The sequence below is a fragment of the Manis javanica genome, chromosome 8 (genome assembly GCF_040802235.1).
Source record: "Manis javanica isolate MJ-LG chromosome 8, MJ_LKY, whole genome shotgun sequence".
In the NCBI taxonomy this organism is placed as follows: domain Eukaryota; kingdom Metazoa; phylum Chordata; class Mammalia; order Pholidota; family Manidae; genus Manis; species Manis javanica.
In genome coordinates this window covers 118,454,289-118,525,918 of record NC_133163.1, presented here as the reverse complement: position 1 = coordinate 118,525,918, position 71,630 = coordinate 118,454,289, and the positions used below count along the sequence as shown (strand labels likewise).

General features: G+C 50.6%; 1 long non-coding RNA gene across 1 annotated transcript; it reads right to left on the bottom strand.

Moving 5' to 3' along the window:
• Window positions 1-30,406: 30,406 nt before the first annotated feature.
• LOC140843301 (uncharacterized) lies at window positions 30,407-35,374 on the bottom strand. The gene is made up of 3 exons (XR_012120927.1): window positions 34,202-35,374; window positions 33,204-33,345; window positions 30,407-31,018 (listed from the first exon to the last, which is right to left on the bottom strand). It is a non-coding gene; the product is annotated as an uncharacterized lncRNA (long non-coding RNA).
• Window positions 35,375-71,630: the final 36,256 nt, after the last annotated feature.

Below are 71,630 nucleotides of genomic sequence, written 5' to 3'. Positions count from 1 at the left end.
TTTAATAGCTCATTCCTTTTTCTGTCTGCATAGTATTCCATTGTGTGGATATACCACAGTTTATCCATTCACCCACTGAAGGACATCTTGGTTGCTCCAATTCCTGTCTGTATTTGAAATTTCAATGTTTTGTTCACTGTAGATATTTTTACATTAATTTTGATTTAAAAAAATATTGCATTAACATTTTACTTGTCTTGATTATGGAGCTCTTTGACACCCTTTAAATGTTGTACCTAAGGTGAGTGTCCCATTCCTCCTTTCCAAGTCCCAGACCCTTTTACCTCTGTTTGGCTCTAGAATAAAAGCTGGGGCAGGCGAGGGGAGAGCATGGGCAGAGAGGAGCCCAGAAAATGCACTCTTAGCACAGGCTGGCCCTGCAGGTTTGCAGCCCATAGAGGGGAACCCTGGGAATGCTGATGGGGTCCTTTCTCTCTGTCACATTGGCCACCCTACTCCCTCACTCCCCCAGGCTCCCCTCCCTGCTCTCTCTGCTCCAGCTGTCCCTGGATATCCAGGCCAAGCCACAGTCTTCAAACAGCTGCTGTCATCCTCTCACTCCTTGAGAGGCCACATGACTCCTGGATGCCCTCAACATCTGGTCCAAACTTGGCATCGGAGGCCCTTACACACGCCGCATCCCCGTGCAGGTGAGTTTCCTGGGCTTCTCCACAGCTGCAGCCTTATTTGCTCTCCCCCTTCCTCCCCAGGCTTTTGTCCATGCTGAGTCCCCACTGCAGGGTGCCCTCTTCAAGAAGTGGCAAGGCCTTGTGGAGTGTTCAATATTTTTCAAACTGAAAACCTTGTCTTCAAATAAAACAGCTCTCAGAAATCTTACATATAAAGCAAATCCAAGCCGATCTGCTCTGCCTGAGGCAGGTGGACTCCCACTTTGTCCCTGAGGTGCTACCTGAGAAATGCGAAGGAGTCTGAAAGATGCAGGAGTGGTGGGAGAACGGAGCTTGACACTCTTGGGCATAGCACAGACCCTCCTGCACTGGAATTCTACTTCTGAGCACCTGTCTTTCCCATCAGACTCCAAATTTGGCCTAATTGCCCTTCCTTCATCCATCTGTTTGCTCAACTAGCATTTATTGAGCACCTATTAATTATGCTACTACTTACTGAGCACCTGCTATTTACCAACTGCTCTTCCAGGCACTGAGGATGAAGCAATGAATTAAATGGACAAATCCCTGCCCTCATGTGAGGGGAAGTGATAAGAAACCAACTAAATAAATTATACAGAATAATTAGACGATGATGAGGGCTGTAGAGAAAAATAAATCAGGGAAGGGACATCACAACTTCATGGAGAGGTCAGGGAAGTGTCCTCTGGGAAGATGACATCGGTACCAGAAACTGAAGAAACCATGGGCACAGCTGGGGAAGGAAGTTCCAGGCCAAGGGGATAGCAAGGCCCAGGGAGCATGTCTGGGTGATTCAGGGAACAGTACCAAGGCCAGTGCAGCTGGGGCCACAAGAGCAAGGAGGGGGTGAGGGAAATGAGGGCACAGGACAGGGCCTTGTAGGCATAGCAAGGTCCCTGGCCTTTTCTTATAATGATTAGGTTTTAAGCAGAGAAGAAACAAGCTGTGACTCAGGACCTTAAAAGAACGTCTGTATTGGAAATTCTCCACTGGTGGCCCAGATCCCCACCACCTTGCTCTGAGCCCCACAAGGCTGTAACAGAACAACTGCCCAGGGCAGATTCGGATTTTGTGGGGCCTAAAGCTTATACAACTGTGGAGAACTTGTTCAAGTAGAAGAGCGCAAAGTTCCGAACACGAGACCTGGGAAGGGGCCCACGGAAGTGAGAGTCCCGGAGGCCCAAGCTTCCTCAGCATCCTACTGTCTTTGTCTTTGACTAGTTGCTTTCTGGCTTCCAGCTGAGTTCAGCCAATGGCCAAGCAACAGAGATCACAAGTCAGTCATTGTTCATTCCTTCGCTGGTGACCTGTCCCTCTCCTGAGGGTACAGCTTCTGTCATGACCCCTCCTATAGCCCCAGCTCTCTTTGGATCCCAGTTGCCCCAGGAGCTTGACTGTCCCATTTGGTTTCTTTGCAAAAGATAGTACCCCCATCAAACTCTCCTCAGTCACCCCCTTGAGCTGCTGGGACCCAACCGTGTGCTCCGTCTGGCTGCTGTGCCCAGGGAGGACTAGGAGGCTGCTGCAAGAAGCCAGGTTGGAGAGATGACAAGGGCTTGCCTCCAGGTGGTAGCAACAGAGAAAGAGAAGACTGATGGGCGATGCCCCCAACTTTTGATCTGGGTGCCTTCCAATTGCACCTTGTATTCCCACTCTCCATATATAACCCAGTGTACCATGGAAACCCAATAAATTCATTGACCAAAATCCCACTATTTCCCAGCTACCCGACTTGATCTTTCTAACTCTCAGACACCCCATGGATAAAATGGAGGTAAAGAATGCCTCCCTTGAAGATATCCTGGATGCACCCAACATAAAGCAGATGCTCAACAGATATTTTCCTTCAAGACCCACGTGGTCAGTCCCCACATTCTCAGGAAGCTCCCCCTGATCAATCCAGCCCCCCAGAATGAGCAATTGCTTTCAAACCTTCAGTTGTATCCACAATCAGAATGAAGCCACTTCTAACTTGAAGCTCTTGACCCATTTCTGCTATGTTGGCGTTTGATCTGTTCAGCTCACTTTTAGACTTTGCAGGCCAGGAACCTTGACATCTGCTGAACTCTCCATGGAGCTGGAGTATAATGACATCAACTAGCAGCAGCATTTCCTGAGCACACACCACACACTAGGGCCTGTCGGAAGCATGTTGTGTTATCTTGTTTAATCTTGACAGCCAGCCCACAAAGTGGGCACTAATATCATCTCTACATTACAGACAAGGAAACTGAGGTGCATGGTGGTTAAAGAACCCGCCTAAGGTCACAGCTCGCTGGCAGTGGATCAAAGATTCAAACCCAGACCCATCTGACTCCATCGTTAGCCCTCTTAATTGCTGCCCTATGCTGCCTTGTATCCATTTAAGCACTCAAGAAATATTTACCTATTGATTAACCAGTAGCTTCTATGCATTAATGCTTCTAAGACTGTCTCTTTGTATGTCAGTCTGTTTTTCCCAAATGCCAACTCTACTGAAAAATACATTAATCATTCCTTGTAATACTTTGTCATCTGGTGATGGTGACTTAGAAACTGCCAATTGCCCAAAAGGAGGATGAGAATTGGGGCCATTCAAATATCTTTTTTAAAGAAGTGGGAGTTCTTAAATGCCCCATTATATAACGTGCATCTTCTCCTGCTACAGGGCAGGCCGCGGAAGGGGCAGCCTGCCTGATTGCTGGGGATCTGGGGCCTTGGGACCCTGAGTCTGGCTCCTGGGCCCCTTCCCTTCCCTCCTCCAACCCCAGAGCCAGCCGGCTGACAGGCACTGACAATATCTCAGGATAGATGCCCGTCAGGTGGTTCTCGTGTTGTGACAGTACGCAGTTATGATTTACTTCACTGGAGTCAATAATAAACTTACACAAAGGGGAGAAAATCAGAGAATTTAGGATAACAAAAGAGTTTGAAGGAATTTGGCGGATGGGTTTTGAACTAGAAGCTAGAGAAGGGAATATTTTGAAGAAAGAAATATACACGTACTACACAGTCCCCAGATCTAGACTATCCACTTTTTCCCATTTCCGACAGTCAAGGAATTCCTGTACTTCTAAAGCCCCACTGAACCTCGCCTCCTCCAGGAAGCCCTCCAGACTTCTAAACTGGACAGATTAACTGAGTCCTCTGAGCGCTCTTTCTCATGCACAGGTGTTTTGGTGTCCAGTGTCTTCAGGGTAAAGCAACAGTAAGTAGCCCCATGTCAGAAGAGGAATAGATTTGTCAGCATGATCCCAGTGGGAGAAGTTATCAGTAAGCCCCCAGGGGCCCCCCTCTGTTCAGTTCTGCATCACTGATTCAGAAACCTCACCAGCAGGTAAGTCCCTTGTCACATCCATGCCCAAAACCTTCCCCCAGATTTCCTCTCTGACACCAATTGTAAACAGCGTCCAAACTCGAATGACAAGTGATTCTCCTGTACCTACGTGTTTGACCCAACTATAAACAGAAGAGAGTTTTCTCTTAGAAATCACAATTAGAGAACCAAAATCATTCTATTATATCAGTAACATAAGCATGAAAACAAGTTGTGGGAAAAGAGCTACTGAAGCTTAGGTTTGGGTCAAACAGGCCTGGTTTCCAATTCCAGCTTTTCTCTTTCTGAGATACATGAATTTAGGCAAGTCACTCTGTTTCTTCCTCTATAAAATGCGGATGGTATGCCTGCGTCTGGGGATTGCTAGGGTTTACATGTTGTTCATAAAGCCCAAACGAAGCCCAGTGTCTCCCTCATGGTCAGCACTCAGTGAAGAAAGGGGGACACACTCCCCAGAGGCAGAAAGCTGAGGTTCCGTCCATTGTCTCCTCCGTGTCTCACTTTGGGGGCGCTCCTCTTCTCTGGCCCTCAGCTTCTCTACTCGCCAAACATGGCAAGATGGTCCCTTGTCGCTTCCACTCCTGAAGGTCTATGAGTCAAGTCTGGGGATACACAGCACCGCAAACAAGAACATCGCCATGAGGCAGGCAGCCCAGGGGCAAATTCTGGTGCCGCCCCTCGCAGCAGTGTGGCCTTGAGCAAATTATTTACCTTTTCTTAGCTTTGTCTCACTTGTAAAGGACAATGATACCTATATAAACTTTATAAATCCAGGAGCCCATGTGGTCCAGGCCCATTTAGCAGCCAAAAGTGATTAAGAAGGAATTCCACTTGTACTGGAAACTCAACTAAGTCACAGTGGTTTCTTTGCGTCCCTCCTTGTCTCGCTCCTCAGTCCTCTGGCCGCCTCCCCAAGCTCGGGAACGCCTCCTGCAGCACCCGCCCGTGAGCTGCTCTCCCCTGCCTCAGCCACACAGGGCTTTTTTTCTTCCTCTTCTCTCCTCTTACCTCCCTTCAAATAAGAATTCATCCTTTTTAGAAGAGAGTTGGAGGAAGAAAATTCAGAGAGAAAAGTAAGAAGTCTCTTCATCAGCAAGCAGACTTGGGGTGGTGGGGTGGCTATGAATATTCCCAAGTAAATCAGTTAATAAGCTTTGTTTCGTCACTTCTCAGTGGTATGGGGAGGATGAAATTATCTCATTTGTGTTAAGCAGTCAGCCCATTGTCAACATGTAGGGAATGCTTGAGTTATGACAGACATTATTATTGTTGCTTTTGTGAACTCGCTTCTTCAAGCAGCCTATCCCACTGCTGCCACCACACAGCCACCTTTCTTTCCCATTGTCCCCTCATCCATCTGACCATCTCCCTCACTCCCATTGCTGAATTCCACTCAGGTCATAGTCAGACTCTGTGCCTGTACCTGGAACATTTCCAGTCACTTCTACCATGACATCCTAAATCCCCACCAACCGTCCCTACCTCCTAGAAAGGGAAATGTTTCTGGCCAAGACACACACACACACTTGGGTGTCTGAACATGGCCTTCTAGTAATTTCTAGTTGCCTCTCCCATTGCACAAAAAGCCTTCACATGATTGCTGTCATGCTCTCCCATCTCATCGTGTAGCCTCTAGCAGGACAAGGGTAAATCTGTTTGACAAGCTCCATGGAGCACGTGGTTCCAGACAGGGAACACTGTAGAGATAAGTGCCTGTGAGACCAGGCCTGAGTGAGGCTCAGGCAGGAATGGAAGAGACGCTAAGAGGTTTAGACTATTGCAAAGAGGGCAAAATTTATCAGAAGCAACCAAGTTGTGCAGTTGGCTCCAAAGTCATATAATTTACTGAGCATTGTGGAGGTCACTCTGGGACCCACTTAAGGCAAAAGAGTGAAGGCTAACTCTGTACCCTCCGTTTTGTCCATTTTCCCTCCACAAATCAGGACTGGGGCATTCCCTGTTGCTCTGTTTTACGTCCAATTGAATCTTGATTTTAAAAACCTTAATTTCCCCACACAAGGCATCAAGGACCAGAATTAGAGCACGCATGACAGCCTCCCTTCTCCTTTCCCATGGGCACGAATAGTCTAACCAGGATCAAAGCTTTACAAAATCAATAGTGTGCTAATAGGGAAATATCAGGTATCATCCTGCAGAAAAGAAAAGCATTGTGTATTGCGGTACGAAGGAGGCCTTCTTAAACCCAGAAATCCCTAGAAGTAGGGAAGTCAACAAATTCATCCTGAGTAAACTGGGATCTGGTTCTTTAGGGGATTCTAACATTGATGGTGAATGACTGGAAGTAATGTTCAGCAGAAGGACACATTTTAAATCCTTCCTAGCAGGAAAAGTAAAACTTCAAAAAAGCACTTTGTCAGCTGGATCCATGATTACTGTTAATGTTCACATGGGAAATTCACAGCATGTGTGAAAAGAACACACAGGTTTGGGAGACCTGGCAACCCACTGTATCACCACGGAGATGAGGCCATCAGACCCCATGGGGCCATGACAAAGGCATCCACTGTGGGAGAGCAGAGAGGCGCCCATGCTGAGGAGGCACCCCGTTAACGAAGAACCAGGAGCCTGACCGAACTGAAGGTGTGTCACTCCTACTACAAGGGACTCATGGAAGGAATCCAGGCATTTGTCCAGAAGGGAAGACTGGTGGTGTTGGGTGAGAGATGAAATTTGGGGAAGAGGGATAGCTTTTTGTTCAGGAGCTGAGGTTCAAATATTTACAGAGTCCTCGAAAGACTGATGGGTGCAAGTCACGGTGACACATGTCTTCCTGAGGACACAGATCTTTACAGCAAGAACTCTCTGGCAGCCAGGCCTGACCAAAGAACAGGACATCATGTCGGACATCCAGTTGGAGACCGCAGACTAGCAGAAATGGTGCTATGTGGATTGGATAGTTGGATGCGTGCATGAATGGGTAGATGGATGGATGGATGAACAAGCAGATGGATGCATGTATATAGGACAGTTGAATAAATACATGGATGGATGGACAAACATGTATAAATGGGTGGACAGGGTGAAGGACTCACTAATGGATATATGTTAAGTATGTGTGGACGATGGACAGATGCCTTCAGAGTTGCCCTCCAATTCCAAGAATCTACAATGGCATGATAATTCAGGCAAGGAATACCTTTGGGATTTCACAGACTGAAAAATACAGTGGATTGACATAAAGTTACCAGCTTTTACTTTTGTCAAGTTAAAAACATCAGTATAACAACCACCATTTATTGAAACAGATGAAACAGACCAGAATGGAATGAAAAGCAGTCCTTCCCAAGTAAGGATTGTTGGTGACCTCCCCACCTCGCTCTCTCCCTCCCTGTGTGTGTGTGTGTGTGTGTGTGTATGCATATGACACTCATTTTGCACTAGTATTTTTATATATTATATTGTCCTTACTTTTCTTATTTAATAGTCACAGGTTTGAGAATTAGTGATTTATGCATACATTAGTCATGTTATTTTTCAACTACATTTCCTCAAGCACAGACTCTAATGATCCTACAAAGAGATGAATTTAGATCAAGGGTCAAAAATTCCATTGCCTTTGAGACCAGGCAGGTAATGTAAGTGAAGTGGGGGGATCATGACGACTGTGAGGACAGAGCCGCAGGAACCCGGAGAAGCGACACTCATTTAGACACAGCGCATCCTTCCGTCCAGCTGACCGTCACCGCACAGGAAGGCCAACCTGAAGCTGCTAGCCAGATTTTCTGATCTACCTAGAGGAACTGGACATACAAATTTTATGATGAACTCTTGATTTAAAAATATTTGCCAGTAACTTTTGAAACCTGATTTGTGTTCGAGCCGGCATCCTGAGCCAGTCTAAACACACACACCTGTGGCTCATAGTCGGCCCACAGGCCTTGGGTTTTTGCAATCTCTGGTTTAGGTACCAGAGTTGGGGTGGGAGGTGATGAGTAAAGTCGTCACAGAGAACAACCAAGAGCTTCTCTGATACGGGGGTGAGGGAGGCATCACACACACACAAAAAAATAGCCACCGGCTTCCTCCTCCTGGTGAATGATTTCTCTGCAGTCTATTTCCGGAAGAGCTGTAATTCGGGCCCTGAACAACCTATGATTTACATCCCGGCGGGTGTAAAAGATATTGTGCTGTGCCTTCCGAGGGTGCTGTGTGTATTTGTATAAATCTCCCTACTCAAAATATCTCCCACAGTTGACTGACAGCCCGTGTAATTTAGCAGAAGGCTAAAAATTAAAATCTTCGAGCCTGCTGAGGGAGCGAAAGAATACAGTAACACTCCGGCACCGCCCCCTCGCCCAGGCCCGGGCTCGGCAGATGCTAGGGCTGTTCATTTGGAGATGGAACAAAATATTTGTATTTAGATTTATTAAGTCATTATTCCACCATTTGTTCCGATGTGCTTTATTAAAACCAGATCTCATCTCTGTTTTGAAAGTATTACCTGATTTACATAAGCCGGTCCCAGCCCTAATTACGGCTTCCTTTGGTGTCTTTTCATTCCGAGGGAGGTTTGCTCTCCCCCTCCTGTGTTTGTCGCCTGCCTTTATGGCCCATATGTCTGCCTTGAGATAGCAGGAATCTTCAACCTATAAATAGATGGTTCAGAACAGCCCGCTGCCAGTTATCTGTCCACACATCAACATTACCATAATTGCAACAGTGAATGTGTAATCTCTCTAATCACACGTTCCAGTAGGAAAACTGGATTGGGTTTCATAAATTGTATAATTTGAGGCTTTCCTAGGCTAACCACTGGGCGGGTAGGCCGCTGTGGGTCATCCAGGGCTTGGCCACGTCCCTCAGCCTGGCCTGGCCTGCTCAAAGCAGGTTAGTGGCACACACCTGAGGCAGGCACTTGACTGCAGACAGTAACAGGGCCACCCTAGCTCTGAGACAAGGGTGCCTAGGGAATAGGAGAAACACAAAGTTTTGAGGCCTATTATGAGCCAGGCACTTTGCACATGCTCTCTTCTTTTAATTTCCATTATAGGGGGGATTACCATAAATAATCCCATTATACAGATGGCAACATCAAGACTCAGAGTGGTTAACTGAGTTTCCAAGGGTCACCCAGCAAATAGCTGACACTCAAATGCAAGTCTGAGATTCCATAGGCCGCTGCTGGCTATACGGAGCTTTCATCTGCAACAGGGACACTTGAAGGCTTCAGTGGACTTCGTTTTTTGTCTCTCCAGAATGCTTTCTGCCATTTTAGCTAATCCCCAGGACCAACCAAAATGGTCTTCAGACATAACAAAGTCGAGATTCTGAAGATGAAGTACACCGTCCAGGGTCACACAGCCTGTGGAGGTAGAGCTGGGATCGGAATCCAGGCTGACTCCCGCACTCTCTTCCCAGAGCTGCCCCAGCCCAGGCGCTGTCCGGGGTCCTTGCCTCCTCTTTCAGAGCCTCTGTTTCTTTGCCAGCCTCTCGGAAGGATGCTGTACTTGAGCTGGTGTCAGCGGGCAGATTCCTGGGGTATGGTGGGGAAGGAAGAGAGCCTGCCTTCTGCTGGCCTCGCCATGACCCCTGGGGACAATTCTTTCCCAGGCCTGGTGGGCGCTCAAGGAAATTGACATTGCAGAACCCCCGGGGAACTGCTGGGAAATGGCGTCTTTTGTCTTGTGTGAAAAGCTTCCTCTGGGCAATGTTATTCATGCTCAAGGTCTTGCAGTGGTGAGGAGGCTGATGACACCCTTATAGATGGTCTGGTCCCCAAAGACCAGGAACCAGCTCCGGCTGTGCCTGGTAATTGCAAAGCCCTGCAAAGTTTCAGATGTCTATTAGCTGCTTTAAATTGAGGGCTAATCAGATGATGGCCTTGTTTCCAGGGTGCTCCCTCGGGTCTCCCGGTCTCTCTCCCTCTTGCTCTCAGAAGGAACCATCTAGTCAATTTAACTTTTCCAGATGAGGAAATTGATACTCAGAAAGGGAAAGAGACTTGCCCAAGGTCATAAGTTAACCCAGAGTTCTTTTCTGTGATGGGTGTTGAGCTGTGTGCCTACACACACATGCATGCACACACATATACACACATGCCCACATCCTCCACACCTCCACCTCTACATTTATTCATCGGCTTTCCAGTCTCCTTTACCTCATTCTAGAGCATTCTCTGCCAGAGTTTTAGGCAAGAAATTGGGGACCAGGGCTCCTCTCCTCAGCCCTGTCCCTACTGTGTGTCCATGCCCCCAAAGAATCAGATAATAGTTTCCACACCGCTGTGTCGTGGCCCCTGATCCACAGAGTGACCCACTCCCACAAAAGGGCTTGAGCACCACAGACAGTCCCAGAAATGACTGGACAGTGGGATGACCTCTCAGAAAGCCACGTGCAGGGCAAGGCACAGCAGAAAACTAGACCAGCGCTACTCAGAGCACGCTCCACAGACCAACGGGGGCACAGCAACACCTGGGAACTAGTTTGAAATGCGAATCCGCAGGCCCTGGCCCAGCCCCAGGGAACCATCATGTGCGTGGAGGCAGGGGACGCTGTGTTTCAGTGCATGCCTGTTTGAGAATGGCAGGTCCAGATCCAGCCCATCCGCAGAGACCCTTCCCTGAGAGGCCTTGAGGCTCACCCCACCCTGATGATGGCTCTGCCTCATGACGATGGCGAGACCTACCTCAAGCACGCGTGCCTCGCCATAGCTTCCCTTACCTTCCTTAAGCAGAATCACTTTCTCCAACTTCAAGTCTTCCGCTGCACTTTAAAAATAATGCTCTTACAGTGCAAACCTATCGCTTTATGCTCCACTGGCCAGTTTTCCTGCTAGACTCTGAGCTCCTGGCTCACGTCTGCAGGCTCCAAAGCTCGTGGTAACACCTGGTACGCAGTAGGAACAAAATGCATGTGAGTGTGCTAAACTCCAATCACACTGACCACTGGGGCCCCAGGACCAGGCTTTATGACAAAAGTCCATGATTGTTCTAGACCCACAGGAGATTTCATCATTTTACACCAGCAACGCTCCTTGCACACAGTTCCCTGGGTCTGCCAAGGGGTGGCCCCAAGGTCATCTCTCAGGTCCCTCCAGGGAGCCCTGGTTCTCTATTCCCTTGGTTTACCCCAGCACCCACCTATGCTGCACTGGCTGAGATTACCATGTTGAGACACATCAGACTGAGGCTTAACATATTAGCCATGCCTGGTGGCAGCTTAGCTCAGGTCAGGAAGATATCTGTGGTGTGACCTCCCAAATCACTCCTGACCCAGATTGGATGCACTTGTCCAGGGCTCACAAGGCAACTGTCTAGGTGACAGAAAGGGCTCTTTCCCTCTCTGAGAATCAGCCAAGCAGTTTGGGAAAGTTGGGCCTGTGGTACCCTGGGAAGCCTGCCCACAGCACAATGATCTCCTCTAGGCGCCACACTAGGTCCACCTCCTCCAGGAAGCCATCCTTCACGCCCTGACCTAGAAGGCAAGAGAGGTGAGTTCTCTCTCATGCCCTTCCCACACCCCAGCAAGCTCATATTCCTGGTGCCTCAGGACTTCAAGTCTTCCTTAGTCACTTGGGGGCTGATGCTCACCTGCCCGGGGACAACAGGCTGCCCCTTGCTGGTGGCTTGGCCGGTTCCACATACAGAAATAAACATGCTGAAGCTGGGACCCCAGTCTACCCTCCACCGCCCCATCTCCTGCCCTTGCCTGTGGGATCACCTCCCTCTCTGAATTCCGTTCACCCAGGGGATGCTCACCCCTGAGCTCCCTCCTGCCTTGGGGTCCCTGCACGTGCTCTTTCCTCTTTTCACCCTGAAGCATTTCACACACAATACCAGGAACTAGTAGCTGGTACAGCAGATGTGAGGACTTGGCTGGGAGTGCAATGGGGAATGAGGAGTGTCAATTAAATGGCATGGGAAAATAAAAGCTAATAAAAGTCTAAGTCCTGTCATTAACCTGCTGTGTGACTTTGAGTCCCTTTCCCAATCTGGGCTGGTGAAATAGAAGTCTTCGGTTCTATGTTGTGACAGCACATTCCACCAATCACAGGCCATAATTTAGCAGTGTGCACGTGTGTGTGAGCATGCATATGATTCCTCCAAACATAAGCTGGAACCATTTAGCCAGATTCTGTATCATGTCCTTTTCTTTAATCCCCAGAGATGTGACCTGCTTAATGGACTGCCTCGAGGCACCCTGGGGCACCCACTGGGTGTTGGGTGCCTTCTTAGGTCCGATTCTCCTCAGTAGGGCCCCCCTCTGGTTGGCCAGCAGCTCATGATGCTTGCTGAAGTGTCCCTGCGCCCAAGGGATCCACAGCCCCTGCACGCCAAGAGCTCTGGAGGGCCGTCTTCCTTACATTAGGGGAACACACTGAGGTACCAGGTGTCACAAGGGTGCAAAGCCATAGGCTTAGGTGGTACATAGAAGAGGTGTCGGTGTCTCTGGCAAGCCTGGCCTGAGAAGCGTCTCATTAGTGTCTCTCAGCTGGCTGGGTACCTCTGGAATGTGAACTGGATGGGCGGGGAGGTTTCCTGTCGATACTTGCCCCAGCAAGAGGGCCCTGGCTTAGGTTCTCAGGTTGCACAACACCTGGGGCAGGTTGGCTCCCAGCAGGAGCTCCTGGCACCCAAGGGGAGGGCAGGTCTGCAGGGCCAAGCCTTCCTCTGAGCCTCTGCCTGCTGCCCGAGGTGGAAGGTGGGTCTCCTGGTAGGCCCCCTAAGCTGCCCCAGACCCCAACTGCTGGCCCACCCTGGCTGCTCTGAGAGCCCATGGCAGGAATGACACTGACCCAGATCACACTGCCACCCTTTCCTGAGGGGAAGGCCTGAGCAGGGCAGCTAAACTATGTGAGGCCCTACTATGTGCTGAGCAGCCTGTTAACACTTTGCCTGTATTGCCTTCCAACCCCACCACATCGCTGAGGGAAGTAACGCAACCTGCATTAAAACCCAAGTGTATCTTTTCCCTAAGTCCAGGGTTCTGACCTCCCATCCTGTGTCCTGCCACAAAACTGTGTGTCTGGACTAAACTTCCCAAGAACCAATAGCAAGTGAATACACCCCAGCTCAGTAAAGCCGGGGGCAGCCAAGCCTAGAACAGGGCACTTGAAGAGCCCAGCTAATGTCAGGACGTCCAAAGGCTGCAGGCCCTGGCAAGGGACACTCTGCCGCCGACCAGCCCTTAGCGGTGGCCATGTCCAGCTGGGCGGGTGACTCAGCAGCCCTCATTCCCACATATCTGGGAGGGTGAGCCACTCTCCCCGGCTGTTGGCTTGGCTCCGTCAGCCTATCTGGGGGTGCCAGGCAGCCAGCCTCCCGTCAGCAAGGCCCTGGGGTTGGGCCAGCCTTCCCGCCCCTCAATGACAGGGTTTGCCCTCTTTCTCGGCCACTGGCCTCCCCCCACGAGATGGGAGGACCACTTCTAAATTCCTCTGGCCACCTCAACACTCTCCTTGGCCAGGCTGTGGCGATTTCCTTGGCATCAGTCACAGAGCCCACGTCCTGCCCCCTGAGGAGCTCATCTCCCAGAGCAAACATCCCGCTTGCCAGGCCCAAAGGCCCCCTGCCTGTGTGCAGTGAGTCCTGCAGCGTGTGAAAAGAAGCGATAGGGCCCAAGCAGGCATGAGAGCCAGGGAGGGAAGTGGGTCTTGGCTGGACTTCCACACGGGATGTGTGGGAGGGCAAGGCATGGTGACACTGGGCAGGTAGGGTGAAAGACTGTTCAAGTCCAAAAGAAACACACGCCACATGCCATGGCTCCAACCCCGGGGGTGGTGTGCAGGAGTGCAGCGGAGTAGCACTTGAGCTTGGGCAGGCCCAAGGCTCTCAGACTCTGTTTCCACATCTGTAAAAGGAGCATGACAGCGCCTGCCACCCAGGGCTGTTCTATACAACACATTCAACCCTGTTGGTCAAGGGCCTAGCTGGCAGAAGGCCTGCTCCAAAGTGCTCCAGACATGGGTATTTCTTTCCATTCCATGTGTGAGTCCAGCAAGTTTTGTGCAAACTTTTATTGCTTTTATTTCATATGCATCATCCTGGGACCCTGTGAGAAAGGACCTCCGAAGCACTTTGCAGATGCCATGTGCCGCAGTCATTGGCCAGTGACACTGGTGCTCCCCAGGGCTCGCAGCAGAGCAGAGCAGACATTATTCACACCCACTCACACACTCACACACACACACACAAGCGCGCGCGACCCAGTGAGGAGCTGGAGGTCGTAAACAGGAAACACCTTGCTGATACCATTCTGCAAGTTAAGACAACTAAAGAAACTAACTTTGTGGAGCACTAAGTGTGTGCCGGCCACCAGGGGCAGCACGTGAGGACACTGAGGTGCATAGGAATGGTCCCTGCCAAAAAGGCTCATGGGGCACAGGTGGGGAGATATGGATGCAAATGACCTCCCCCCCAGACAGTGGAAAACAGGCTGCCCCTGAGGTGTGGGCACCTCGCCTCCAGGGTCTCGCTGCCGTGAGAACTCAGTGCTGCACTGGGGGATCCCAGAGGCTTCCTGGAGGAGGACTTTGGGCTCAGAAGGATGGGCATGAGCTTACAGGGTAGAAAAGGGAGAGAACAGGTATGAAGGCCACATACCTGGGTTGACCAGGCACTAGGAGACTCCTTCAGGGTGTCCAGCTGCAACCTCTGTGCTGCCCACAGGGGCTTCACAGGTGCTGGGAGGCCCCCATGGGACTGTGAGACACACCCACTGAGGGACATGTGTGCAACCTGTGACCCAGGTCTCTGCCTTCCAGGAACTGGTTGGGCGAGACAGGACTCACCCCTGGCACATTTAGAGAGCAATACTTGACAGCACTTGCGGGGGCGGCCTTGAGGCCTGATGTCACTCCACTCCTCAGGTGGCTGCCGGCCTGCTGCAAGCAGACAGACATACACGGTTTCGCACACCATTTCCAGGGACTCAGGACATTCTCCTGCCAGCTCATCTCCACTGAGGGACCTCCACTATGGTCTAACTCCTGCATTTTCCTTATGAGGAAATGGAGACAGAGAGACTGTGACTTGCCAGAGGTCCACATGAGTCAGAGCAGACCTGAGGCTGGCCTCTGCCCCAAGGCTCACCCCCAGGCACCCTGCTGCTGCCCCCTCCTAAATATGTGTCCCAGCCCAGCTGCAGTTCCCAAGATCCTGCCTCCCGACAGGGTGACTAGTATGCCGTTTCCATCACACCCGGCAATAACCTGTTTCCAGGATGTGAGCCTCTCTTAGCATGACTTCCCCACCTCGTCTTGTCCCCCATACACAGTCTCGCTGGCTCTCTGCATCCTGGTGCCTCTTCTCTGTGGCAGGCCCCACTGTACAGCCACTCATCCAAGCCATCCATGGGCATCCGCCTCCCTCCTCTCCCTGCCCACCCTCCATGGCCAAACACTGGCTGGAGTTGACCGTCATTCAAATCCAGCCCTTTCTTTTTATGGCAAAGAGCCCAGGCCTTTCTTGTCTCCTGCTGGAGCTAATACAACAGCCAGAAAAGTCATTCTCAAGCACATGAACATGTCACTTCTCTGCTTAAAATCCTGTAGAGATAACCAGTGGCTTCATAAAAAAGTTCAAGTTCTCGGTGTGGTCTCAGAAAACCCCATCTGCCAGACAGTGTCCGCTCCTGCCTCACACCCACTCCCATCTCAGCACCAGCCAGGCAAATGTGCCACACTTCCCACCACCCCTAGACCGTTTGTTCCCACTGGCCTTGCTAGCCAGTGGAATAATGGGTCAGCTGAATACCCTTTGACCTTGAAGTTTGCTTGCATGCTTGTTTTGAAAATTCAGTTCCCTCTTGACAGAAATTTTCTCAAAGGGCCCAATCCATGTTCCCACTTCTGGACTTCTGAAAACACTTACGCACACGAGAACCATTTGTAAACACCCTTCCACCGTGGTTTCTTCACATAAACTAACACAATTTTTTGATGTACAAGTATTTCTAGAGCCTGAAATAAAGTCAGGAGGAGGGGTCACCATGAGCATCAATGTCTGAGGAATAAATTACATGATCAGGAAGTTTGGCCCCTAATTCAATGGGAACCAGGGCTGATATTCAAAGTCTCACTTCAGCTGGAAGAAAAGCAAGCCTGGCTGAGATGTGCTGTCAAACCCACAGATGGGAGCCTGGGGGTCCACGCCCCCCCCCCCCCACCTGGGCTGTACTTGGTGGTAACCACACGGCCCAAATGAGCTACATTCCAGGATCTGGTAACTGGATTTTCAGCTTTCCAGAACAGTGCTTCCTGTGTTACGTCTGCAATTTGTAGAATCTGATAAGAGATGGCTTAAAGTTCAAAAGGGACTGAACTTCGCAAATAGTTTCAAAGAGAAGCCCTATTTATGCTTGGGAGGAGTTAAAGAGAGTCTTTAAGTCAGACAGGCTGAAGGGGAATCCCAGAGCCCCTTCCGTGGAATTGGGCAAATTGCTTAATTTCTCCATCCCCGGCGCCCTTATCTGCACAGCGGGGATTATGTGCACTTACCTCCTTGGGAATAATGATATGATGCAAATCAGCTCATAGTACATGCAAGGTCAGTAGTACTTGTGGTGGCAGTGGTTGCCAATAAAACTACCCTTGTGAGCAGAACAACTGTATCAATACACATTGAAAATAATTTTTGGCAGAATGAGACTATCTGGGCTGTGGAAGCAAACAGTAAGGGCCAGCAGCCTAGAACTGCAACTCAGCACAGAGGACGAGACAGAACTAGAGCCCAGGGAGGGCTCTGGTTTACAGGCGGACAAATGGCAAGTGCAGTGGACTGAATAATGGTCCCCAAGGAGAGCTAGTCCTGATCTCTGGAACCTGCAAAGGCGACCTTATTTAGAAAAAAGAATCCTTGCAAATGTGCTAAAATTACGGACCTTGAGATGTGTAGATTACTCAGGATTATTAGGGTGGGTCCTGAATGCAATCACACGTGTCCTTTCAGGAGACTGGCAGAGAGAGATCTGATACCCAGACCAGCAATGGAGAAGGCGATATGAAGACCAATTTGAAGACTGTTTTTGAAGGCTGCGGTGATAGGACCATAGGCAAGGAACGCCGGTGCCGCGGGAAGCTGGAGGACGCAGGGAACGGATTCTCCCTGGAGCCTCTGCAGGGACGGAGCACAGCCCTGATGGCACTTCATTTCAGCCACTGATACTGATTTTGAACTTCTGGAGTCCAGAGCAGTGACAAAATAGCTTTCTGTTGTCTCAGGCCACCAAGCTTGTGGTGATTTGTTACAGCTGCCCTAGAAAATGAATGCATCCAGGAGCATAGATTCTAGCCCATTTTACTCATGAGGAGCATAGACTCAGAGAGCAGCAGTGACTCACTGAATGGCACACAGCACGGTAGCCCCTTGGCCAAGGCCAGGCCCAGGTCTCCAGACCCCTTTCCACTGCACTCCATCGTCCATCTGCCCTGCTTGACCTGGCCTGCTGCAACCCCCCAGGAGCCCTTGACCCCTGGTCTGGAGACCCCTGGTTTGCCATAGTGACTTTCTCTCTACTTACTGCTGCCCTCAGATAGGCCCAACTAGACCAAACGCTGTCCCTGCGGTCAACACTGCACCAGCCTGGATGTCCGCCTGTTACCTGTGTCACAGGTGAGGTTCTTTGGGAGCAGACTCTAGAAGGGAGCTTAGAGAGTCAGACAGATATTAAGCATCTACACCAGAGAAAGAAGGGGAGGAAAGTGGGACTGGGGGGAGGGAGAATGGAAGCAGAATTGCAGTGCAGGCCTGACAAAGCCTCACCCGGTCCAGCAGGGAGCTGTCCTGCACCCTGGTGGCAGAGGCAGACCCTTTTGACAGTCCCATTGCCCGGAGTCGCGGGTGCAGGCTGCCCTGGAGAGGCATGCCCGCAGGCAAGGGGAGTCCCTGCAGTGAGGCAGACCCTGAAAGAGCTGGAGGCCCCCCGCTTATCACACTCCCTGCACCTGGGCAGGAAGGCCTTGAAAGGGGGCCTGGGCATGCATGGACCACAGCCCAGAGGCACCTCATGTTCTGCATGCAAGGGCTGCATTCAGCGGGGCCTGGATGGCAAACAGCAACCCCACCCTTAGCGTGGCCAAGGCTCCCACACTTGAAGTGAGCTCTAAGGACCAGCAGCCTGGGCACTGCTCGGGGACTTAGTAATGCCAACTCTGTCCTGGACCCCACATGCCATTTGTGAAACAAGAGCTATGCCAGGAGTTAGACAGCTTCAGGGGCCAAATCCAGCAGCAGTCTTCTTACAGCCACGGAGCAAAAGATGATCTTTGCATCGTTTACAAAAATATGGGACAGAAACTGTATGGCCCAAAAAAACTAAAGTATTTATGATGTGGTCTTTTGCTGAAAACTTTCTCCAACCTCTGCTCTAGAAAGTTCTTGGAGCAGGGAAGACACAGCAGGATGGTACTTTCTGCTGGGAGCCCTCTAACCCCTTAGTCCCCACTTCCTGAATCCCCCCCTTCTTTGCTGCCCACCTTCCCTTCCCTTTCCTGGCTTCCTCCTTCTATTTCCTTCTCTCCCCAACTGCCTTCTCCCTTCTCTCTCCCTCGCTCTTCTCTCTTTTTGGTGGTGGGGGGCTGGGGCTGGGGGTTGAGTGCCCTGCCTTCCCCTGCTCCCATCTCTGAGAGTGTCTGTGTGTCTGTTTATCTCTGTCTGTCCCACCCTGGGTCCCCGCCCCCACCTCCACCACAAACGCCAACTAGATCAAAGCAACATCAGGCCACATCCAGGGTCTGTCTATCCTCAGTCCTGCCGCACCCACACCTGCCCCATTAATGCCCGCTGCCTCTGGGGATTCTTCTCAGCTCCACCATTTTTCCTCTCCCTGGCTTTCGCTTCTCCATGAGGCCTTTAATCTTTGCAGCTTTTGTTTTTCCCAACAACCCTGAGTCTCTTGTGAAATGCAAATTAATTCGAATCTAATTACTCACTGGCTCTGCATCTATAGCCTTCTGCTGTTACATTCCTGTTGCACATCTCTCCCATCAGCTGAGAACTCAGCCCTTTAGGAGGAGGCCCGGTTCAGGGAGGCAGGTGGCAATCACAAGGTCCTCACCTCTCCCTGCAGGCTTTGTCGGCAAACACCTCATTCGTGGATTCCAGAAACACAGCCCAGGTAGGTAGGGTACTCTGCCCACCACTCACCCTAACTGCCAGCATCATTCTGGGACATGTTGGTGCCCGTGTCGGTGATGAGGAGCCAAGCCCTGCATGTGTAATGTGTGTGACTGTGCATGACCCACTGGGCTGTAGGTGGTGAAATGAGAAATGTGTCCAAGGACGCTGTCTAATCTTTAAGCTTTGATAGGCTGAGTCTAAGAGACTTTGAGCCCATCCTAAACTCAGTGTTCCATCTCCAGTCTTGCAGAGGCGACATGGTACAGGAAGAAGAGAACGGAGCTCCAGTCACCAGCTCCCTGGGAGACGGGGCCTTGCCCACTCTGAGCTCCACTTCCTCATCTGGAGGCTGAACATACTGGGATCAGCACAGGACATGAGCCTCTGTTTTGTCAAAGTGCCGAGCACAGGCTGAGAGAGACATGCAACAGGAAGGAGATCATGGCCGCAGCCGTGAGACCTGGACACCTGGCATCTGTCCATCCAGGGCTCACCCCACAGAGGCAGCACAGAGCCCACCTCACCATGTCCCAAGACCCTCGACCGAGGCAGTCTCCCCGCATGGCCTGTCTCTCCCATCCCCAACCTGTCCAGCCCTGCTGCCCTCACTGCGTCTGGCTTCAAGCAGCCTAGCCTTGTCCCAGCTCTGGTCACCTGCATCCAGACGAGCCCTGTTCCCGGAAACCCCCACCTCTCTGATGTTGATAGTTCATATGAGACCACCAAGCTCTGCGCTACTCACTGGTCACACGGTATTTGTATTTTCTGTCATCTGAGTGTGTGCAAGTATGGTCTTGTTTCTCCACCTGACTGTACACCCTGAAGGACAGGGCCAGCACAGCTCGGAGCTGAGGCTGGGCAGGCAGCACACACCTTGGTAGACCGACCGGGCGACCTACTATACGGCCTCATCCAGCTCACTAGTGCCAGATCAGCAAATGCGTTCAGTGGAGACTGGAGAAGTTAGGGGGTGAGAAGAAATGAGGGCACATTGAGCAGCTACTGTGTGCTAGGCACAGAAGCTTAAAAGCCATGTCAAGTATGTGATGTCATTTAATGCTCACATTAAATTCTCCTCCGTTTTGGGATGGGGGTCTGAGCCCGGGGAAGCTTAAATGACCAATCCAAGGTCGCACAACCACAGAGCGGTGGGGCCCAGCCTGCCCAGACCTGCCTGCCTCCAGGGTTCATGGCCCCTCTGCCTGGCCCTGTTGCTCAGGGCTCTCTGCCCTCTTCACTCTGACTTGGTTTGGCAAGTGAAGGCCAAGTTGGCTCAACCCACTGCTCAGTTGTTGGCCTCCAGCGCTCTGGTGGCCTTTGCTTCCTCTTTCCTGGCAGCCCCTTGGGGCTGGAGATGGAAACCTGCATTCCCAGGTGGGCCTGACAATCCTGTACCTGGGGCACTGGCTGGGCACACGGGCACTGCCAACCACCAGGCCTGGGCCCAGGAGCTTATGACCTGCCTGGGGAAACCAGGGACCATCCCCCGCAGTCTCACCAAAGAGGAAGGTGGCTTGCCCAGGGTTTCAACGGTCAGGCCCAGGAACCAGGTGTCCTGACTCCCAGTTCAGGGCTTGTCCTGACACTCCGAGCTCAGTCTCACAAACATGCAGAGAGGACAGCAAAATGGGGCACTCTCAGGCCACAGAGAGAAGCCTGGCTCTGTGCTTCTTTTAGGAGGCTGCTCTCTGCTTGTCCCCAGGAGAGTTGTGCGGGGCAGAGCACATCAGCCTCCAGGCACCAACAGGGAAAGCTGCAGGAGGCAGGTGGGGAGGCTGGGATTCCTCCGGGAAGAGAGGCTGTGAGGTGGCTCGGGCCTGCCGTGGCACACAGGCCTCCGGATGCCCTGGCTGAATCCACAAAAGAAGAGGGCTTCCCAGCCTGAGGCATGAGACAGTCCAAGGAGTAGGAGAGGAAGGCCTCGAAGGACAGAGAGGGTCCCACAGATGGTCTGAACTGTGCCCCTGTGTGAACGATGGAGGCGTCACTGCCCCTTGGCCCTGTGCTCCAGGCAACATCCTGGTGTTTTTCTGGCAGTCGGAGCTGCTGTTTCCCAAGATGGCTGTTGAAACACTGCCCTGTGCTGCCAGGACAGCCTGGGAGGCAGCACCTTTCCCACACCCGGCTCAGCTCCTGCCCCTCAGGGGCTGCTGCCCACACGTGTCCCCACCCACCCTCTGAGTGGGATCCTGCCGCCAGCTGTGGTCCACTTGCACACGGCCGCCCGGCTCCGGCTCCTGCATGGGCCTCCTCTGCCCTCTGACAGAAAGCTCGCAGTGTCCGGCAGAGAGCCTGGTGTACTGGAAGCACGCGGCAAGCGAGCTGCACCACCCAGACTCTGCCCTGATGCTACCCGGTGTTTGCTCCCTGGTGGCCCCTCCCCAAAGGCGGCCTCAGACAGCCCAGCCCAGCCCTGCTTTCATCAGCCCCTCACTCAGTAAGCCCGCTGAACACGGCTGTGGAGTCCAGGCAGCGGCCCTGACCATGAATGAGACAGGCTCTGCTCTCAAGAGGCATGCAGTTAACGGAGCAGAAAGAACATGGACGTAGTTCACTGCAACATTTGCTAGAAAGTTGTCGCTTCTGCAGAGTGTGGAAGGATTGAGAGATTGCTTTCAGGTGTGAGACCCAGTCAGCCTTCCTGAAAGAGGTGGGCTCCCTTGGGGAGCAGGCAAGATAAAGGCCTACGGGTCAGAGCCCCATAAAAGCATGATGTATACAGAAGGTCTTGATTGTGCAAGAATTATTACTGAGAGGCCCGAGATGAGGGAAGTGGGACCTGAGGATGAAGGCCCTTGGTTGGCGTTGTGAGGAGCAGAAGAAGCAGGAAAGTCACATGACCAGTTTTGGGGACCCACTATGGCTGCCATGCCAAGAATTGGGGGTGGGGGTAAGAGCAGCTGCCAGGAGAGCAGAGAGGAGGGGTCTGCCCTGGCCCGGGGAGAGCCGAGGACTGCGGTGATGGCAGGGCGGGTGCAGCTGAAGAAGATTCCAGCGACATGTGCAAGGTGGACTTGGCAGAAGTAATGTGGATGGTGCAGCTGGGGTGAAGAAAGGGCTGGCAGGGGCCTGTACTGCTGCCTTGGGTGCCTGGCAGCTGGAAGTGCTGGGACTGCAGGGCACAACTGGGAGAGGAGCAATGTGTGGAGCTCAGGGCAGAGGCAGGTCCTGGAGATGGCATTTGGGAGGCAGGAGGTGGGAGAGGTGGAGGAGGTGCCAGCAAGTGACAGCAGAAGGGGCAGGACCCTGGGAGGGAGGAACTCACCCTCCTGACCCCCAGACTGTCACCACAACCCTCTGCAATCTCTAGAAACCGTCAGCTTCTTTTGAACACACATCCATCCCCATCCTGTTTCCATGGTAGCACCACCTCCTCAACCCACCGGGGCTGGTGTCCACGACCCCAGGGAGCTCACCGCCCAGGGTAGCCATGGCAGGCTGAGGCTGGGAGACTCGCCACCCCACCTCACGCCACCGCATCAACCTGGTCTGCCTGCATGCCCTCCTTGGGCACCAAACACATTGCTCCCTAACCTGTCCCTTCTCCACGACCACCCTCAGCCATCCTTCTGTATCCCACCCCAGTGGACTTCTCACAAACAAGAAATCACCCATCATTGTGTTAAGTCACTGCAATGTCAGGGCTCATTTGTTACCGCACCATCCTGACTGGTACAATCCCTGAGCAGAGGTGGCACCCTGCCAAGCTTGCCACTTGTTCTCTGCTTCCCCCAACCATCCACAGCACACCACCCCTCCCCGTGCCATCCTTTCTAAGCTGCCCTGTCTGCAACTACCTTAAATCCCAGAAGCTCCACCTACACTCATTGTTGCCATCTCCCCCAGCCTTCCCATCTCCCCAGCTCAACAGTGGGCACCTGAGAGCTGAACTTGGGCCTGTGTCCCTTTTGTGTCCCTCAGAGAGCCAAACGCAGGGCTGGACATGTGGGAACTAAACCAAGAGCCGCTCTGAGTGACTGAACCACATGCAATCCCTGCTCGCCGGGCCTCCCCTCCTTTCCCGGCTCTGTGCTGCCTCCGGCACCCAGTGTGGGGGAGTAGGAGAAAGCCAGGCAGAGAGACCAAGATATTCCCGGTATTGTTCTAAGGCCGCAGCTTGCGGTTGTGGAAGGAAGTGAAGGGGGGCTGGGAGATGGGGAGGAGAGGTTAACAAGATTAAAAAGCCGTAATGAGACCACAGCACAAACCCTACAATTAGGTTCCCAAATTTAATCAGAACAGCCTCCCTTGCTGGGCTGTAACTCAACTAACAGGCCCCATCAGGTCCTGCCTCCCAGGCCCAGCACTTGAGGTGCCACAGAGCACAGAGTCCTTCCCGGGAGCGGGGCGGGGCAGGGGCAGGGCCTGACTGCCAGCTCCACAGGCAGCCACCCCAGCCATCCCAGCTTGCAGGCGGGCTCTTGGGGCTTGGCTCCGACCTGCCAGCCTCCAGGGAAGCTCTCCTCTTCGGCCCTTCCCCACCACCCCACTCCACCTCCCCACGGGGTCTCTGCTCTGCAGCCCACTCCTCCTTCACCTCACCCAGCCCCGCCGCTACCCCGCACAGAGCAGACTTTCTCCACAGCCGCGGCCCCAGCCGCCCTCAAGCGGGGCCCCCTTGGGGCTCCCCAGGATGGCCCCTTTCTTAGTCACACCACACAGGTAGGTCTGGCTCCGCCTTGAGATCTGGCCTTGCCTGGATGTGCTGACCTTGAGAGCAGAGAGTTTTTTTTCCCCAAATTGTTTTGGTCTCCCCTGACACTTGGAGGTGAATACCCACCCACATCAGGGACAGTTAATGCTCACTGATGACCTCTATGTTCCTGTTTCCCCGCATCCCGTGTGAAAAGGTTGGGCCCCATGTGACTAGTGCTGGCCAATGGACTGTGACTTCCAGGCCAAACTGATGCCCTAGCATCCCTTCTCCGTGTCCACCCCCCCTGTCCCGGTGATGTGGACTCCGTGCGTTTGTACTGGTATACCTACAAGAAGAGGCCTGCACGACCCACATCAGACCTGCCGTGAACAAGAAGTCACCCATTATTGTGTTAAGCCACTAAGATACCAGTGCCCATTTGTTCCTGTACCATCACCCAGCCTGTCCTAATTCACATCCATCATTGGGAGGCTGATGAAAATACTCTGAAGTCACACCCGACCAAATGGAAGAAGATGAGGTGGCACTTCTGATCGGGAAACTTGGGCTTTCGTTCTGTCTGTGTCAACTGATTGCTGCGTAAATTGGCCAGGTCTCTTAACCTCTCTGGGCTTCAGTTTCCTTATCATCTGTCATGTGCGGGATGAATGGTGTCATTCTTTAAGACAAGAAATACAGGAGGAGGATCAGGCTTGTGGGGAAAAACCTGAGTTGCACACATGGGAGCTGTCAAGTGTGAGATGTCAGTGGGGCATTTTATAGACGTAGAGCACGCTCTGGGGCCAGAAAGACGAACAGGGCTGGAGGTGTGGACTAGAGACCATAGGTCAAGTAGTGGTTGAGGTCCAGTTTGTGGATGAGGCTGCTGGGGGAAGGAAGGACATACTGGAAAATAAGAGAAGAATACTTTTTGTAAAGATGAAGGTGTGCACGTCCAGAGAGATGAACTTAGAGGGCATGTGAGTGCATGACGTAGAGCAGAGCCAGGAATGCTTGCCCCTGATTCCAGGGCTCAGGAGGCCGGGAGCGTGGGGGCAGTGAAGTACGGCCACGCCATGAATGCTGGCATGTTCACACCGGTAGATCTCTGGTCACTCCTGCAGAAACCAGCTCTTATTGTGTACAATAAAAACATGGTGTTGACTATTGTTATATGGGGCTTTCTTCCCGTTTACGAACCACCTTCATAACGATCATCTCATCTGGCCCTTAAAATTTCCCTTTGAGGAAAGCAGGGTCCCCAGGTAGAGTAAGGTTCACAGAGATGATGTGACTGACCATGGGCAGGGTTCAACCCAGTGCCCCCCAGCTTTATGTCATTCATGGTCAGGGATGTCATATCCCTCCCGCCCTGACTCTGCGGCTCTGCACAGGCCAGTCCCTGACTGCGGGGAGCACAGACACCCAGCATCCCCATTCCCCCGCCAAGCTACGCCTCCTTTTCCTCGCTGCTATTTGTTGCCCCCAAGCCCCTTGTTTCTGCCATAAGAGACAGGCTGTCACGACTCCTAGGTATTCCTCGTTCACTGGAAGTGACCACATGGGTCCTGGAGTTTGGCTGATGGGGATCCGGGGCAGTGGGAGGATGACTGGAGGCCACCTTGAGAGATAAGGTGACAATGGAGCTTTCTCAGCCTCCCTGGCAGGGGAAGGGGATGCTCAAGAAGGTTATGATACTGCCATTTATAATAAGAAATATATATTTGGGGTTATCTGTATCTGGCACAGAGCTTCGAAAAGCATTGTAATTTTCTAAGTGAGGAGAGCAATCAAAGTACCTTTTGTTATGCTAATGAGGCAATTCTTTGTAAGTTCCTAGGATGCTAAGATGGGGGTCTGCTTGCCAGGGGACCCAGCCTTGTGATTAGAGGGTTCGAATTTTCAGTCGCACCCCTGATCTCTGGGCTGGAGGTTGAAGCAATCATGGTGCTGTAGTGAATCCTCCATAAAACGCAACAGGAGTGGGTTCAGAGAGCTCCCTGGTTGGTGAACCCAAGGGGCTTCAGAAGGAGTGGTCTGCCTAGAGAGCAGAGAAGCTCTACGCCCCTTCCCACAGGCCCTGCCCTGTGCATCTCTTCCCTCTGGCTGCTCCTGTGTTACATCTAGCAAGTAAAATGTCTCTCTGAGTTCTGTGAGCCATTCAGGCAAATTCATCAAACCCAAGGACCAGTTCATAGGAACCTCTGATCTACAGCCAGCTGGTCAGAAGCCCAAGTGACAAACTGGACTTGTGATCGGCATCTGAATCTGGGGAGGGTCAGGTTTATAGGACAGAGCCCTTTATGTAGGATCTGACCATATCTCTAGGTAAATAGTGTCAGAATGGCTTTGGACTGTAGTACACCCAGCTAGTATGGGGGAAAAAAGCCACACATCAGAATCGGCTTCAGAATTGGCGATGCTGGCCCCAGATGAAGCACAGTCTAGGTATGGGTGGTCTGGGTCCAAACAGGAAATTCAGAGTCTTGGCAATTTCTGGGTCCTAGAGAGGCAGAGGGGTGACTGTCCCCTGAGACAATACTGTAGACAAAATAGCATTTTGTCAGCTAGGGGCCAAACTTTTTTATAAGAGCCTATTCTGGGAACAGCTCAAACAGAAGGATTCCAGTATACTCCATCCCTCCCATCCACTCATCCAGCAGATACCAGTAGAAGGTACCCCCCCCAATCCCTGCCCTCAAGGGCTGGTGGTAGAGATGGAGACACCAGGAGAGCAGAATGCAGAGTTTGCACCGAGAGACCCCAAATCAAGGACTGACTCAATGCTTTCCATCTGTGTGGCCCCGGACTGCATGCTTGGCCTCTCTGAACTTCATTTTCAAAACAGAGCTAATAATACCACTCAATGTCTCTATCTCCTAGGGTGGTTTTGAAAATCAAAAGAGACCCTCTTTGACAAAGTGGTCTGTCAGTTGTTATTAGAAGATAAAATAAGCACTTGATTCCTTGGGATACAAGGTGGTCATCTACAAGGGCTGTTAGAGGGGCCCAGATAAAGGGTAGGTGACAACTAGGAGATGGCGAGAAGTTGTGAGGATGTGGGAACGAGGAAGGATAAAGAGAAGAGGCACAGCATTGAAATTAATTAAAAGATGGGTACAGTCCTAACAGGCCGAAATGGCAGAGAAAGGCTATTCTAGCGAAGAACAGAGTAAGCAAAGGCGTACAGGCCAGAAATAATAGCGCAGTTTCCAGAGACAGTACAAAATGCCATCGGTATTTATAGGGGGCCCATGGGAGACAACACTGCAAGTGAGAGAGCGATGACAGAATGCCTTGAACATGAAGCGGAGGCATTCGTAGAGTTGGGTGGGGGGGCAGTGGGAGTGCCCTGCAGTCCTCAGAGTGGTCCTGGGGCCAGCAGCCACAGCCACCCTGGGGAACTTGTCAGAAAAGCAGAGTATCAAGTCCCACCCAGACCTCCTAAAGCTGAAACTACTCTGAGCCCAGGCATCCGGCTGTTATCAAGCCCTCTAGGGGCTGCTGATACAGCCCAAGTGTGAGGCCCACTGCTGGAGCAGGTGCTGTGCGCTCCCCAGTCCTACCAGCTGACGCCCCACCTTCAGAATCCCCTCAGTGTGAGCCCGCTATGGCCACCAGAGCCTGCCCTGACCTGGCAAGAAAAGCCAGAGTTAGCACCCCTGCGGAGCAGCCGTCACCCAGTGCGGACGGGGTGGTGGTGCGCCAATGCCCTTGCTCCCAGCCCCAGATGGCGTGGCCGAGATGGGCTCGTACATCTCTGTCCAGCAGGACTGAGCCGTGGTGCCCACAGTGGTCACTGTGGTCGCTATGGTGGCAGGCCTTCCTGTCCTGGGGGCCTTCCCTCTGCAAGTCACTTCTCCACTCCCCACTGGTGTTTTCTGGGACACTGTCCAGATGAATCATGCCACTGGCATCCTTGGCTCTGCTTGTGGGGGAGCCAGACCCAGATCATTAGTGTGCATGCGTGCGTGTCATGTGTGAGCGCTGACAAGGTATCTGGGTCAGGCTGGCAGGGGAGTACTGACTTCCAGGGCCAGAAAGTGGCAGGGGCAGAGGAAGAGACCTTGGTAGAGTTGGCAGAGTGGCCTGGAGATCAGACCCAGGAGCGGGGAGCACTGGGAAGATGTCGGCAAGAACCAGGTGGGTGACGGAAAAGGGGAAGGTGTGGCCAGGGGAACGGGCAGCCTCCTAATGCAAAATTGCCAGGACCGCGTCATGATTGGGTGTGAGGCCTGAAACCCAGAGGGGGCCACACCTAACTCCAGCTCCTTATTATTATCCCATTTCACTGACACAGAAACTGAGGCCTGCCTGAGAGTTAAGTGGCTTGCCGTAGGCCAGGCCTCAGAGCTAGTCTAAAATCTGGGATCAAAACCCAAGCCTTCTAGGCCTCCCCATTGGGAAGACAGCCCCTAGAGCAGCCACAAACTGCCATGCAGAGCTGCTTTAATTTTTGTAGCTCTGAAGAAGCTGGTATTTAACTCTGGACAGGGGAGGCACTGCTCATCAAGCAAGGTTTTCACTTGTTCTCAAAACTCTAGCCCATCTCTCAAGAAAAATCAATGTGGCTTTTGTAGCCAAGGTGGCTGTGTTCACAATGCGGCACCGTCCCAGGCCACAGCTATAAATCTGGGCCATGTAACTGTCATCTTCAAGCTTTGCTTGGTTTCCTTACCTGTAAAAGAGAAATAACAATACTTGGCGTTAAGCTCTTAGACTAGTACCGCTGCTGGTGTTCTGGGGTTGTTCTTGTTGATTGCATTGCTACGTTTGGAAACAATGAGCAAAACAGACTCCTGACTCTGCCAGGGATTATATTCATTACCCAGCTAATAAGTGGCAGAGCCTGGATTCAGTGCCAGGACTGGCTGACATAAGAGCCGGGGTGCTGACTGCCCCCCACCCAGCTTTGTAAGGGTAACATAATAAACACCCAAACAGTGGAAAGGTTTTGCTCCGCCTGCTGTTTTTTAACCTCAGAATCTCCTTTCAAAATCTCTTTGCGACAGTGTTTCAGAGGGTGCAGGGTTCCTGGGAGGAGTGCTGTTCCAGACGGGCATCCACTGTGGGGCAGAGAAAAAAGTGTCATTGACTTGAAATCGCATCAAAGAATGTGGGGTCTGGGGCTGACTCTTTTGCTATGCACCTCTCTAATCTTGAGCAGGTCATTTTCTCCAAAGGACCTTAGTTTCTCCTACTGTAAGATGGGTACACAAATTCCTGACTCTCTTACAAGGTTGTGGGAAGACTCAGTCAAGAAAACTTTCGTGTCCACTCATGCTGGATGCTAGCGGGGAGGGAGACATGGATGAGAAATACCACCTGCCCTGGAAGCTTGTACTTCGTCCTTAGGGAAGGGCGTGCCAGAGGTTGGAGATATTTCCTCCTACTAGGCTCAGGGAAGAAGAGAAGTGGCCAGTATTGGTAGCGCTAAGATTTAGGCTCCAGTCGCTCTCCAAGGTGTGAGTCCTGTCTGTTGTGCCACGTTGCTTCTCCCGTGGGATCCACCCACAACTGGAGTGAACCCTCCTTGAGAGGCAGCGGGTGCTGGGCGCCGGGACCTGGGGGAAGATGACACCCCGGCAAATGGAGTGACAAGTGCAATGGTGTTAATTACTGTAACTGTACTAGATGCTGTGGTGACTTAAGAAAGAAGTCCCTGGATCATTCAGATGTGGCACAACGGCTTCACAGAGGACAAGAGATTTGATCTGGATTTTGAAGAATAAGTAGTTTTTGGAAAAAGTAAAGAAAGCCCTTCAGAACAAAGGGAATTACATATATAAAGTAGGTAGCAACTTGCCAAAGAGCTCTCTCCTTGAGGAACTGCAAATGGGTCTCCATTACTGAAAGACAGTATGGGCAAGTGGATAAGGCATGTCTCTGCTACATTTACTATCTGTGTGAATTAGAGGTGACTTAACCTTTCTGAGCCTCAGTTTCCTATTTTGTTAAATGAAAATGGTAATGCCTAATTCATAGGTTATCATGTTTAGGTGAGAAAAATTTTGAAGAACTTGACATACATGGTTCTCATCTAATCCTTATAATCTTGTGAGCTAAGTGGGATATAAGGTCTACCTCATTTTTTTTGTGGACGATCAGGGAGGGAAAAAACCTACCTAAGGGCACACAGCCAGAAGTAGCAGGTCCAGGATTCAGTCATCCCAGATGCTACCTTCTTAACAACATGTTACATTAACACAAAAACCTCCAAATAAACTATTATCAAAACGAATCCAGCTTTGACTGAACACATTAGGGCCATGATCAAGCAATTCCTGTTCCAGGAATGTAGATAGGATTCAATATTAGAAAACCTACTAATATAAGACATCATATCAATAGGTTAAAAGACAAAAGCCCTGAGATGATTTTAAAAGAAATAAAAATGGACATTTAATAAAATGCCACATGAAGATCTAATTTAAAAACAAATTTTTTTTATTAAGGTATGATTGATACCTTATGAAGGTTTCACATGAAAAAACAATGTGGTTACTACATTTACCCATATTATCAAGTCCCCCCCATGCCCCAATGCAGTCACTGTCCATCAGTGCAGCAAGATGCCAAGGATCCACTATGTGCCTTCTCTGGGCTACACTGTTCTCCCCGTGATCGCCCACACCATGTGTACTAAACATAATACACCTCACTCCCCTTCACCCACCCTCCCCACCCGCCCTCCCACACCCCTCCCCTTTGGTAACCACTAGTTCATTCTTGGAGTCTCTGAATCTGCTGCCATTTTGTTCCTTCAGTTTTGCTTCATTGTTATACTCCACAAATGAGGGAAATCATTTGGCATTTGTCTTTCTCCGCCTGGCTTATTTGACTGAGCTTAATGTCCTCCAGCTCCATCCATGTTGTTGCAAATGGTAGGATTTGTTTCTTTCTTATGACTGAATAATACTCCATTGTGTATATGTACCACATCTTCTTTATCCATTCATCTACTGATGGACACTTAGGTTGCTTCCGTATCTTGGCTATTGTAAAAAGTGCTGCGATAAACATAGGGGTGCATATGTCTTTTTGAATCTGAGAGGTTGTATTCTTTGGGTAAATTCCAAGGAGTGGGATTCCCGGGTCACATGGTATTTCTATTTTTAGTTTTTTGAGGAACCTCCATATTGCTTTCCACAATGGTTGAACTAGCTTACACTCCCACCAGCAGTGTAGGAGGGTTCCCCTTTCTCTGCATCCTCACCAGCATTTGTTGTTCTTAGTCTTTTCGATGCTGGCCATCCTTACTGGTGTGAGGTAATATCTCATTGTGGTTTTAATTTGCATTTCCCTGATGATTAGTGATGTGGAGCATCTTTTCATGTGTCTGTTGTAAAAACAAATTTTAAGTAAACTAGAAATAAGGTACTTTCCTACCTTGCATTTTTTTTGAAAGCTTCCTCAAATCAAACAGCTAACATACCTATTGGTGAAACACTAAAAGTATTCCATCGATATCAGGAGAGGGGCACCATACCCTAAAACACTGCCATTATTTAACACTGTTCTGGGAACTCTGGAAAAGACAACAGATATGAAAAGACAGAAGAGCAATGGCTCTGAGAAGGCGGGAGTAGCAGTTATCAGGTGGCATACCTGTCTGCCGAAGAAACTCTCTCAGCAAAACGGAAACCTAGTACAACGCATAATACTGAAATGACTGAACACAAAAAAGATACACAGTCAACTTTTTAAAATGTAAATTGCTGATAGCCATAGTTGCCTATCTATTAAGGGGTAATTGTGACCTTATATACTATTTTTTATTGTTATTTTTATTTTCTTTAATTTTTTTCAATTTATTTAAACTAGAAAAAAAAAAACAGTTCACCCATTCCTCACTAACCCTCCCTCCCCCAGCCTCTGGCAACTATCATTTTGTTCTCTGTATCTATGAACTTGGTTTTTTGAGGGGAGGGATTTGTTCTGTTTTGTTTTAGATCACACATAGAAGTGAGATCATAACAATTTGTCTTTCTCTGCCTGCCTTTTTTTCATTTCGCGTAATGTACTCAAGATCCACCCATCCATCCATTTTGTTGTACATGGCAAGATTTCATTCTTTTTTATGGCTGAATAATATTCCATTCCACAATTTCTGTATCCACTCATCTACCAGTGGGCAGTTAGGTTGTCTCCTTATCTTGGCTATTGTAAACAATGCTAAAATGAACATGAAGGTACATATATCTTTTGGAATTAGTGTTTCATTTCCTTTGAATATATTCCCAGAAATAGGATTGCTGGATCATATGATATTTCTATTTTTTAATTTTTTGAGGAAAATCCATGTTGTTCTCCACAGTGGCTAAGGCAGTTTACATTCCCACCAACAGTGCACAGGGGTTTCCTTTTCTTGGCATCCTCACCAACACTTGTTATTTCTTGTCTTTTGGATAAGACAAAATTTTAAAACATTACTTTTTGCATTTACCAACAAGAACCAGCAAGAATATAATGTATGGAAAACAAGAACCTATTCACAACAGCCTTATTGTAATTGTGAGTATATTTACAATACTGTAAATGTGAAGTACCTTAGCAATAAATGTTTAGGATATGAGGAAATGAGAAAATATTTCAGAGATATGGAGACGTGAATGAGAGATACAGCATATTCCCAGACCAGAAGACTTAAATATTATAATGATGTTCATTCATCCCCAAGTTGATACATATTTAATGCAATCTTTAAAAAAACAACTATAGCATCTAGGCCTTGATCAAGCTATTTTAAATTTCTAAATTATTTTAAATTTCATCTGGGAAAATGAAGAGGCAAGGCTAGCCAAGAAGATTTGAGGAATTAAATATAATAAAGGGAGACTTTCCCTACTAAAAAAAAAATGCAATACAATACAAAGTTACAATCATTATAAACCAGTATGCTGTATCACCAGGATTACTAAATAGGACAATGGGAGAAAGGGACTGCCTTGAAAGCTGATCTTAGGATATAAATGTGCCAGGTTTATAAGTATAAAGTCAGTAGATGATAAGGTTGTAATTCACATCAGCAGGGAGAGAAGAAATTACTGATTAACTAGAGCAATTGATTACCTTTTAGAAAATTACATAAATTCGTATCTTCACATACTTGATGCTAAAATAAGCTAGAGATTAAAGAGCTAAACATAAAAAAGCACAGCCATAAAAATACAGAAAACACAGATAAATATTGATCAGCTCTTAGTGAGAAAAGAAAAAGAAAGCTCTAGAAGGATAAAAGAGATGAAAATGAAAAGAGAAAGAAAAATTTGACAAAGAAAATCAACATCTTCCCAACTCTCAAGGACATCATAAACAAAACTAAAAAGGCTCGTCACAAACTTGAAAATATTTGTAGTAAATCAGACAGAAGGGCGGATCTACTACATAAAGTTTCAGTCAGATTGCTAAGAAAATAACTCAAATACCAATGAGAAAATGAGCAAAATATATATGGAAAATTCATAGGAGAAATGAAAATTAACCTATGTGGGTAAAATTGTAACATTTCTGGAATATCTCACCTGGCTTTGGTTCATTTGCATATCCTCAGGGGTGGAGAGAAGTTCATCACGTCAATGGGTAATTACCTGGGCAACCGAGGGCGTGTCTGAACCTGAGAGGTTAAGGGAAGGGGGCTGGCTTGCTTGGCGGCTTCCTCCGGAGCTGGGGAGAGAGATGGTACTGGACTGCAGTTTGTAAGCAATAAGTGGGTTTTAAACTTTATTTCTCCTTTTGACTGATTTCGGTTTTTAGAGGTATTTTTGCCCTAGGATTTCCTCTCCCCAGACTTAAAACCTACAGAAATGCAAACAATTTAAAAAGGTTGCGTTTTTTAATTGCAACATTTTGTATAGATATTTTGTGTAAATATTTATACAAATAGAAATATATTATTTGTAAATAATATAAATATATCTTGTATAACTTGTTTTAAAACCATACTTAAACTTTTAAATTAGCAAAGAAACTCCAAAAAGTGATACACTCTATGTGGACACAGATATGGAGCAAAACACCTTCTTATACCAGAAAGAACTTTCATGTTATAATTTAAGAACCCTAAAAAAAATTTCTTTGACACAGCAAATTCCCTTCTAGGAACTAATTGCAGAAATGGTGGCAAACATTTGTGTATGTAAAATAATGCTTATCATAGAATTATTTATAGTAGCAAAATGCCCACAAACATAACATAGCAGAAGATTGGCTTAATGAGTTCTAAGTAGTCACTCAATAAAATAGTCTCTTAAAATAATGCCTTTGAAGAATATTTGAAGATTTAAAGAAGAAATGTGACAATAAAATATTTAGTGAAAAAATACCTTTGCATGTAGAGTAATGTTCAATACAAAACAAATACTTTTAGGATCATGGATTGTTTTTTATGGTGGTTGTTGTTACTGCGTGTATTTTTCAGATTTATAACCTTTAGCACATTTATGTTTTTCTTTTAAACATGTAAGATAATACCATGACCTGAAATTGTGTGATATGTGATAAGAGATAAGAAGGTCCTTACAAGTCCAAATTCCTTAGGGTTCATGTTGTTATTTTTACTGCAGCTCTCCTGGTGACTTAAGAAGTGTCTTGGAGAGTCCCTTCTGAGCGGTCACCCATGCACCATCAGTCCTGGCTCGGAGATCATTCTGCCAGGCAGGGAGTGGAAAGCCACGTCCGCTGCTGAGGAGACAGCTGGCTTTACGCGGCTGCTCCTCGCCGTCTTCCTTCGGCCCCTGCTCCGTGCTTGTTTGCTTTTCTCTGTCGGGGAAATATCTCTGCTGCTACCACTGTCAGGAAGAAACACAGAGGACACTCACTCACTCGCACACACTCATACACACACACACACACGCACACGCACGCCTTTCTTGCCTTCATCAAAAGCCAGCGTCAGCCAGATTGCCATCTCCTTAGTCCGGAGATGAACCCAGATGTTAAATGTCCTTCACCTGCCCCTTCCTGCCCTCCAGCTGAGCTCCTGCCCTGCCCTGGAATCTGTGCCTCTCTGCCTTCTTTCACCCTGCCCTCACCTGGCTACCACCTCCATGATTTCCCAGACTTGGAGGAGGAGCAGGTGGGCCAAGGCTGTAGCTCTTGTTCTGCTACCAACTCAATGGATGATGATCAGTGGCAAGTCGCTTCCCCTCTCAGACGTCCTCCCCGGCCCCAGCCCCAGGGAGCCATCCCACGAGACCACCTCCCTCAGGAGGAAGACATCTTCACACCCCTTCACGGCTCTCATCTGCCGGAAGGCGGCTGAGATGGCAGACGTAGAAGGCAGAGAGGGTACAGAGGGGGTGGCAGGAGGGCAACGAAGGCAAACGTGGCTGACTACTTCTAAGCCCAAGGGCAGCCTGAGGAATGGAAGGAAAAACCAGCCCGGCCAGCACGGTGGGGCTTCCAGGAAGGCAGGCAGCATTCGCATGCGTTTCCTATGCTAATGGTTGAGGAGTGCCGGCCTTGCTCCTGACTCAATGGTCCTTTAAAAGTAGCTTGGAGAAGAACAGCTAAAGTGCCCGCAAGAAGTCTCTGGGCAATAAATGCAGGAAGACAAAGGAAAAGGTTATTTAAATAATAGGTGAAGCCATGGGGAAGAAAGATGGCAGGTAAAGAAAACAGGACATTTACATATTCTGAGAAGTAGAATTACTAGGTCAAAAGGCATGAGCATCTGTAAAGAATATTTTATATATTGTGCAACTGATTTCTAAAAAGGTGACATAATAACGCCTTTGGCAGTAGATGAACATGCCAGTCCCAGCACTCCCTTGTCAGCTTTCGGTGGTATTGTTTTCAAATTTTCTATGAGTTCAGTGGATAGGAAGTTGGTTTCTCTTCCTCCCATTTAGCTCCATTCTGCAAGCTGTCAGTGGGCACCGCTTGGGTCTCGGGTACTTGATCTGTCCTGGGAAGTCCCAAGATGATTAAGACAAGGCCCTTGCTCTGAATTAGTGTGCTCTCTCGTTGAGGAGACAGAGGGAGTGGATGAAGCTGGGAAGGCGAACAATTTAAAGTGTCAGGATAAGAACAGGTGAGGATAGCAGCCCAGGGACCAGAGAAGGCCCAGGCCAGGCTCTGCTCAGGAGCTTCCCTGCCCAGCTGTGTGGCTCCAAAGATCAAGAGAGCTTGCATAAGCGTCTATCAAGTCCCCAGGCCTGAACTTCCTGGAGAAGAGAAGTTAGCTTCCCAGGCTGCAGCTCACCAAGATGGGGCCTGGCAGCACCCTCTGGGAGAGAAACAAGACCCTCTGTGCCCTTTTCCCAGTTCTAGAGAACCATCTGCAGCTAAGAGAGGGGACAGAGGGCTGAGAACCATAGAAATACATTTGTAGCCTTAGCTGTGCCGCTAACATGCTAGGTGTGCTTGGCAAACCCTTTCCTTCCCTTTGTGGGTTTCAGTTTCTTACACAACGGGGGCTTGGGGGTGCACTGACTTGTACCGGTCTAATACTTTTTGCCCTCCCCCTGGGAAATAAAGGCTTGCCCTCAAACCTGTGGAACCAGTAATGTACAATCCAGTTAGTCCCAGATCTAAAGCAACAGACCGTCCATATCTTCATCCTAAACCAAGAGAGGCAGTTTCTAAGAGGAAAGACACCAAAAGGGCATTTCTAAGAGACACCGCCCAAGAACAAGCCGAAGACAGACCTGATGATTGTCGGTCACTCACTATGTGCTACTGCTGGTTCCCTGCAGGAGGATTCCGGCAAGAGTTACCTTTCATCCCACCCACAACCCTATGAGACAGCCATTCTTATCCACATCTTGCAGATAAGAAAACAGAGACTCCAAGAGTAAATTACTCATCCAGGGCCCCACAGGCACAAAGTGGCAGATGAGATGCAAGCTCAGTTTGTCAAACTCCAAAGTCCGTTGTCTTTTCTGAGCAAACAGACCAGGACAGACACTGGCCAGGCTGAATCTGGCCTACAGATGCACGTCCTTTGGCCTGACTGAGGCTTTGGAAATTGGAAACTTTTTCGGAAATCCAGCTTCTGGACTGGAGAGTTGGGAAATCTAGCAACACAGAGCTCTTGTCCTACATGGCAATCATGAGCTACTGCTGAGCACAAGCCCAGACCTTTGGGTAAAACTCCAGTTAGCCGGGTTCCTCTCCAACTTGGCAACCGGCCCACCTTGCTGTTGTATACCTGCTGGGCCCCTCCAGCAGCACTACCCAGTGATCCCTGGCCAGGGGCAATATTCCTGACCCTGCACCCAACCAAAGGGAAAAGCTAGAAAATGAACACAGGGCAAGCGTTCTTCAGGCCACAGTTCCTGGTGCTTCCTGCCTCCATCTGCCCTCCTACACTTTCCAGTCTTCTCCTCCCAAGTCTTCCCCTCCTGGCTTCCCACTGGGCTCAAAGGTGCACTTCCTACTCACGCACACATACCTGTCCCTCACTGCCCTCCCAGTGCATGTTCTGGGCTCCCCAAGGAAACTGCAAACCCTGTGCTGACAAGGGCACCTCTCACCTCTTTGCACACACAAGGCCAGGCCCAGCCCCCCTGGGGCAGGAGCGCTGTCTCCCAGGCGGTGTTCTGAGCTCTCATCGCCTCTGCTGTCCAGGCAGAGACGTGGTTGGCTAGGGAGGAGGCACGGGCTGGGGAAGACCCAGCTTCTACCCAACTGCCCTGAGTCATTCTCTCTCACCACACCAGTGTTCCTGGGCACTGGCTTTGTGTATGAGGGTGAAGAGGCCCCAGCAAGGGCCAGCTGAATGCTCTAGCCATTAATCTCTTAGTAATTTCTCCCCATTGACATCAACAAGGCCCTGGATTTATTACCCAGGAAGCCTCGGGGGAGCCTGTGAGCTGGGCCCCCAGTCATTGTGCTCGGGTCCTCTGCTGTGCGTGAACTCACCTCAGCACCACCCAACCATGTCAGCCAGGAGTCTTTCATCTTTAGCAGATGATCATCAGAGATCCCCGGGGGTCTTATTTCCAGAAAGCCTGAATTAGCAAAACCACTTTCTTCCCACTGCAGGTCAGAAGCACAGGGTCTCAGGATGACGGGCCTGGGATTCAGCCCAGGGCACCTCCATTTACTGCCTGGGTGGCCTCGGGCAAGTCTCCAGGTCACTTTCTCCACCTCAAGAATGGGGCTCAGGAAGCTAACGTGTGATCAGAAAGCACCGTTGCAGTGTAACACCCCTCAACCTGAGCATATTCCCAGACCTGGGGTGGGGAGAGGGGGAGTCTCAGGTTCTTCAAGGTGAAAAGAAGGGGTGAGACTAGATGGGAGGTCCCAGGCCTGAGCCTTGGAACCACCAGTGGGACTCCCACGCCTTAGAAAAACCTTGGAGGGTCTGCCCCAGGGAGCAGCCTTAAAACTGTGCATAGGGATGTAAGGCATCCTTTTTCCCATTAAAATGTATGGAATTTTTTTTTTTAACAGCTTCTCGTTTAGCAGCAGAGTTTTTCAGGAACAAATTCCAGCCATTCAGTGAAGGACCAGGTGTACGATTCTGATCTCAGGGCGGAGTAGCAAATGAACTGGCCTGGATATTCATAATCTCCATCCCTGAGTGACTTTGTAAGTAGCAGGAGCCTTACATATATTTTGTCATTTCAACTTCCAGGAGTCCCCAATATAGCGATGGGGTAGCCCTCATTCTGTAGGCGAGGAAACTGAGGCACAAAGAAACTTGATAACCCCCATGTTTACCTGGTCAGCAGGGGCCGAGCTAGGACTTGGGATGGGATTCCCACGGTGGCTCCCAAATCAAGCATCTCTCCTCATCCCACTGACGCCTTCCTGAGGAGAACCTTCCCGCATCAGCGTCCTGCCCCTGCACCGTCCCCTAAAAAGTGACTGCGAGGCATATGGCCCATGCAGGGTACTTTCAAAGCTTATTCTTTGGATCTACTGGTATGAGCCTTCAGAATGAATGACAACTGGAGACAAAGTGAAAAGAAGTGTATCTGTGTTACTTTCAGCCAGAGGCGGCGCATCTGAAGAGTGAAGGTAAGGCAGAGATGAGCTGACTGAAGACGGCTCTGCTGGGTGAGGTCAGCTGACCCTCTGGGCCTCGGTTTCTTCAGCTGTGAGGTGGGGGTAGTAATGTCCACCACACTTGGTTAGTCCATGGCTTATGGGATAACATATAAGGAAGTTCTGGGTAAACAAACAGTGGTGTAGAAAGCCAAATTTTTCCAGAAGCTTCCAGGATGCCCAAAGATTACCTATTAGGTTGCAAGTCTGTTTTTATGCTTCCCATCTGTGCCTTGACTGGTATTCAGTTTTCTATGTGACAGTAATTAAATCTATTATCAGTGGCATAAACCTGTTTAGTTCAGCAAGTACGCTAAAGTGATGGTTTCAGGCAGGGCTGCATTTTCCCTCTCGGTCTTGCTGTTTTACGGCCCTTTGGTGATCTGAGTCAGAAAGAGCCACTTCCAGGAAATGTGCAGCCACATTTCGTCAGGTGCTGGGTGCCGATTTTAAAGGTTAGCTTGGTGTGGTTGTATTAGCCACTCTTCAGAGAAGTTTCTCTCCCCAAACGTGTTCAAAACAAAGGAGCCTTAGCATTCATGGGGAGTCATAAAATACATGTATATAAAACAGCTTTATCGTGACCCATTACATCAACCTATTTTACATGGACAATAAATGTATTCCAGAAAAAAACTGATTCATGGGAAAATGGTTCTATAGTGTTGTGTAAAAAAGTTAATTATACATAAAATTTTTTAAATCACTAAGTATGTACAAATTTTAAGTGAGTTCACCTAAGTGGTATTCCTTAAGGACCTATTTCAAGGAATGGATTTTCTTTTTTTTTTTTTAAGGAAATAAAATCATTTCAATCAACATGAAAACAAACAATATTCTGTAAGAACCTGCACTGAGGGTCAATTGTAAAAACATAGGTTTCAGAAGTGCTTGTGTCCCACTTGGTCTCCTAGGTCTGTCAGATTTTCCTCCTGCAGTACCATACCCGGGGCAGTTCCTCAGCAAAGCCTTCTGTCCTTAGCTGCCCTGTGCAAATGACCACATTACAAATAAGCTGAGCAGACAAGTACTATTTCATGGTCCCAACTTTAAAGGTTTAAAAAAAGAGGAGGTAAATTACACACAAGGCTGTCCTATACAAGCCCTCTTGCAATTATCAACCAAAAATATCTAGCCCATTGTCTATGAAGGGGAATGACTTTGGAAGAAAACAGCCAATGCAGAGGCCATAAGATATTCATTTCCTGGCCTGCTCATCTGGGCATTGGTTTGTGTTTGGGAAATGTCACCACCTTGGAAGAGTGGCCTTCCTGAGGGAGGGACAACTGATTCCAGAGTCATATTTTCTGTGTTCAAACGTTAGCTGTGTGACCTTGGGCAAGTTGCTTAACCTCTCTGTGCCTTATTTCACTCCCTTGTAAAATAAGGAAAATGGGCTGACCCAGTTTATCAGGACTCCAGTTTCATGGCACTGCTGGGTGTAGTGCAGAGGTTGGCAACCTTCTTCTGTAAAAGGCTGGATAGTAAATTGTCTTGGCATTGAGGGCCTTACAGGCTCTGTCACCACTATTCAACTCGGCTATTGCAGCAAAAAAGTAGTCGTAGGCAATATGTGCACAAATGAGTGTGACTTTGTTCCAATACAACTTTACAAAAGTAGACAGTAAGTTGGATTTGGCCTGCAGGCTGTGGACTGCTGACCACCCGTCTAGAGGATGTCAAAGCCAGAATGAGGGAAGGGGTGGTGGGAGCAGACAGAGCCCAGCCAGCAGCAGAGGGACGGCCTGAGCGCATGGCAGGAAGAGCGTTCTCCTTCCTCCTCCTCGAGAGGAGGCAAGGGCAGTGGGCACCCCAGCACCGTGCTGGCCACCTGAGTTCTGCTCAGCTCCTGGCCTCAAGTGCCTGCCCTTGTCCCAGCCTGTCTTCCAAGTTTCAATTCCTAAGGTTCCCCTCCATTCATTCCATCCACACCCTTGACGAAGGGAGGGGCCAACTTTGCTCCCATCTCCATAGTATGTGTTCGTTCAGTGGGGACCAGAATAGACCGAATAAATGTGAGCCATTTGGCAGAAGGACCACTGTCTGCATGCCAAGAGGGTGCCCCTCTTCTAGCCCCACCTCCGCCAGGAGCTTGCTGTGTAATCTTAGGTGCTTGGGGGCAATAAGGCAGCTAAAGTCCCAGGGTGTCCCCTACAAGCCAGAGTTTGCCTTGTGGGGCCCTTAAAGGTCAATCTGGGGATAGGGCGGCTGTACCCAGCCTGCTGCGTCCCCATTCCTCCCTCCCGATGGCCTCCCCAGCCTTATCCCAAGAGCCAAGGCACCCAACCGGGTTCACCCTCCAGCTGCCCTGGCTGAGTCCATAGCTTCTCTTCTATGCATCATATGCTCCTATAGCCAGAAGGGCCTTTCAGATCATCTAGTTAACCCTCTCATTTTTAAATGAGGAAACTGGCTCAGAGAGCAGAAGGGACTTCCCCAAGGTCTCACAGCAGCTTCCTGACTGACAGCCTGTGTCCCACCCCTTGTCCCTGACTCCCAGGAAGCCCCACCTTCAATCTCTGAGGAATGCAAACCACAGGGACTCCATGGACCCAGGCAGGGCCAAGGCTGGTCCAAACAATGCCTTTGTAAGAATTACAAAAAAGTACCCCTTCCTCCAGCCAAACAGAGCCCCATACCAGTGCCTGCACCAGGGCAGGGAGACTGGGGGAATTCAGCCCCCATTTGGCCCCATTGCTGGATGCTTTATGCAGTGAGCAACCTGCACAGCATTACATGGAGGCCCTGGGCTCAAGCCTATTAACAGGGATTGGTGCTAACCTTGGCAAACCCAAGATTACAGACCTCTAGGGGGATGTCAGGGACGACTTGCTCCAGGCGGCCATTGCCCTGTAGAAGTACATGCACAGTGTCCTCTGGAAATCTGCATTTTCACATGAAAGCATTAGTTTGTAAATGTTTCCAAGGGATTCCTTTTCTTTTCTGTTGTTAAATACAATGAAGTCTGATCCTCTTCGGACCACACAGGACAAGTGTATGGTCCAGTTGATTTAACCCCTCATGATGTAGATATGAGATGACAGAGGAGTGACTTGTCCAAGGTGACACCTCAAGTCAGTGACAGGCTGTCTTCCAGCCCTCCCTTGTGCCGGTGACCCACACTGAGCCTCCATTTCACAAGTCAGCATGAATTGCTCACACACCTCCCAGCCTGGCCCAGACCCTGGCTGATATTTTTACCAAATGTCACAGCAGTTTGCAGGAAGGCCTAGGGTCTTGGCTTGAGCCAGTAAATTATGATCGCTTGCCAGAAAGCTGTAAACAGGATTCTGATTAATGAATTCCTTAATGTCCGGGCCCTGTGTGCAGACGTTGTCTGAGTGTCACCCCTGGCAGATACACGAGGAGCTGGCCAGGCAGTGGGAAGGTTTGTGTCATGTCTCTGCCTCGGGAAGGGAGCTCCGCGCCCACTGGCCCAGAGTACCTAAGGAACTACCTCCCCTCACTCCTAAACTGCGCCGCCCTGTCTGAGCCCTTGCCAGCTGACGTGTGCAGAGGCCAGGGAAAGACATGATTGATCCTCGGGTGGAAATAGAATTGGCTGGCCTCCACACTGATCTCAAGGAACTTGAAAATGCCCTTATCTGAATCCAAACAAAGAGCCGAGAAGCCTCCTCCCCCACGGTGCCTGACTTGCATCTGGTGGGACCCCTGAGGCCCGTGCTAGAGCAGGGGGCCCCGGATCACCTCTTCTCTTGTTTGGAGATTGGACTCAGGCAGTAGGAGCAGGACACAAACCTGTCCAGACTTCCCACAGCCTTGGGAAAAATAGAAACACACGAAGTCATTGACAAGGGGATGGTCCTGCTGTGTGACCTTGGGCCAGCCTCCTGACCACTCTGGACCTTGTGTCCGCCTCTGTGAAATGAAAGGCTCAGAGCACACGATTCTGCAGCAGGTGAGCTCAAAGCCGAGGCCAGAACAGGTATGACAGATAAATGGCACGTGTGGCCCACCCCAATCCTGTGCCCGGGGGCAAACACAGCTGATTGATCCTAGCTCTCCTTGCCACTGGGCAGGGACCAGTCCGCTCGGCCTTTCTCAGCGCAGGACTCCAGGCAGCCACCACCAGCCAATCACAGCCACCAGGTGTGGGGGCCGCAGTTTGCTGGTCATGAGCTGGATCATTTGTCTTTTCTGCTTTGGTCTAAGAGTGGCAGCCTATGCGGTGTGCAGAGCGCCGGACGGGGGCCAGGAGGCGTGGATGACTGTTGTGGCTCTGCTGTCTCGCCGGGCAGGACAGCAGGCCCTGAGAGGCCTTTCCTACCGAGCTCATGGGCCAGTAAGAGCGGTCTTTCAGTCACTGTGAGCGCAGGGTTTATGCACCCTGTACTAGGCAAAGCACTCGATGGCGTTTTCTCACTTAAGTCATCGTAACACCTGACAACAGGGGGTTACTCTTGCCCCATTCTGTGCATCAGGACACTGCGGTTCAGACAGATGAAATAAAAAAGCCCAAGTTCACGACTAGTAAGTGTCCCAACAGTGCAACCCAGGCATTGTGTGACAGATTAAATATGACCAGAAAGTTTTTGAGACTCCACCCATTAAAAAAGGGGGAGTCTGTCTCCCCACCCCTTGACTCCGGACTGCCCATGACCTGTAGAATGTGGCAGATGCAGTGCAGCCTGGCCTCCGCAAGACCTTGGAATGCTGCCCTGGGACTGCCGGTCTATCCCGCTGGAGGAGGAGAGGGCCTCGGCGGGAGTCCAGGCACTCCGTGCTGGGCCTTCCAGGCTGCCGATCCTCCTGCTGACCCTCCAACCGTAGGCAGCCAAGACAGAAAGCCCAGGAGAAGCCAGCACCATTCTGCTCAGACAGCAGATGGAATTGAGAGAAATAAGCCGCGCATTTTAGAGTCGCTTGTTCTGCAGCGATAGCTAACTCATACACAACCTTATTCCGGAGCCACGCCCTGAATACCGGTGTACCTCCCAAAAGGCAACAGACTTGTGGGCGAGAGTGTGGGCTCTGGAGGCAGACAGCCTGGCTTCCAATCCCAGCTCTACCTTTCCCTGGCTGTGTGACCTCAGGCACTGTACCTCTTTGTGCCTCAGTTTCTCCTTCTGTAATATGGGGAGGGGGAGTGATAATAATATAGCTATTTAATTGGGTTGTTGTGATGATTAAATGGGTTACTAAAAATATATGTAAAGTACCTAGACTGTGCCCGGCACAATGTTCATTTATGTACTCCCTAAAGAAAGGAGATTCCCAGGCTCGTAGAAAGGCAGGGGCACTCACCCAGGAAGGGTCCTGGAGGCTGTGGCAGGAATCCTGCCCATCCGCTGCCTCTTACATCCTCAGGGCCTCAGGAAGAGAAATTGAGCCAGAAGCCCCAGAAGGAACATCTGAGTGGAGACCCTCTGGAGTCATGTAATGCGCAGACTAAGATGGTGGCCTAGGAGAGAGATGCTCTTCTTTCTCGGAAAGAGGAAACCAAGTCTCTCAAGAAAGAACTAGCCCTTAGCCAGCCTCCTAATTCCTGGTCCAGGGCTTATCCCCCAAGCCCTGGGGCCGATGCAGGGATGGGCGTCCCACACAGAGCCCGTTCCCCAGCCTCAAAGGGAGCCGACGCTGACTCTCCAGGGCTCAGTTACCCAGCCTTCCTTGGGTTGGGGTTGGGGAATGACTGGGACAAGGCCAGCCCCTCTCTGAGGTCTCGGGCATCCAGAAACCCACAGGAAAGAGGGTGGATCAGATCCCAGTAAGCCAGCAGAGCCTTAGGCTCGTCTGTAAGTGGAGGCTCCCCTGCCAGCCCTGGGGCTCTCTCTCCATCTTTCTCTTTCCTTGGTCCTTTGTACCTGGTTGTTCAGCAGCCCCCCTCCCTCGGGCTCTAGAAGGATACCCTCCCTTTCCTTTGTCAGTGGGCTGAGCACCAGGAAGCAGGAAGCAAAACCTAAGATTTGGTGAATAATCAGCATGTGCCTGGTACAATATAAACACACCCCTTTACTGATGCGACAACCCCACAAGGGATGCATTATTACCCCACGGTCACAAGTGAGAGATGGTAGGCCCCAAGAGGCTGAGAGATTTGCCAAGAAGCCACCTTTAGTAGGTGTCAGAGCTGGGACTTGAATCCAGACCCTCTGACTTCAGAGCCATGGCTGTTTCCACCACACCACCTGGTGCCCCCCAGGGGAGGCTGGGAGCCCAGCACGGAAACTCCAATGTGGAAACAGCCCAGTGGAAACTGCATTAATGAAAGGAGAGAGTGAACGGGGCCAGGCCCCTAGGGCTGCTTCCTCATTAGCCTGAGCCCCAGGAGGAGCTGGGTGAGATGTTCCCAGCGTCCTCAGCAGCTAATTACCGGCTTCACTTTTTCCTTCCCCTCCTTGGATGTTTCCAATGCCCTCATCAAGTCCTACAAACTCAGCCTGCAGAGCAGGTCTGCACCACAGAGCTGGCAAAGCTGGGCGCTGGGGGCTGGGGGCTGAGAGTGAGCCTACAGGGCCCACACAGCCCACCGGCCCCGGGCAGCTGCCTGGCAGGCCATTCCTGGAGGGCAAGGACCCCCACTGGCTGCACGTGTGGCTGAATCTGTGGTTCTCAATAGGCACTTGTGAATTAATGAATTGAGTGCCACTAGGGGCTAGTTTCTGTGTTCTCATGTTCACATTCATGTATCATATAACCCTTGTGCCAGTCACCCAATAATAATTGCCCAGAACCCTCTCTGCATGCCCTCACTGTGCTAATGCCTTCCATGGGCAGGGCCTCACTTCTGTTCACATCAATTCCCTGAGAGAGCTCTCCGGTGACCCCCACTCTCACGGTGCTGTCCAAACAGATGGGACAACTGATGCCTGCGCGAAGGAACCAAGTATTTCCCCCAGGTAGTAGGTGGCTGTGCTGGGATTCAAGGTCCCTTTGACCTCTGAGCCAGCACTTTTAAGCCCCATGTTCTAGGTGATGTAGATAAAACTGAAGCTCAGAGGCGAGTGTGTCGTCTCAGCCTCCAGTGGGCAGAGCTGACCATGGGCTGCACCACTCCTGAGCGTGGCTCGGTCCCGCGGGACCTGCTGGAGCTGGTTCCTCACACCCTGCCCATGCTCGTAGCTGCTCCTCCCACCTCCTGATGTGTCCTCCCCAGAGGCCGGAGACCATGCCAGCCCATATACTCTCCCCACTCCAGGGCCCACCCGCTGCCCACCTGAAGGCCTGTGGAGTGCTGGCTGGAGTCCGGTTACGTCTTGACCAAGGGCACCTCCCTGGTCAAGCCCACAGCTGGAGACCTTTCTGCCCACACCCTTTCTCTCTCTCTCTCTCTCTCTCTCTCTCTCTCTCCCACACGCACACACACACACACACATACACATGTGCATGCAATGGCCCCTTGCTCACTTCCTCAAGACCCCACTGCCACATATTCCCTTTCTCTTCCCTTCTTTCTCAACCCACCCTTCCACTGGAAATGGGAAGGCGCAGCCTGGGAACCAGCAGGCTCTGGGAGACGTTGATTCCCGACTCCATGGTGGGGCCTTAGGGAAGGCTCTACCTATTTCCCCTTTGCAGTCTCCCAGAAGGACCTGAGCAGAGGTGGGGATGGAAACAAGATTCATCCAGAAGTGGGGATATGGATTATGTCCATTTTTTAAATCAGGAAAATGAGGTTCAGAAAGGTAAAGTCATTTGCCTGAATGTCCCAAAGCTAGAAGGCATTTGGGTCCACACTTACCATCCCAGCTCTATCCAAGCGCAAAGGCAGAGTTCATCCCATTCATTTAGAGTATGTATTGCCTGAGCACCTACTGTGTGCCAGGCACCTTGTAGGGCAGAGGACTGGCAAGACATTTTAAGGCACAGCCCTCCTATCCCAGGGGGCTGGAGAAGTGTCAAGGCCAGAGGAGCTGGTGGCTGGGAAAGTGTCAAGGGGCCGTGCATGCCCACCTCTCCTTCCCCACAGACCCAACTCTGCTCCACCAGATTCAAGGGCCTGCATGGAAAAAGGCCTGAAGCTGCTGACAGAGCCCTCCTGGCCCACCAGCCCACCCAGGTCCCACTTTGACCTGCGTCCTCAAAGCCCAGGAACTCACTGCTCTGAGAAGAGAGCCCCAGCCGCCCCCAAATCTCCTGTCCTGCTGGTCCTGGCCTGCAGAAGCTCCGCATGGAGGCAGAAACATCAGTAGAATGCTGCCAGGGCAGGGCCAGAGCCAGAAGGAAGCCCGGGGCACATGCCAATGCTGGGAGCAAGATGGGAGGTTATTTTTAGAGACAGCCTGATGGGGTAGCCGTCTGTCCCCCTCACAGTAACATGGAGATGCCCTTTGGAGAAGGAGAGGAACTTTGTCATCCAATATTCAGCCTCTCCTGGCCTCGCAGAGACTGGGAAGACCCCATCTCCTCCAGGGAGCATTCCCTGGTTCCTGCAATCTGCCAGTGGCTCCTTATTCTCAATTTTATAGACAGAGAAGCAGATGCAGCCAAGGAAGTTGCTATCATCGCATATTCAATGGCTTCTCTGTGCTACATGCCCTCATTTAAACTTCCCAGGACTTCTGAGTGGAGGACGTTACTCATCCTGCTTTAACAGAAGAGAAAAATGACACTCAGAGAAGCTAAGTAACTTGCTCAGGGTCACACAGCTTATCAGTGGCAAAGCTTAATGCTAAATCCTGCCCTCTTTCCACTCCCTGGTGGCTCTGAAAACATATCCTCGTCCTGACTTCTGGAGCACCTCTGGCCACACACCTTCCTCATCCCTCCCTGTGACCTTCGGGCTTGACCTCCCTCTGAGCCTTGGAGACTTCTGGGTGAGTCAGCCCTGGCACATGGCTCTCACTGGATGTAATGAGCATTTATTAAGAATCTACTGTATACCAGACACTAGGTTCGGGAATCCCCTAGGGATTAATCACTGGGGAACTTGATACACTCAGACCTCTGTGCTCTGAGTTTTGCCTCTATTCCTCTATTTAATCCTCATGATGCCCCTGGGTACTAAGTGTTATTATCTCCATTTTACAGATAAGGAAAATAAGGCTGGGAAGATTAATTCTCATTTGCCCAGGGCTTTGCGATCTTGCAGTTTAGGGCCCCTATTATGTTTGCATTGGCTGTTAAGCATTTCCTGCCTTATTCCTATTAAGTGCCTCCTAGGTGCAAGAATGCCAAGGACTGAAGGGATCCTAGATGCCCTTTTTGGTTTAATACCCTTATCCCTCACTTTATGTTGACCTTGAGACAGGTAACAGTCACTGAACTCTGTCCATGCCCAGAGAGGGGAAGGAACTTTCTGCATATTGCACAGCAACAGACGGGACTGGGAGCCTGCTTCCACCTGCACCCCTTGGCTCTGGGCCTGAGCAGTCCAGGATGTAGTCACAAGGTGGGGATGTCTTTCAGCTCTGCGCACTTGACCTCACAGGAAACCAGAGACCCTGGGCAGGGAACCCCAGGCAGAGACCCACACAGGAAATCCAGAAACTCCAGCATCAGAAAGGGACATAGAGCCTGAAACACACAGAAAGCAGGCATTTCATCAGGAACTAAGGTGAGCAGAGGGCCCTGCTGGGGGCCGGGGTGGGGAGTTGGCACAGCAGGAAGACCTGGGACCGGGAGCCAACAGCGCAGCGGCCTGTCCCTCCAGCTCCCTATGGGGCCTCGCGGCAGGGCTGGGGTCCTGGGTCCCGCTGGAAGGCTGTTGCTGCAGAGGCTGTAGGCAGGCCAGCAGCTGAGAGGCAAGCAGCCCTTCCACCCCACCTGCAAAGACAGCTGCTGAGGAGAGGGTGGCAGGGGGAATGGTTGGGGCAGAGGTGTCAGCGTGCTGCGGCTGCCTTGACAAATTACCACAAACTGGGGGCTTAAAGCAAAGAAGTTTATTCCCCCACAGTTCTGGAGGGCAGAAGTCTGAAAGCAAGTTACCAGCAGGGCCGCGCCCCCTCTGGAGGCTCCAGGAGAGGCCCCCTTCCTTGGCTCCTGCAGTTCCTGGTGGCGCCAGGCACCCCCACACAGCCTGCTCCTCTCTATCAAATCCGCCCTGCGTGTCTCTCATAAAGACACTTGTCATTGCAGTTGAGGCCCACCTAGAGAATCCAGGAGGGTCCCTTCATCTCAAGGTCCTTAACTTAATCTCATTTGCAAAGACCCTTTTTCCATATAAGGAAACATTCCCAGTTTCTGAGTATTAGGTTGTACACATCTCTTTTGGGGGACCACCATTCAACCAACTATAGCAGGATCTTGGGGGGCTTGGGGCTGGGGCTCCATACTCACTGGCTCTTGGAGTCCGAAAGGCACTTGGCAGCTCAGCCTAGCTGGGTGGGGATCCTGCTTCCTGGCTGCCAGCTCAGCCCCCTGTGAGACGGAGGGTGGAGGGCAGAGACACTCCAGGGAGGGACAGAGGCCTTTCTGCAAAGGTGCCTCCAGCTTTGGGAAGGCACCAGCCACCTGCAAGCCTGTCTTCTGCCAGTTAATTCAACTCCACTGACTGGAATGGCCAAGCCTGAAGTGGGCTGAGGGTGATCCTTTCACACCAGCTACTGGGAGGGCACAACATGGGGAGCCCAGTAGGGAGACATAGGAGGCCCAACAGGGAGACTCGGCACAGTAGCAGGACACATGGTGGAATCTCCCAGTGCAGCTCCGACACACTCAGGCGGCACCACTCTCACTTCCAGCACAAGCACAGGCCCCAGAGCCCAGATCTGGTGGCTCTGTGTCAGCTTGGGTCATGTTAGGACTTTATCAGAGCCCTTGCCCCACACACCTTCAGATTTGGGATCTCGAAAATGCGTCAGTGAAAATATCAGGTCCCTTCTTGCTCCACATCACTAGAGGTGAGCTCTTGGCCAGTCAGCCAGTCCACTGAGTGCTTCGGCCTGGCTCTGAAAGGAAGGCACAGAACGTTGTCCCAGCAGTCAGGGCTCTGCACACTGAGCAGAAATTGGGCATGCTGAGGAAAGTGACACTGTGGCTTGGAGGGTGAGGATCAGGGGACAACGGTGTGGGCAAGGAAACATGCTGGTGCTTGCGGACAACTGGAAGGAAGTATATGTAGGGGGCTTGGCTTTGGGATATAAGGCCGGAAGCAGGTGTTCAGGGAACTAAGGAACCACGCAGTCTTGTAGACTGGGAGTGACAGTATTCAGCTGGATTTCAGGAAGACCAAAGCAGGGGCCACATGTGAGATTGGGGGGGTGGGGGATGGAGAGAGCAGGGCAGTGACTCGCTGGGAGGCTATTGTCCATACCTGAGAAAGAAAAGAAGAGCTTGAACAACGTGATGGTTCTGTGATGGGAGAGAAAAGGATGTAAGGAGGAGGGAGGAGAAAAAGACTCACTGACCATCCATTCTGTGACAGGCACTGTGTGTGCTACGTCCCTTCCTCCGTCCCATGTCACCTTCTCAACTGCTGCCCCAGTGGACAACTGGGTTCCTAAGAAACATCATGTGGTCACACCATGGCAGAAGGAACTTTTGCAATAGTAAAAGGAGAGATTACAGAATGAAAAAAATGGGTGCACCGTGAAGTTATTTTCTCTGCAGTATTTGCAATAATTATAATGTCTTAGAGCCAAAATTGTACTTTGTGGTTGCAAGGTAAAATCGTGGAGCAGCATGCTTCCCGTGCGTGGGGTGCAGCATCCCACCGCGATCACATCATCCCTAACAGCAGCCCAGGAAGATGCATTGCGCTCCCTCATTAAGTGACCATGCCCTTTCCAGCTCAAGCTATAGACATGGGTGCACGGAGCAGGGTCTGTGGTTTTTATTCCCATTTTACAGATGGGGAAAAGATGGTGGACCCATTTTCCAGGCTCACAAAGCCCAGGAGGAGCTGAGCAGAGATGTGAACAGTCTATCCACCAGGACCTCTTTCCACGCCCTAACCCCCTAGGGCTTGGTGATGGATGCCCGTGGCAGCCCAGGAGAAAGGGTGGCCCAGGCAGGACCAGGGCAGAGGATGTAAGCCAGCTCCTGGAAACTTGAGCCTCCCCAGCAGGCAGCCAAGGGAAGGCCATTCCTCTGCAGCCTGGCCAGGCTGCCCCTCCCACCACCGGGAGCCCTGACTGCGTGCAGCACTCTCAGTGTGGTGACGTGCAGTGACGGATGAAAATGGGAGAGGAGGTGCAGGAGCCCGTGGGGAAGGAGGGAGCATCTCACCCTTCAGGCCAGGCTGGGGGCAGCCCTGCCCAGCTATCCCTGCGCTGCCTTTTAGCACTTTAATCAAATGCCTTACGAATGAGTTCGCCCCGATGTCAAAAATCCAATCGGATATATTTATTGGCCTGACAACCAATTTTCTGCAATGTCTCATCAGGGACCGATGGTCCATTGGAGGCGGCAGGGGAGTTGGTGATGACAGAGCTGGGCAAGCCAGCGTGTGCCCTCAATACTGTCTCGGGCTGTCACAAAGAAGGAAAAGAGCCTGAGCCCAACAGAGGCACACAGACACACAGGCTACGGCTTGAGCCTTGGGTCCCTGCGTCGTGGGGCAAGTGGGAGCTGGGGGAGAGCAAGGGGAGAGATCAGGGACTCTGGCTGGCCATTCACGGCCTGCATGACCCCGGGCGCTACTCTGCCTAACCTGAGTCTCCACAGGGTCATTAGCAGCCACGGAATGACTGTGGGAAAGGGGAGCAAGAACCTGGCAGCGCTGATGTGAGGACTGCGTGGACTCCAACAGCATCTGCTCCACATCCTTCATATGCAGGGCATGGAGACAGGGAGCCACCTAGGACATGGCTCCAGTCCTGTAGGAGCACCCAGGAGAGTGGGGGAGACTGAATTAAAGGGTAGGGGGGAGCCATAAATTCCCCCCTGCCTCATGCTTCTCCAGCTGGCACTGAAGCACTCTGGGAGTTTCCAGGAGAACTCTGGGGGTGCCAAAAAGCTGAGGAGCGGGCCCCTGGCCCCCAATTCAACCACAAGATCTCCATTATATCTCCTTTGAACAAAGGGTTGTACTCCTTTCAAAATGCACTGATTTAGTCCAGTCCTCTCATCTTACCAACAGGGAAATGAAAGCCCAGAATGGTGAAAGGACTCGAAGGCAGCCCAAGAGAGCTGCTTGGAGGAGGTGACCATTACACCGAGGCTGGAAGGATAAACAGAATTTGCCCTGCACGGAGGGGAGGAAGGAAATGCTACATGGCTGCATGTCAGTTCTCACCTCTGGGCCTCTGCTCAGCGTCCTGTCACATGGAGGGTCCTGTCCCCTCTGTCCCTGGGTCTCATTTGCTCACTTTTCTCCCCTTCCAACAAACAGCTCATGCCAAACAGCTCAAGAGTCCATGGTCCCAGCACCCTTGTTCTGGTAACAGACCATTTGTGGGGCAATTTAGCTCTTCCATAACCCTGTCCTGCCCTGTGCCCAAGGTTAGTGGTGCCAGTGCCATCCAGCCAGAGGCCATAAGGAGCACACTTATATTTGAACAAAGGTGGGTGTCTTTCCTGTTACAACAAGGGAGAAGGCACACCATGGGGGACAGAGGGCCCCTCACTGAGAGGGTCTACACATGAGTTCTAGGATTTGGGCTGGTGAGAGGTAGTCTGAGGGAGGATTCGAGGAAGCAGAGCTTTGTGCAGGACTGAAAAGCCAGCCAGGAAGTGGCGGGGGGAGGGGGGGAGGGTGAGAGGAGTAGTTCTATGACTGAGTATCTTAATGAATTTTATTATCTAGGAGGGAAAAAGAGCGCAAAGCTAAAGCTGAGCTGCTAGAGAAGCAGTGGTGCCTGATATTAGCCAGGATCTGGGGATGTTTGGTGAACTTACGGTTTAGACAATGTTCTTGCTTTTGTCTCTGTTCAGACACGATTACAGAGTGATCTTGTTTTCGTCACGCTTGTGGCCTTGTCTGATGTTTATGCTCCGGGAAATTGTTTACATTCAACAGGAGACCACTGCGTCCCGGCTGGCGTGCCAGGCCAGCCTGAGCCGTCAGGAGCTGTCTGTGTCCTCCAGGGAAGGGACCGGCTCTTGCCACTTCCTGCCTCTCTGGTGCTGAGCCCAGGGTCTGGCACAGAGCAGGCACTCAGCCATTATGTCCTGCATCCTCCAAGAGGTTGGATGTGCAGGGCAGGGACGAGCAACCAGCGTGGCTGAAACCAAGGGCATGGTGGGGCTGTGGGGGTTGCGGCTGGAGGTCAGGAGCAGGCCTTGAATGCCAACTAATCAACTGAGATAACCGAGATGACTGTGCTCTGGAAGGTATAAAGTACGGGCGGATGGTAAAGGATTAGTCTTATCTCCTGCTCCTTCCTCCCTGGACATCGGCCTGAAGGCTCGCAAGCTGTTCAGCAATCTCGCCAGCATCCAGGGTCAGGAAGGGGAGAAAGCACAGCTCGGCAGAAGCCAGAGCAGCCCATCCCGGTGGGCGGGCCAGGGAGGAATGCTATTTATCCTGAGGATGCCCCTGACCTTTTCCCACACAACAGGGACAGACCAACAGAGCCTGGCTGCATCCTTCTCCTTTAAAACAAGAAATGGAAGCATTACTCACCACCCTGGCCATTTATCATGGTCTGGGGACATTAATTTGACAGTGTGTCATTTTCCATTTGGTTTGGGCCCGGTGGAGGCTGCCCTCGAAACACCTTCAATTAAAGGCAGCTAATAACACAGAGCTATTTTGAGCCGGGAGCCTCTGCCTCCTCACCCCCTGCCCCCCATGCTCTGGTGTGCGTGTTTTGGGGGGAGGCAGGCTGGATTCACAAGGATCCCAGGGATGTGAGTGTTCCCTGCAAATCTGAGCTCTAAACCATTGCAGGTGGGTACAGCACAGACAGAACGGGGCCAAGCACCACCTCAGCCCCTGGATGAGAAGATTCCAGGAACCGGCCAGGCTGTGGCCCTTACTGCAGAATGTCAGAATGTCTTGCCCAGCACAGAGAGAGCAAAAGTTCTAAAGTCCAGCAGACTTGGAGATGGATCTCAGCCGTCTGCTTCCTGATGTGTGTGTGACCTTAGGCAAGTCCTATAACCTCTCCCAGTTGTCTTATCTGGTAAAATGGAGACACGACTTCCTCTTTTATGCAGTGACATGATGATTCATGTTATTCTATGAACTCAAACGAAGCATTATATGCATGAGGCTTATTCATTCACTGGAGATAACTCAAAATAACATTTTTATTTTCCTAATTTAAAATGTGGGGAAAGAGCATTAGGTCTCCTTCAACACTCCAGACTTCTTCAGTGAGATTCAGGAAGGGGGGCAGTGCTGCAGAAAAGTGTGTGATCTCCAGGGTCAGCAACATCCGGGCTCCAGCCGACCCAACTAGCTGTGAGACTTGGGGTAATTTCTTTAACTTCTCTCTGCCTCAGTTTCCTCATCTGTAATATGGAGATAATCATGCCAACCCTCCCTGGTTGATCCCAGGGTTGTGATCATTTCCTGCAAATCTGAGCCCTGAACCTTTGCAGGTGGGTTGTTAAGGGGAGGAAATCATATGACATATAAAGTACGTAGCAAATACTAGATGCTCAATACCTATGCGTTCACTTGATCTTCCTTGCCTAGGCCCCGAGGCTAGGGAGTCAGCACCAACATGGGTGCTTCCTACGCTTTATGTAAGTGCTAGACATTGAATGTGAATGACCTCGTTTTAATCTTCAAAATGCTTTCAGATAGGGACTATCAGTAGTGCTTATAAAATTCGTTGTTTTTGTAGGTCAAAAATGGTTCAATATCAGCAATTTCATATGTTCAACCTACCATCTTCCTTTCTACTAACTAGACAGCCAGGGCCCGGGGATGCTGATGTCAGATCAGGCATTATGGGTCGGTGGTGAAGCCTACTTGGGCTCCTGGCAGTTGACGTAGGAGCCTGTCAGCTTAGCCAGGCTTGATGGGGAGATACAGAGGGTCCAAAAGAGGTTCCTAGGGGCTGTGAAAAAAGGACAGCCACCAGCAGTCCTGCTTTCACAGGATGATCGCAGGTCAAACCTGGTGGCATGAGAGCCAGTTAGAGGTCTGGAAAGACCCCGTGTAAGGGCCAAAGGAAGGCTTTGTGCGTTTGTGGGCTGGGGGTGGGGGTGGGGGGTGCGGCAGGGTACTTAGGACTCTGCACAGCAAGGCTGGAGGACCCCAAGACCTACACTTCACACCCCGATGCCTAGCCAGGCTCACAGATGGCTGCCCTCCCCACTGGAAGGCCCTGCACGGCCACCAGCCAAGAGCCGCAACTCGCCGTACATCCACCCGCCAACGCACTCCCTGCAAAGTGTGATATTGATTCAACTGCTGCTGCGATGGTTCCTCCAGAGAACTGTGCTAGGAGAAAGCCCATGCCCACCTCGTGCCCTCACTGAGATCCCATTTGTCACAGACAGGTTGCTGACAAATGCCAGCCGGGATTCAGGCGTGTCTCATTCAGAGGGAAGCATCTTAGCCTGGGGAGCCCCAAACTGTCTTTCAGACCCTGCCACTGACTGGCTCTGTGGTCAAGGACCAGCCCCTTGCTTTCTCTGGGCTCTGCCTTCTCACTTGTAAAATGAGGCCTAAATTAACGAGCTCATCAATTCCTCTATCCCAGAAGGTATACAAGTCCTTATAAGCAGATTTCAGAAGGTGGCCCCACTGTGTACTAAACACACCTTTATTCCAAAAAGGATTAAGTGGAGTAGTAAGGTTCTCCCAGTTACAGTACTAATCACCCAGGTCGGTTTCAACTCATACCATTTTTTTCAAATAGACTTTAAAAAATTATTTTTCCCTTGTACTTTTTCCCCCCAGCACAGTGGTAACACTAAGGAAGAAAATGAAGTGATCTGCGTTCCTTTCTTCCTTCACAAGCACTGTGCTTCTAAACTGGTCGAAACAAGCATGTGGAAATTTCTTAGCAAGAATGAAAGCTTCTGTCAGCTTCCACAGATTCTCTGGAACGTGGTGCTGGGGAAGCCTGCAGGAGACCTGACATTGCAACAAGATATGCTCAGTCACAGGAGACCGGCCACGCGGTTCCAACAGCCTGCCCTTCTCTCTTGCCCACAGGTGAACCTGGCACAAACATTCTGAAAATTTTGGCTAAATTGATCAGGATGTGAAATTATTTAAAATATTCCTTTGGAGTATATCGTAAGGGAACAATACAAAGAGCAGAAAGAGCCACATGCAGAGCAGCGTTTACTACATGAAAAATGAAAGCAAATTAAACACCCAGCAATGAGGGATAGGCGAAGCAAACCGTCCCACATCTTGTTGATGGAATATAAAATATACAGCAGTTACAAACAAGTCCATAAAATGTACAGTAACATGGAAAGATATGTATATTTAAGTAGGAAAAAGACAAGATTTAAACAAGATCAAGATTCTAATCCAGTTAAACATGGTGGGTTAAATACACCTTGATGTTCTCTCACCTTCAATGTCTGATTAGGTTGATAATTTAAGGGGAGATGTGCAAAATTCTAAGTCAGAGCGGTGTGTGACATCAGGAGATAGGAGATCTCAACCAACACCTGGACTGTGGAAGGCCCAGATACAAGCGGTAATGACTCGGCAGAGAGGAGAAAGCTACCACTCAAGCTCTTGCCAAAGGAGGCCAATGAGGGGCGAATTGATTTGTCTTGGAGAATTTCTGAGAGGCTCAGCACTTGAACATTCTGAGTCTGAGAAAGTCCATGGCGAGCTGAAGGTGGTGCAATGGGTTGAAAGTCTACATCTGGAGCAGCTGCCCTTGCAGGGCCCCTTCCCGCCCTCCACAGCATCCAGATGGTGACAGACCTCAACCAGAACTTGAAAAAGTAGAAGACAATGGAAGCATGTCTACAAAATGCAGGGAGAAACTTTATTTCCAACAGAGAATCCTATACCCAGAGTGACTATAAATCATGTGTGATGATGGAATAAATACATTTCATTCATGCAAAAAATTAACTTCCCTTGCAGCTATTCTTAGGAAGTTACTATAGCAGGCACTTCAGCCAAACAAGAGAATAAACCAAAAAATTGGAATATATCAGATACAGGAAACAAGGGAAACCCACCCAGGACAGTGGCACAATTTCAAGTGCCTACTGTGCAGCGGGCCCAGAGGCCTCAAGGGGCCCAAACAGCAGCCAGTCCAAGTTGGGGGGTGGGGCATTGAGATAAAATTTGCATATCATCCTGTATATTGTCTCAAACTTTTATTAAACAATAGTGATAGACATTCGGCAGCTCTCAGAGAAAGCATAGAGAACCGAGCAAATGAAAAACAGACAGGTTAATACCAACAAAAACACAGTTATGAATGAAAGGAGAATGTCATCATAGTGACATTTCCCATGACCTGAGTCACAGGGAAATGGTATTTTCATAGCCATCATAATATAAACACAACCAAAACTGTGCTATAACAGAGCAGGATTATGCAAGGAGAACTGAAGGATGGAAGCTTGTAAAGTAGCTAAATCCTCAATTGCCAGAACAAGAAGTCAATAGATAAAGAAAAAAAAAAAAAAGAAGCATAGCAAATTATTTGGAAGTATACGGAGATAAATAATGGAAGCAGCACCTAAGCGAACTGAGATTGCTGCCTCCTGGGAGTGGGGGAGGGGTGAGGAACAGTGGGGCAGGAGACAGCTGCTTTGCACACAAAGCCTTTTAGTGTCATTCATTTTTCATAGATCTATATGCATATATTACTTGATCAAAAACTAAAAAGTATTTTTTCAAAATTGTATCCCTGGTTTGGTCACAACTGTCAGCTCCGTGCATGGTTCTTGAAGCTGACCCAACCCCCTGTCATGCCCCATGGCAGCTCCTAAAAGCAAGTGGCGTGAGTGATTCCAGGTAGTTCCCAAGTGTCTGGCTCCCTGTTTACTCCCAACCGGATTCTCCCACTTTCTGCCTTTGTTCCAGACCCCCAGCTCCATAGAGGATGGCTGGCTTTTTTGCCTGTGAGTTTCTGTGGATTTGTGGTTGCTCTTGGTTTGATGGACTCAGCATTTCTATTAAGGTTTTCTCTCCATTTCCTCTCTAGCTCCCATTGCCTGGGATGAGGCTCCCGGCGGCCACGTAGACTATGCACTGGACGCAGCTGATTGGAGCAAGGGTGACTGCCTGACTAAGCAGAGCCAATCCAGGTCTCTCTGGGAAATTAGTAATTGAGACAGACAGCCAGACAGCTGGACTGCTTTCTTGAATAGCAGAAATGTAAATGGAGGAGCTGTGGGCTGGAAGATTCCACCTCCGTGGCGCGAAAGGTGGACAATGATTCTGAAGAATGAGTAAGAGGAAGAAAAGCCCAGAGCAGTGGGGGGAAGCAACCCAAGAGACCATGTAGTCTTAAGTAGAAAGACAGCCCAGGAGGGAGGCTGGGTCCTCTAGTGGCCTCCTCAAGGCCTCCAATTCTCCACGCTCTTTGGTTGCCTCAGAAGAAAGCCCCCTTCCCAGATGAAGCTTGGGTTGGTTCCCTGTCACTTACAACCACAGAACCTCAAGTAAAAGCCGGCACAGCCCATCCCCCTTGACTCTACTGGGGAGAGACTAGGAGTGGAAGACATTTCATTTTTCTGAGACTCTAGCTTCTATTCCCCACCCCGAACAGCCCCCAATTTCTTCTAGAGGGGTGCACCTCCCCTCCCAGCCTACAGTCTCGGTTTACAATAGACGATAAGCGGGAGGGGGCCTCAGAGGCTTCTTTTGCTGGAAAATGCCTCCCACTGCCCTGGTTCAGCCTGGGGATGGACACTTAACCAATGAGACTCTCTCCTGGGACTCTGGGTCCCGAGCAGAGTCAAAGAAAGAAGACAGGGTTGGAGTTCGTTTGGCTGCCCAGCCACGGCCAGCTGGGCAGACAAGCAGTTCCCACTCCTGCGGTGTTCTGTGGCCACACTGCTTCCTCTGTTAGTCCCCGGCTGTTTCATCCCTCCTTCCGTCCTGTGGCCTTCCCCACGTCCTTCCATCATGCTCTCTCCCATGTGTGGTCCACTTTGCCTTCTTTGCGTGCGTCCCAAGGACCCTTGGCAGCCCTGGGAGGAGGGACTAAGCAGAGACTGGGCAGCTGTGAGTGGACCCCCTCCAGCTCCAGCTGTCTCCCGTTATCTTTGGGGACAACTGGAGGCAGCACCCTCATTTCCAACAGCAGTAGGGCCAGGGAGCCTTGTTTGGTTTGGCAAGCAAAGGAGGCTTTGGAAGCTGATGAAGAAAACGACGCGGGGCGTGGCTGTGGGGTGGGCAGGCTCCCAGCCTGGGCCCCTGGGAACTTTGCTGCTGGGGCCTGGAGTTAGAGAGTTACTGTGTGATCATGATCCTGTTTTACTACCAGGCTGGTGTGGCCTGTACAACAGGGATTATGCAACCAGGAAGTTAGCTGGAAGATTATATAGTGAAAAAAGGCTGGCGGGAAATAAGCAGGTTTTGTTTTTCTCGATTTCCTTCTAAGAATTCCCTCTCTCCCCTTTTCTATCATGTACTGCCAGCTCAGTGACCACTTCCCTCCTAGCTTCTACCCTTTCTCAGGTGACCCTTGCTAACAACTCAGTACATGTCCCTTCCATGTTCATTTGCCTACTTGCATAATCAGACACAGACCTTTATCTACACACTCATATAAACAAATGCCAAGGCAAGTCATTGCTGTCCCTGTTTACAAAAGGTGGGTCATGGCATACACACTGTTCTGTATCTTGTTTTTCTCTCCCCACTCCACCCCACCCCAAGGCTGGTCAGTACAGCGCTCATTCGTTCTTGGTATTGGCTATATAATAGTCCACGGTATATGTAGCACTGCTTATTCAGCCATTCTCCTGGCTGATGGGTGCTCACTGTGTTTCCTGTATCGTACAGGTATGTGCATGTGCCATTGAAATAATGCTGCAATAAACATCTTTGCACTTACATTTTTACCTAAAGGAGTTTTATGTCCATGGGCTAGATTCCCAAGAATGAGACTGCTGGGTCAGAGGATGTATGCCTTTTCATTGTAATGGATGTCACCAGATTGCTTTCCACAGAGGCCACACCACTTCGCCTTTCCCCAGAAAACGTAAGAAGGTCCACTTTTCTCACATTCCTCCACATATCTCCAGTACTGTGATACTGGGACTATGGGAACTTGTCTCTCCATTATTTCATCTAATATTATTTTCCAATGCCTTCTTTTTTAAAATGAGGGAAAGTTGCAGTGCATCTCTTTCAACCAGCCGCAGCTCCAGTCCCACCCATGCCAATCCTCAGGCAATGATTCCCAGAAGCCAGCAGGCCCTGGGGCTCACTGTTCAGCCCCTCCCAGGTACCAGCTGCTCCTGGCCCCTCATGGACCTGGCATCCCATCCCAGCAAGTGAGGGACCCCCAAGGCCTGGGCACAGGTCCACCAGTCACCCAGGTTACTGTCATGGAGGGCACCCGGTGTTCTGGGGAGAAACGTCTAGATTCAGAAGACCCATCTGGGATAAGCCCTGTTTTCTAGCTGGGCTTCGAAAAGTCATTTAACATCGTCGAACTTCAGTTTCCTTATCTGTAAAATGGGGAGAACAAAGCAGCTACATATCACAAAAGCAAAATACTTAATATTTATAAATGCTGAGAAAGTCTTTGGGCACACAGTATGCACGTAAGTGATGTCTGTCACATAATGTCACTGAGAGGTAATGTGCACCAAGATGCCTCCTAAGCAAACATGTGTAATACAGGCCCTGAGCCAAGTGCACATCAGGCTGGCCCTGTCCCCGAGGGCACTGCAGTGGCACCTCATTCTCCTCTTTGCTCTTCCAGCAGCCGGACTGCTTCATGGGCAGCACGCAGAAAGGCCCGGTGCTTGTTTTAATCTCCCCTGCTGCCATTCTTAAAATTCCTGAGCTTAGGTCCCATCTAGCACAGCGCCTATGCGAAGGGAGCCCTCAAATGTGTGTCAAAATGAGGTGAACCAAATAATAAACAACATGTTGCTTGTGTCCTCTAAGTGCTCACAACCTCTTAAGAAGATAGCCTGAAGCATGCTAAAAATTTACCCCCCATGCAGTACGTGGTGTCGTGATTCCAGGCCTGCCTCGGAGTAGGTCAAGCCTGGATTCAGAGCCCAGAGCGTAATGCTGGATGAATTACTTCACCTCTGAGAACTTCAATTTCCTCAGCTGCAAACTGGAGCTAAGATCACCAACTCAGCCATTTCTGGAAGCCCAGCTCTGAGGTGAGGGAGAGTGGGTGAGAGGTGCGGAGGAAGCATCCTGCTAAGTTATGGTTTGAGGCCACAACTGGGCAACTGTAGCTCCTGCTTCTGGGATTTATGAAAGGCCCCCATTTTCTACAATCTCCTGGATCTCCCAACCTGATCCTGGCATTTCTCCATTGGCCTTATTGAGGGTGCATGTCTGAGGACTCTGATGCATGTTCCTGCACACGAAACAGGGATCTTCTTGGCCGCAGGGGACCAGCCTTTTCTGCACACAAAAGCTTGACTAACACAGGGGAGGTCACATGATACCATAGACACATCCTTAGAGTGGCCACAGGGCAATGTTAGCAAATCCACAGTTCCAGGAAGTCCACAGCATGACACCTGGCCCACTCTTCCCACTCTTAAGTTCTGGGACCATCGCCCTCCCCAGCCCCTGAGGCCAGCCCTCACGTTTCCCCATCTACTTCACGGTCCTCCCTCCCTCCTGGGGCCAGGTCCTCCCCAACACTGCTCCAGGGGCAAGCAATACTGGGCAGTAGGAGTGGAGATGATGGTGCAGGCCCCACAGTCGCCAACCTGAATTGAGCCTTGCAGAAAGCAAAGCGATCTCCAACATTGCAAAACCCCGGGTGGGAGTCCCACATTGGCCTAAACTCTACCTCACAGCGATGTTTGCTGAACTCCCAGGACTGAGCCTTGGCTGAAACCACCTCATGCCACCAGCAATCAAGAACTCTGTGACCTAGTTAGATCTTCTGGGCAGGAGTTTAGAGAGGTTTCTGATTTAATTTAAAAAATAAGATGGGGAAATGAATCAATTTGGCAGACACAATCTTTCACAGTGGGGATTCATGGTGGTTAAAAATAACAAAAGGGATTCCTGGCAATGAATAGCTTGCAGTAGGTTAGCCTAAGCAACCTCGCTAGGAAATGAGAGTTGGATCTTGAGTCATTCCTTCCCAGCCCTTCCCCTCATCACCTCCCTGCATTGCTCTTCCTGACTGCTTTCCCGAATTCTGCGCTAGGCAGGCACCTGTCTTCTTTGAGGGTAGTCTTCAAAGACTGACTCTCCTCTGTGGGAGAGGAGGGACTTTATGCGAGCACGGCCTTCAAGTTACACAAGCTATCCAAGGGCTGCTCCCCACCTCCTCTCCGCTCGCCCCCATCCCTGAATCTTCCAGAAGGGTCACCCTGAGGACAAGCAGTTTACTAACTCAGGGGAAAACAGGAAACTCACATCCCTGATATCAGTGAAATTTATGAGTCGTGGATATCATAGGACCCTGTTTTCATTTGACTTTATTCACCACTTCCTTTCTTCATATTAATTTCTCCCAACAGCCCACTTATCTCCCTTCTTGGCGCCCTGCCTGCCATTACTTTCACTGATGCAGCGATATCTCTAACAGGAGAAAGTACTCAGCACTGTGATGGTCTGGGGCTGGCTCACTCGAGCACTCACAGCTTACCCTCTGAGGCTAATCAAATAGCAAAACAACCTCCCCCGGTGATTTGGAGGAGCTGGTGACAGCAAGACATGGGCCGCAGAACCATCAGGACAGGCCACGTTTGTTTGGTGGCTGGCAGGGAGGCCAGTGTCTGTGGTGTCACATTCCTCATGGCAGCGGGCAGTGGCTTTTCCTGAGAAGCAACTGCTCTGTGGTGGCTGGGGTTTGGAATTTTTTTCTTCTTTTCTTTTGAAGGCAGAGAGATACTCCGTGCCAAGCGTCAGCAGGGTGGTGGTTAAATTTTTCTCTATGACAAAATGAATCACAGCAGCAATAGCAGTGGTTAAAGGGAAGAGACTACATCTAAGAGCTGGTCTCAGTTCTGCCCAGAGAACATTGGACAAGTCACAGCCACTCTGAACTTCTGTTTCATCTTCTGGAATATGAGAGGATTATTAGGTTAAATGGTCCTGGAGCTCCTTGAACCAGGTGATTCAACTTTATACCATACCTCGGAGCTTGAACAACACTTCCACACTTGTTCATTTGAAGTTCTCGGTAACCCCATGAGAAAGCCGGGAGAGGGGTCATCACCTCCGTCCCACAGCAGTGAGGTGACTTGCCTGTGGCCGTGCATCTTGCGTGTGAAGGAGCTAAGCCACCTCCACGTGCTGGTCTCTTGGTTCAGTTTGCCCCCCCCCGCCCTGGGAGCACACAGGGCACAGACTGTGATTCGAACCGCTCCCCCGCTTCATCTCCACACCAGAGCTTCTGGTTAAGCCAGAATTCAGGGGTCATGTGTCTGCTTCATTTGGGGCTGAAAAAACTGAGGCACACAGAGGGACGTGAAAGGGCTTCCCCACAATCACACCACAAAGTGCCCGGTCTCGTCATACATACTCCGGAGCAGTCCCACCCCGCCATTCTCCTCGTGGGGAACGCAGAGGCAGGAACGCCAGTCTCAGGCCTGTGTTGAGGCCGGTCTGTTATGAAGGTGACACTGGCCAGTTCAGGGCACATGTGGGACCCCACCACTATGTCATCACTAGCCACACTGCCTGCATGGGGCCTTGCAAAACCGTCCCCGGATCCTCTCGGCAGCTGATGTGCGAGAGAGCTCGTGACGGGACTGCGGGTGCCCTGTCACTCCTCCTGGTTTCCCTGACCCCCAGGCCCCCAGCAACTCCGTGCCTCTTCTGGGCTCCTCCAAGTCCTCCGAGCTCTGCTGAGGCCGGGCCCCACCCTGCTCCAACCTCCCCGGACCTCGGTGTGAGTGGTTTGCTCCATCGCCACCCAGACTCCCACCCCACTGTCACTACCTGCAGATCCGGCCGGCTACAAGGTCTTCAATACCCTCTCCCTCCTGCTGACCCTTTGCTCAGGACTTAGCTCGGTAGGCCCCTCTTCCAGACATGGCTCCGCCAAGGTGAGTGCCTCCTGTCCCCGCTCCCAGGACACTTTACGTGAGCCTCTGGGAGCACCTACACGCTCTCCCATGGCCACCACAGGTCTGCAGGCCTTTGCACCCTATAACTGGCAGCTCTGTTGAGGCTGAGTTTTGTCCTTCTCGGTACCTTCAGTGCCTGGGCCGTGGTGGGCTCAGTGACTTTGGAGGTAGGAGGGCAAAGTTCACACACCAATACAAGCACAGACCCGGGCATTAGGCCTCTCCACATGGAAATCAGCTCCACCATTCACCAACATGTGAGCCAAGCCTCTCCGAGCCTCGGTTTTCTAATCTACCAAATGGGACAATGACCGACCTCAGGATTACAGGGGATAAACCAGGAAAAGAGCTTAGCATAGCACACACAGTGATCGGGACCCGTGCTGCCGCTGCTGCTGATGACTGCCAGGGAATTCCCTTCGAGGTTCTTCCCTGAGTTCACAAGAAAGCCCCAGGGTCTCCACACCATTTGCAGGAAGCACCCAGGAGAGCTGGCAGCGCACCCCCCCCCCCACCGCCCTCTCTTCTTCTCCAGCTCCTCCATTCGGAAAACCCCTTGTCAGGTCACCCCAGACACAGACAAGCTGTTTTCCTTCCCCTTGTTGACACAGAGAAGACCTGGCTGCTGAGTCTCAGGCCGGGCTTCCTACTCTTTTAAGTGCAAACACTGAGCTGTGTATTTTGGGCCCCTCTGAAGGGCCGTTTCTGATGAAACACCAGGTTTTGAAATATTTCACTGTTTGTTTGCATTCGGAAGCCCACACACCCTCAGGTCTCTGAAGGCCTGTGTTCAGAGAAGCTGGAGGCTCTGTGTGGTTACAAACCAGGCCTGAGCGGGGAACACAGCAGCCCCCTGCTCTCTGGGGTGAGCCTGCTGGAGCTGCCGGAGGTAGAAGAGGGAACCCTCACCCTCAGGGAGTCCGCAGCCTGCCTGGGAAAAGCAGACAAAGGCCCACAGAGATGAAGATGGAGGTGCTCTAAGGCAGCATGTGGGGCGAGCGAAGTGCAAAGACAGACTTGGACTGAGGCTCAGATGAACGGTTGGAGAGAAAAATGAGTCTCCCGTAGTGCCCTCCACAGAAATGCAGGCCCCTCACTTCCATAAGACCCCTGCTCCTCTGCACACCCACACCCACCTTGCACCCATGTGAACATGTAGGCTTTACATCCTGCCAAGAGCCAGCTTAGAAGGAATGAATGATTTTTTGAGCTGTGTGGCTGGAAGAAGGTACCGTGGAGCCCAGTGGCCTGGGTAGAGCCAGAGGGAGCCGGAGGGGGCAAGGGTTGACCTGATGGAGACCCTGCATCTCTGTCTGGTCCTCTTGGTGGATAAGACATCATATCTTGAGTGGTCTTTTGGCAGGTATTTTACGTGCCTTGTTTACTTCCAACTTCATGAGAGAGGGTGCCATCCCCATGTCACAGATAAAGAACCTGATGCTAGAACAGGTTGGGCTCCTTACCTGAGGGCCGGGTCCCTGGTGAGAGCTCCAAGGACAGGGCTAGTGACCTCCTTTACAAGGAGAGCTTCCAGGAAGTGTTTGCTGAAAGAAGCAGGGTCGGGGCTCATGGAGAAAGGACCACAGAGGGAGCCAGAACAAGAGCATCAAGGTGAGATGTTCGCGACAAGTTCCGAGGCTGCCAGGGGGCCTGGTTTGGTACAAGAGAAAGGAGACTGGAGAGATGAGAGCAGAACAGAGGCAGGAGCTGGCTGACAAAAGGCCTCCATCCCGCCTTCCACAGTAGGGTGCCCAGTCAGGAGCCGGCTGTGGCACAGATGGCAGCAAATAACCACTGAGTGCCTTGGGTGTGCCCACTGCCTGGGATCCCCTAAGAAGCTAACAAAAGGCAGGGAAGTGAGCAGATTGACTTACACAGCCATCTCATGGGTCCTTCCTCCACACTGAAAATAGACTTCCACAGCTTACGTCCCAGGGCACACATGCACTCTCCTCAGGAAGGGATCTATTTTCAGGCTTCCACTTAGATCCCATTTACTCTTAGTTTGCCTACAGTCCAAAAGAGCTGAGCCACCCAGACTCCAGCCCCAGGCAGGTGAGAAGCTCTGTTCGTAACACTGCAGCACAGTGGGAGGCAGGTGCATAAGCAACAGGAAGAAGGTGGTTCTGGAAACCCGCCGTGAGGAAGGGGATGGAACAACTGAAGCAACGTGGATGAAAGCACCCCAAAGACAGGGAGAAAGGGCTGCATCTTGACTCTGCGTTTAGCTGAGTGAGGGTAAAAAGTTCCTTCCATTCTGAGGCTGTTTCCCCATCTGAAAAGCAGGCCTGTGACCCACTAACAGGAATGGAAGGGCACAAGGAATGTGGGTCATGGGCTGAGTGTTCTGACTCAGGAACAGTCCCTTGAACAAGTTTTTCCCACTATTTGAAAGTAAAGCGTTCCTAGGAAACCTTTTGTATGCCCAAAACCATGAAAGGCAAAGAGACGATTACCATGAACTTATATGGAAAATTTTTTGAGTGTTTCTAGACCCAAAAAAATAACCACTCTTAGGCTTTTCTGATACCTTGGGATGCAGCTTGCACACAGATGCCCAAGATAAATCGAGATAAAGCACAGATGCTCACAGACTCAGTTCAAAGCCAAGGCGTCTTGACGCTGAGGTGCTGAGTGTGGTTCCCAGGGCAGGAGCCTGGCGGGGCCCCTCTCGCAGACTGGGGTGCGGGCTGTCTCTAAAGCTGCTCTTTGCAGAACAAACACTGAATGCTATTTTCGCTTTTCACTTTTTATCATAAAAGCGCAAATCCTCTCTGGATTTCTTTCAGTTGGTGAAAGCAGGTGCTGATGAAGGTCTTCTGTGAAAACAAGCAGCGTAACTTGAATTTTTTTGAAAAGCGGGGTCATACCTGTATCAGGATTGCTGTGCTCGACGTTATTTTTTATTATTGGAAGAAACTCAACATGTCCTAGAAGAATAGTTCTCAAACTTATCTATGCGTTGGAATCACCTGGGAGTTTGAATAAACATTCATGCCTGGCTCTGCCTCCCAGAGATTCTGAAAAAATGGTCTGGGGTTAGATCTAGGCATCAGTTTTTAGCTGATTTTAACATGAACCCAGGGTTGAGGACTCCTGCCCTGGGAGCAATTGCAACCCACCCCAACCCAGAGACAGACACTGAGGACACTAAGCACCGGAGTCAGGGAAAGGGGCCTAAATCTCGATGTGGGGACCCAGGATGTGAAAGCAGAGGCACACATCTCAGAAAGCTTTCTGTCAAAGTGGTTCATTTCTTTTAAGCTTTGGCTCTTAAGGGAATCAAGTTCAATTATCTGGAAAACTCATTTATGTGGAACTCCTCACTCCCTAATGACACTGGCTAAATGAGGTGTTACGATTCTGTAGATTCTCAAATTAGAGTCTTTGTGATTTTTCACCCAGAAAAAAAAATTATCCATAGGTTTGGATTTGAAGCACACCCTCACTGCCCTGCTCCTTAGGTGGTTGGGCATGGTTCAACCTTATCTCAGGGAAGGGCTCCCTGGCTTTGGCTGAAGATTCCTGCTTCAAGCCCCAGCCAGCCAGCGACACGCCTGCTCAGTGTAATCTTGGCTCCTCGGGGCCCCTGAGACAATTTCTGCATGAAACAGCAAGCATCCTCTTCCGCACATCCTGGTACCCTGGGAGATGCACTCTCGCCACACATCCTGCAGAGTGCACGGCTCCACGGGAGCATTTTGAATGGCTTCTTTCATGAAGAATAAAAATCAAGGATTTGTTTCATTTGTTTTATTAGCTCATTTTTAACAAGAAGAATGAGAAGAAGAAAACAAAAGGTGCTTTGAACATTAGAAATCTCATCTGTTCTAAAAGGCCCCACACAGACAAAACTCAGAGTGAGAACATTTATCAAGGAGTCTTCCTGGTTCAAATAAAGGAAAGAGAATGAAAAGAGGAGCCTGTGCCCCAAGAGCCTCTGCGGCTGCCCTCGTTAGATATTGACTTCTTTGTTTATTTCATGCCTGTCTTCCCCCGCCCACTGGGAAAAGAAGCTAGAGGAGAGAAGGGGCTTGGTTCGTTTTGTTTACTGCTGTATCTACAGGGCCTGTAACAGCACCTTGCCAATAGCAGGCATGCAATAAACATTTGTGGAATAAGATGATCCTTCAACTGGCCTTTGCTCCTATAAGTTTTGAATCAAAGTTCAGGGATACCTTAGTTGCCTGCTGTATTAGTTTGCCGTAACCGCCGTAACAGGTACTGCAAATCAAGTGGCTCTAAACAACAGGAATTTATTGTCTCATAGTTTTGGAGGCTAGAACTGAGATCAAGGTGTTGGCAGGGCTGGTTCTTTCTGAGGGTTCCTCCTTTCCCAGGCCTCTCCTCTAGCTTCTAGTGGTTTTCTGGAACTCTTTGGTGTTTCTTGGCTTGGAGAAGCATCGCCTTCATCTTAACATGCTGTTCTCCTTATGTCTGTGTCTGTGTCCAAATTTCCCCTTTTATGAGGACATTACTCATGGAGTATTAGGCTCACCCTAATGACCTCATTTTAACCTAACTGCCTCTATAAAGACCTTATCTCCAAGGAAGGCCACAGTCTCAGGTACCAAGGACTATAATATATGCATTTATGGAGAACTCAACTCAACCCATAACACCTGCCGATGAATCATTAATTGATTGAATTAATTAAATCAATCAGTTCCTATTATAATATGTAATTGTTTCTCCTTCTGCTAGGTGCTCTGTTAAATACTGAGAGGCTATACAGATGACATAGAGAAAGTGACAGAAAAAGAAATTGCAGTCATCCGAGGTGGGGAAGGACTACACAGCACCGCCCACAACCTGGTGCAAGGCTCCACTCTAGGCAGCGATCAACTCTGTGGAGGGGACCAAGAGTCTTCAGGGAAGAGGTGACATGCGGCCAGCAGGAGCCAAGGGAGGAGGAGCCCGGGCCTTTGAAGGGAACATTGAGCAGTTCGGTGAGGCTGGCATGTAATCAACATGAAGGCATGAAGTAAGAGCGCCTATAAGGAGGACAGACGTGGAAGACGCGCATGCGTATTTGTCGTAGGCCAAGGGGGCCGCAGCCTGGGGCTGAGGAGGCCCGTGATTTAGGAAGATCACACCTCTAGCAGGGCAGAAATAGGAGTACAGAGGGTGAGCTCTAAAAATGCCAGCCAGAGCTGCTGGGGTTGCTTGGTTAGGAATGGAAAGGACCAGGACTCCAGATTTCCCCAGAAGGCGGGCCAGGCAGACGTCAGGTATAGCCAGAGTACCTGCCGCATCCCAGGGCAGGGCACAAACAGAAGACAGGGAAGGATGGAGGCCCTGAGGCAGGTGGCAGACAGATGAGCTGGGCTGGGGCACTTCGGGTGGGTGTGCTAAGGCAGGGAGCATTCCGGAGAGAGATGAGAGCTGGGAATGGAGAGAGGAGAAGGGTTCGAGGAGATGAAGTCACCTGGGGGAGAATGAGGGGCTTCTGGAGGGGAAGGGCAAGGACAGGGTCCAGAGTGCCTCGGAGATGGTAAGTCGGTGGTAAGGGGGCGCTTCATCTGGAGAGCTCAGCGGTCATACAAGTGAGCCAGGCCCCCTTTCAGAAAAGCCTGATTGTACTGGGCGGGGTGGAAATCAGAATTGATATTTTTTTACAACAGTGATCCTCAAACTTAGCTGCACAATGCAACCACCTAGGGAATTTCAAAAATGACTGATGCCCAGGTTGCATGTCCAGAGATGCTGATTTAATTGGTCTGGGGAAGGGCCTGGGCATCAGGAGTTTTCGTTGCTCCCTACGGGAGTCTGATGCATAATCAGGGCAGAGAGCCGCTGCTCCGTAGAGTGATGGTGGGACAGGTCCTCAAGGGGTGAAGAGTGCCTGGCAAGAAGGAGGACTAGGAGACCCTCACCGCGTCAGATGGCCAAGGAAGGGTGCCGTACTGTGGGGAGAGCAGAAGGGGTGGGCACTAAGAGGTTGCTGGGCCGCAGTGTGCCAGAGCAGGCCGCAGCAGCTTCTAAGAACGGCTTGTACCCCTCCTTCCCTTCCCAACTCTGTATTCCGTGGCTTCACACTGGTACTTGAAATTGGCCATAGTGGAAAGACAGGAATGGGCAAATGCCACCAATCAGGATACAAATCAGCCCCTCCCCCTCCAGGGCCCCCAGAGAGCCAGTTGTTAAACATTTACCAGAACAGCCCTGTTTTGGGTTTGGCCGCCATCTGAGGCCATCTTAGCCCTTGTACTTCCCATTCCAGGACAGGCTCCAAGCCAAGGGCTCCTAATTTCCAGGCTGACGACGTGTCCTCAGCCCCAGACCTTCTCTCTCCCTCTGTCTGGGTGACTTTCCTGCCTCCCTCACCTGCTGCCACAGCAGCCCAGAGCAAAAAAACGCTGGCTGGCACCCACTCTGAGTGGGCCCTGGAGAGACCACAGAGACTATAAAAGCAGGCCTTGGACCCCAAGGACCCCATCTCTGGAGAGACAGGAAGGGCAAACCGCTCAATGACCATGGAAGACATGGGTGATAGGTCAGGTCACACACGAGAGCATCTCACAGCCTGGGTTGTCCAATGTGTGCACCAGCAGCACCCCGCACAATGCTGAGCACCCGGAAAAGGATGGGCCCAGTGCAGAGGCAGTTCAGCTATGGCAGGTGGGTAGGAAGGCATCAGACGCTCAGTCACCCATGGTCACCTCACAGGGGAGGACTAGATGGCACGTTATTTTATTGACCTCAAGAAATTTCCATGTGGATTTATACTTCTTAGCTTCCAGGCCTTTTTCCCTGGAGCCCCGGCTGGGCCCTCTGGGACAGGGTCAAACAGAGAGTCAGGGTCCTTGAAGGGCCTCTGATGAACCCTTGCAGCCCAAGCAAACCACCCCTCTTGATCTCTCGCTCACATTTAGCTTTGGTCAGCAACCCTCTCTCTTGGCACATGCCAGACTGAGCAATGGAGGAGGAGCTTACCCAGCTTCTACATGGATCCATCTGGAGACTGGCCCTAGAGAAATAAAGATTAGCAGGCAGCAATAATAAATTTTTAGGGGCAGCAATAACAAATTAGAATGGGTCCAGGAGTGGGTGATCAAGCCACACTCTAAACGCCAGGTTACAGGAGGAGAGAAGATGGAGGTCTGGGGACTGGGCATCATTGGGCATGATGGGACTCTGACTCCAAGTGCAATTTGTCTTCTGGGTGGCAGTGGAGGTCAGAACTTGGCCTCAGACAGAGTGTTAATGAAACAGAGGGTGTGCTGGTGCAGACAGCTGTTCAGCCTGCTGCCCGCGCAGGCCACTGAAGTAAGCAAGGGTCAGACAGCTCCCCACAGGCTGGGAACTGGTCAAAAAGAACCACCCTTTAAAACTGCCACTGCCAATGCACCAGGTAGTACCCCTCATATTCCATGTCACTTTACCCCATGCAGGCTAAAGGCCCCTAGAAGGTAGTCAAAAAGTGGCCCTTCCTATGTGTGTAATTACCTCCTCTGGTGGTAGAACCTGGCCATACTTTTTCCTCCACCAAGCTGTCTATGAAGCTGGTCTCAAAAGAGGCCTGCTGAGATGTAGATACTAGCAAGAGTCCTCAGCATCTAGGGCTGGGAAAGGATGCTACCTGGACCACTGCCTAAGCTAAGGAGAAAAATGTGCTAGCTTTGAGAGCAGGCAATGCCAGGCTGGACATGGGAACCAGTTACAGTGTCAATTGTGGTGCTGGGGGCTGGACCTTTGCTATCTCATTTAATATTTCTTCTCAGGTCACTAAACATTCCCCATAAGCCAGCCTGGCAGTACAGTTGGGCCTGGTGTGGAGATAGGAAGATGACTCTTTTAAAATACACCTTTCTGTACTTCCCCCCTCCACAGAATAGCATTCACATTATTAAACAGAATACCACACCTGAGCAGATCTTGCAGACAGCTGAAATAGAGGGTAAGCTCAGCCCTATCATGGAAGGGTCCCTTGGGTTGCAGAAATATCAAGGGCCTCTGCAGGTAGCATCTTTTCCAGTGTTTGT